The following is a 67,488-nucleotide window of genomic DNA, read 5'->3' as shown; positions in this document are numbered from 1 at the left end:
AGATTGTGTTTTCAGATTGTCGGCATATTCGACCAACAAAATCAACCCTTATCCCTTTCTGAAGAGATCCAATTGTCAGCTAGGAGTGTGTGTTATGAACACTGCAATGTCCCAGACGCTGAGGAACCAAAACATGCGAAACCAGATGAGCTCATTCTACGGGTCATCCCAGGGTCCGGGCAAGAGACGAAGACGCAGGAACACAATGGCTCCTCTCAGGATCCAGGCCGCATTTATCGAAGCGTAGAAATGACTCTTAAGATTTCCAGTTCACTTCTATGAAGAATTCTTAAATGAGACTCTAAGAAAGTCATTTCTCAAAGATGCATCTATAAATCACATTATTGTAGATTTGAACTCCTGTCTGAGGCCTGCTTGATAACCTGAAGTAAATTGGAAAATATAAGCTATATTTGTGCAATAATGAATCGGTCCAAGTTTGAGGGCTTGGACTTATGAATCAACTCAAAAAATTCTCTCTTCAGGTGCCAAAATTATTGCCTGTACTCACCATATTTGAGAGAACTTTCGACTTTTAATTGACAACCCCCAAAAATTCAATCTAGAGAATGCTCGAAAAATTCCGTGTTGAGTACTTTCCCGGGGGGGGGGGGGGGGGGGGTTCTAACAGGGTTAAACCAAGACACTTGAGCCTTTTAACTTTGAATTAGATAAATCCTTTCATAAGTCCAACTCTCAAAATTCAGTATCGAGTTCTGATAATTCAATTGGGTACAGCTTCTGATTTTTTTCAACACAATTGAGAAAATTGACATGAATGAAAAAATAACAAAATATCGAATGCTGACAAAACGAATTTAGAACCTTATCAATTCAGGGACAAACTCGAAACAAATCGCGCCAATTTTTCTACGACCATTTAATGACCATAATCGGTCTTTTTTTGAACGTACCATTTGAATAAAACAACCTTGTTGCTATTTCTTGGGGTTATTTTGGCTGCGCCTTTTATCAGATAATTATTTGATTCTTACGACTCGAATAGGCAACTTGCTGCAAATCTAATGGAAAAATAGCAATGTTCTTTACGCACAAAATAATTGTGGGCCAAACTAAGCTAAACAGTTACATTTATAAGACACACAAAGAGCTTGGGAAAAAATAGCACAGAAATTTTAAGCAAACAATTTCCAGGCTCAAATTTGGCAACAAAGAAAAACAAAGAAAACCAAAAGTAAACCAAGTTTGAAGCTTGAGACCAAAAATGTCTTGAAGCGCGAGAGTCGAGTAAGTGTTATCTTAGAAAATTATTCAAGCGTTAATTCGCAATTTAGTCGAGTTAAGATACTTTTTTTTCTATAATAGGGCAATTTACTATAATTAGAAAAAAAACAAAAGAATTTGTATTAAATAACAAATTAAAACGTGTTCCTCTTTTCTAAAATGTATGTCTAATTAGATAATTTATGAAAACAGGAAGTAGTATGTGTTCTCTTTCAATATTGTTTCCAACTTTTTGCCAGATTTTGATTTATTTAATCACCAGATCTATTTTTGGTGTCGATACGTTTGATTGCCAATGACGCAAAAGAGACAATTATGGAAGAACAATAAATTTTAAGGTTGCTTTCAGACAATAGCCATCTTCGTCAAATTTTTTTTCTACGATTTGAATTCCTAATTCAATAGCGCAATGCTGCTTTCAGTATAATTTTAATTTTTCTCAATTTTTTTTAACTGAAAAAACTGATTTCGTTATCTGTGGAGCTATTTTTAAAAGTTGAATATTTTCTTTTTAACAAAAAGGTTTGACAGTTTTGGAAAAGTTATATTGCAAAAACAATAGTCGAGGTCTGGTCAAAGATTTCAACATTTGAGCTGGATACTTCTCGGGCTTTGTGTGGGTCAAGAAATTTTTTTATTAACACTTTGAATAAAACGAAAAACATGACCAAAAAATTCAACTTCTTCACTTTTATTTGTTAATCTTAACAAAATGATGATTTGATTTCTATGAGAGTGCTTAAGTTACGTAAAAATAGGAAAAACTTAAAATTTGATGTTTGATTGGGTTTGACCATTGGCATTGTGCTGATTTTAATTAAATTTTCTTAGATGGTGGCTTGCTTGTTCCTTCACAACGCTGGAATTCGCAAAAAAACGATTTTTCATTTTTCTTTGTCTTTTTTTGGTTTCAAAACCCGTCTTTACGAGTTGTTTCATTTGTTGTGGTATTTTTTATAATAACCAGCGAACGAAAATCAAATATATTTTATTGGTCTGGAATATTTATGTCTTCAAAATTAGGCAAACAGAAGAGAATTAAAGAAGTAAATTAGTTTTGTTGCGAATTCTAGCACTGCGAACAAAAAAAGTCAAACAGCCGCTATTATTTTTGCTACCTTTACCAAAAGACGAGTTGTCCACCTTATAACTTTTCCAATTGGCAATTAGATGTAGTTGGCTATCGACGTATAATAAAAAAGCATTTTCTGGACATCGAAAATTTTCAACATTTACCATGCTGTTTCGAGTTCAAAATCAGTTCTACTGCTTTGTTCTACAAGCGCTGCTTCGGATTAGCTGGCATATTATTCAATCTAATTTTGTTTTCAAAAGAGCAATTATTCAACTGCTGAAGCTAATTACTGAATCAATTTGTTCTGTTCAACAAGAAATCAGTACTGCTAAAAAAAATTGGACATGAATTTTTCCTAATGAACACACTCTCTCTAGAGTGTTGTTGATTTGCAGTGGTCCATTGTTTGATTGTCTTGGTAGGTGTTTTGAAAATGCAAAATTTACAATGTGAATCATTAGAGCCAAAACAACCTGCATATAGGTAGATCAACAGTGGGACAAACTAAAAAATGTTAGTTTACTGTACATTAGTTTTAGAATCTGATTAATTTTTTGTAAAAACTTTGTTAAGACAGAAAATCAAAAACTTTTTGAAAACTTAAATCAGTTGAAGTTCTACTGAAGGCACGAATTAAATCTTCATCTATTCATGCGCCCTATAATGCCTTGAATAGTGAATATAAATCTGATAAGATGCCAGATCTCTACAGTGCAAGAATTTTCTTAGTGATTTGCCAGATATTGTTGCATTTTAAAACTTGCAGAGTTCCTGTTTCAATCAAGGTTACCTGACTCTAAAAAAGCCATTGAGATATATTGATTCATTTATCGATAACAACTTAGCAATTTTTGGTTTTTATGGTTTTTAACAGCTGTCGTTAGCTTTTCAACGGCTATTATTTAGGCACTCCTTGTTTACAATTCAAAGAACTTGAAATGTATTGGCGCGCACCCTTTTTTTACGACTCGATGAGAAGTGTTGATGGAGCGTCTTATTTGTCGATAGTTTTTGGAGTGTATTTAAAACAGGATTTCAGGTCAATCCACTGAAGGACTTGAAGAGCAGAGAGTAATTTTCAGTTCGTGCTGCATTTTTGAGAATGAGCGACAAAAGAAGGCGGAAAAAATTTTTCAATAAGCCTGCAAAAAATTTTGATCACGTTTTGAAGCACTTTTTTAGTTTTTACTTTAGTTTTACGGGAAAAGTGGTTGTTCTAAACCATATTAACAATTATTAGATTTTTTTGAATTTCTGATTTAGACGTATTTTATAGCGGTTGGAAAAAAGTTAGTGGTTGTTCAGTTGACGTTCTACGGTGTCTTGAATAATGAATATTTTTTAACTTTTCAGCTCAAAAAAATATACTAATCATAAAAAAAGTTAAACAATTCGAAAAAGATCAAAATATTATACTAAGCCAATGAGGCAGTAGCACCAGTCAAAGCATGAGGATTTTTTATTTGACTTAAACCTCAGAATAAAAAAATGATATTTCATAGCTAGCATTCTATTTAATGCCTATCATACCTACTGGATTAATTTCAATGTTGTTGGGTTATGATAATTTCATTTCAAGCCCTGTGGGGCACACTTCTGATTTTGAGTTTTTACTTTACTTTTTTTTAAAAAGTGATTGTTCTAAACCATATTAACAAGAAATTGTTTGTTTGGAGTTTTTTGACCTGCTCAATCATATGTTAGAGTTTTTTTGTGAGTTTGCCTGCGTTTGTCTTCTTTTTGAACTTGATAACCTCCTGGTTATTTTTTGGTGGAATTTATTTTTCATGTGGGCCATAGCCATCATGCTTTTTAATTCTGCTATTTGTCTTAGATGTCTAATTAGGAGTAAACAGGCGAATTATTATCACAAATTTTTGCTGAATTGATCTATTTTTCAATTTTTCTTTGGCTAATTAAAGTTTTTTATTGCTGCCTTTCTGTGTATTATTAATGATCAGTTAATTAATTAGGTTGGTTGCAGGGTTATTATTAATAAAGGGAAACAATTAAAGATTTGACAGTACATATTTTTTTATAAATAACCAAATAAATAAATTCTTCAATTTTCTGTAGTTTTTATAATCTGCTTTCTGGTGTTATAACTGTTTTCCAGTGTGTTTGGGTGTAGTGTAGCTGCTCAACGGATAAACGCGAACCGTTTCTTAAAGTGTGTTGAGAAGGTCTGTTGAGTTAATTAAAAAAACAGGTTATTTAGATTTCGTCCTTTTCATCTTTTCTTATTGGCTCGGTTTTTCTCGTTTTTCAAGATGTATCGTTTGTTGTTTTTAACAGTCGCAAAGCGATAGCTTAGGATATCATTCGCCCTCTGTTGTGTCTTATTTGTCGTCTAACGTCAAAATTATTTCAAATCCTTTTTTGTTCATTTGTCCATGCAATTTCAACTCAATTGTACGCGTTACATCCATTTTCTTTTTTAGTGGACCGAGTTTTTTTGTTCATTCGTCTTATTAAGTTACTGGTCTTACACGGTATACCTCAATCTCAAAATTGACCTCCTCACTCTGAAATCCACTTTTATATACTTTCATTCAATGAGATAAAGTCAAGTGAGCGTGTGTGTCACTCTAGTTGAAGCTTATTTGAGGGCAGCTAAAATAATAGGGCAATAAGTTAGTCAATCAAAATATACCATCTATGTATTTAATAAAAAGTTTCTTTTTGTTCGTTTCTTTTACGATCTTTTCGAGACTGCTGGTGTAAGAAGTTATTGTACTGTTTTAAATGTCCTCTCGCATCTTCTCACAGCTATTATGGCGGCCCTCATTTGTTTTGCTTCTTTCGGGAAGTCTTTTGACTTCTCTAGGCTAGTTTCATTCACCGTTTTTTCTGCTCAATGTGTTTTAAACAGCAGCTGCTCTGCAAAATTATTTAAAATAAACAGAATCAATGTTTAAAAAATAATTCAAAAACGGAAACGATTAATCCATTAAGACGCATTTTTAGATGCCCGCTACTTGAATTTTGTGATCAGTTTTAGTTACCATCCCGATCTTTGTATTCATGCTAGACTATGTGTCTCCACATTAAGAAACAGGAGTACTTCTAACTACGGATTGACATCAACATAGTTCACATTTTAAACAATTTTGGTTTGACATCAGTTTCCTGCTAAGTATTTTAAAACATCTGTTCACAATTTTACTGACTTTTCGTGTCAATGAGAAATCAATTTGGAGTGGTGATTTTAATCATGCCTGAGTAGTAAGCGGTGGAAAAATGGAGAAATTAGAATGCTACCTTTTTTCAAAATTCGTTTTAAATTGAATTGAGAGATTGGTGTTTAAACAGATTTTCCGTTTTTGATATCAAATTGGTTTCACGTGCAGCAAATTGACATTTATTTTCGCAGTTTTTAATTTCATTTTTTTGCGAAAACTTTTTGATGACGATACGTAAGTTCTAATAATGCATAATTGTACTCCTCAAATAGCAAAAAACTATTTTCAAAGACTTAAACGCTACTCATCTTCACGAAATAAACGATTTTGTTGGATTCTTTAATCGTTCTTCGTGTTGTTTTGATACTTAATCTCATCAGTGATAGGTCCCAATGGCTCTATTGAGGCATATTCAAATAGGTTTACTAATTTAATGAAATTTAAGGGTTTTAAAGACATTGAAAATGAGTGTTCTGTTTTAAAACTTAGTCTCATTATTGACAGCTTTACGTGGAATTTTTAAGGAAACCTTTTAAAATTTTTTTCCTCATCAAAAAGTTTTCACTACTTTGACAACACTTGCTTTAAAAAATTAGAGTGTTTTCTGATTTTTTCCTTGGTGGTTTCTTGTTCTGTCACCTAGTCGCATTAATTATAGTTCTTTGAGGCTTTTTCGGTAGGCGTATTTGAATTAACCTGATGTTTAAAATAATTTCTGCGAGTTGTAACCATTTTGATATAGACTTGTCTTCGAAAATTATTCGAGTTTTTTTGGGGTTATGAACGTTTTTGCTATTGTTTTTTTGTTGCCTTCGCTGCTAGATTTGTTAAAAATAGGTCTTAATTGCTATTCAATTAGGCATGATAGGATCTATATAATGGTTTAGATTTATAGTTAATGTTTTAATTGGCTTTGACGCTGTATATTTTAGAAAATTTTGGAATCTCTTATTGTTGCAATCTTTTATTGCTAATTTTGTTACGTGTTCCCCCAATTGCCTTCACTAAAGTTGATGATAGTTTTCCCTTCTGAAGCGTCTTAAATCAAAAATTTTGATTTTCAACTAATGCGTTAAATGATCTGTTTGTCTTTTTAAAATTTTTTGGTACGTTTGGTTTTTTATATGCGCAGCTTTGCTTATTTGTTGGCAAGATTTTTGTTATGACCATATGACGTCATGCGAACTTTTGTTCATTCATTCCTGCTGTTTTAAACTGAGCTGTGTTCGTGACTTCAATTTTCACTCTTATAGGAGCGAGTTGTTAATCTATTCGCGTGACTAGGACGAGCCTAAATCAATTACAGAAATCAAGTAATTTGTATTTTGTTTTAAAACTCCGATATTTATATTTGTTTAACTTCAATTAGAGGATTGGATTTGAAGTCAATGGAGGATATCATAATATAATTGGAGTTTACTTGGCGGCAGCTGTGAGCACGTTGTTTAAAAACCTGTTTTTAATTGTTTTCTAGATATAATTGCTTTTTACTAGCCTCCGTTAGCCTTTCAACGCCTATTATTTAGGCGCTCTCCTTTTTTAATTCGCTTTAGCTTTTATCACGTTTTTCTTTTGACATAAGGCACTATTTTCATGTTTGACTTCTGACTTACTTCAATCACTGTTTCAACTAAATAGTTTAAATTTTTTCACGCATTCAATTACGCAATCTGGTGAATACTGTCAAAGTCAAAAGATTGAATTCAAAAGAGGTGGGATAAACCGATAAAGGACTGTCATTAATTCATTGAGAATTATATTATCAAAAGTCATTAGTGTTTTCTAGTTTACATCGGTATAAAGATTATTAGCTTTCAGTTTAGAAGCTGAGTTAAATATAGTTTTAGAATCTAATTGATACTTCAAACCAAATTTGAACACTTTTTGGACACTGAAAAGAAACGGAAAACAATTTAATCAATTTGTCTCTTCTTTTTTTTCAGTCTCAATCCCGATGTGCGTCAAGCGCGTCAACGGCGGCCATTTTCCGGCAATTTGTTGGCTATGTTTTTGGGTATTTTATCCTGTCATCGTTTTTTATCAACCTCGAATTGATAACCCGATAAAATAGGCGAAAATGAATGTAGGGGATAGTGTCACATGATAGTGTTTTTTATTTGAACGAAGGCGATTTTTTCTCGTTCCATTTCAGAACAATTTTTGCAGGGTCACAGTGTTTTTTTGAGTAATTTCACGGGCAATTTTTGTCTTGTGGGGCTGTTTCAGCTAAACGTACCTTTCTATTGACGTTTGTTGCTTCTGTTAAGAAACCACGTTGAATAAATTCAATTAATGCGTATTTATTTTGCAAACTTGTTTTTGTTATTGTTAGAGTATACACTCTAGTAAGTAAGTTGTGATCATAAGATGGAGCTTGAAATGATAGCTCAATATAAGAGAGCATGGCAAGACTCTCTTAATGTGGACCAGATGGCTCAGTGGAGAGCACAGGATTGCAATCAATTAAGAGATTGTGGGGTCGCAACCCGCAAAGGTCCCAAACTTTACTCTCACTATAATGGTGTTGACATAGAATCAACATAACGAGCAAAGAGTTGCTCTAATAGTTATCCTTCAAATCAATGTTGGGTGTTGTTGCCTTGGTGGCGTGAACATGTCTTTCGAAATAGTTTAATTCTATTTTTACTTATTTTATACTAATGCGGTTTAGTTGCAAGACAATTTACCCAATGCCATAATACCAACTGTCAATAAGTTCTCTTTCATCTTTTCGCTTAATAAACTCTTTAGCACCCTTCCCATCGTCATCGTAAATATACATACCATACGGTGGTCTATAATTCCGGGGGAGGGGGGGGGGTGGCGCTTTGTTCTCAGGCACTGAAAAAATAAAGTTCCGAATACTTGAATTTATTTCCGATCAATGGATATGATAGATGGTTAGACCCAACTTACTTGAATCTGAATCTTTGTGACAACAACTGAAACTCACTTGATCAATTTAAACCGACTCATTAATTAAGGAACACTGTTTCCTTGCCTGTAATCCTACGGGCACCTCAGTTAAAGTTTGACTGAGTGGGCGGGGGGTCTGAATTTTGTACAAATAGAGACCTACTCGGTTCTTATCTAAAATGACTTTGAAATATTAGACGTTTCAAAGGTAAGACTTTTCTGTTGATGTTTACTCCTAGAATTAAAGGAAAATTTTTAAAATGGTTATGTATTTTCCCCTTTTCAACGGAACAATTTTGTTCTGTCTGAATATCAAACCCCTCTAAGAGGGTGTTTCTATCTAAGGGTTCCCAAATATTTTTACATACTGATTACTGTAATGACACGTGCTCTGTAACTGGGGGGTGCATAACGTTCTTGGGGGGGGGGGGGACAAACAGAAAAGATCCTTGCGTTTAAACATTATTAGGAACTAACTATACCACCGTCTACAAAATAGTAACTAATGTTAAACTATAGTCTGCCCGATAAAGTAGAAATAGCCAAACGTTCGAAAACACGCAAAAACATGCAACTGAGCATCTTGTAGTCATTTGAACGCTAACTTTTTTTTGCCTACATGTTTTACTTTTGAACTTTCAACACTGTCGAGTAGTTTTTGATTATTTCAACTTTGGGGGGCACGTTATAGTACAAAACTTGGTGCCATATCAGGCTCTTTTGGCTCTATTTTTTTAAGTATCAATTAGGAAACAGTTTCCTTTCTGAGATGTTATAAAGATATATCAACTATCCAGGTCCGACAGAACCCCCGTAAAATTGTTTCAGCATATTTCGATCTTTCGTACTTTTGGCCCCGTCTGCCGTCACTTTGTTCAGGAATCCCACATTGAAATTACTCAATTCTGATCTCTTATTGTCGTTGCTCTTTTTTTGGTACACTTGTTCACTTTGTTGTTCACTCCTCAGAATGGTGTTCAAGGTCAAAGGGTCATAATTCGGCTGCTCTTTTCGCGGTTGTTGATGAAGGTAGCTGTTAGTAGGAATGTATCTTAGAGATGGCTGTTGGGTTTGTGATTCCAGTTCTAGAAGTTTGAGAATGTAGCTCGCTTCAATTTTGTCCAGTTGGTCTGTTAGTCTGCTAAAAACAAATGAAAGCATAAATGTTAAGTTTTTGGAAAAATTTGGACTTCAGAATTTTGATGTCCTTTTTTATGTCTGGAGTTTATCGAACGCGGCTTGTTTCAGATTTAAAAACTTCAAAGTCATAAATTTTTTTGCTGTTCCCAATAATAATGTTAATTAATTGAAGTCTGCTGAATTTTAAGTTTGAAAAAAAACTCCTCGTCAAGGCATCACTCGATTGGGCTTTTTTAAAGCTTATTAATGACAGCTTAACTCAAGTGAAGACATCAAAATAATCTTGTAAAATTTAGAATAATAGTCAAAGTCGATCGCGCAAAAAGCAAGGTTAACTTGCAACGTAAGAATTTGAATCAATGGTTCGAACTGTGAAAAAATAGAGAAATCGCACTTGTGTTTCCAACCGCCTTCATATTTTAATAAAAGCTAGAGGTCAATCATTTGAAAAATTTGTATCTTAGTGTGGTTTTGAAAAATTTATTGTCTCATTGGTTCAATTGATAAAAAAATGAAATTGCGAGTGGACGAAAGTACTAATGAGATAAGGTGAAAACTTTCCAGTTATTTTTGGTACACCAAAATTCTGCCGAGGTATGTCATATAGCTTTGCTGCCGTCTTTTTCTAGGAATTCAAATTTAATCTATCAATCGCAACTAAAAACTGATTTGCATTAATCCAGAACAAAAAATAACTGGAAAAAGTTTAAAACTATTCATGTTAACTGTGTCTTTGTTTATCTCAAAGGCTTGAAACAAAAACCTTTTTTCTCATATTCTCATGCACATCTCGGAAATTTTCTTGTCTGCTTTTATCTTTCATATATTCTGTTGTTATCGCAACTTCTGCATAAACCAGCAAACAAACAAAAACTCAGGCAAAAATTTTCAATCAGCTGCACAGTGGATTCAATTTGTTGGGATACTATTCGTGTTACGTTAACGGACTTCGATGTAGAAAAGTTTACATGTTGGATAACAGTTTATAGGTTGTAACTAAATCGAGTACTAATTTTTAAAAATTAGATCATATTTCATACCTTGAACCAAAATTTGAAATAACTAAATTAAATGATTTTTAGTGTTAGTTAGTTAACGTTTTTCTACTACGCTAATTATGCAATAGTTTTATTAAAATGTCTCGTAGGTTGTTTAACTTTTTCAAATTTTTAGGAGCTAACCGCAGAAGAGTTTTTTGAACTAATAAAAAAAATAGCACGTTTTTCTGTAGATTTTTCATTTAAAATCTGATACTGACTTCATATTAGTGAAAAAATTACCGCTGATTTTAATTTCAATATTTGTTTGGCATGGCCATTGTTTCATATCGCTGAATTTTGTTTAAGTAAAATATCAAAAAGTAGAAATAGTGGAAATATACGTGGATGTCATATTAGATGAATCATGGTGTCGAAAATAACTGGAAAATGTTCTAATTTTTTCAATGATGAGCAACTTTTACTTCGTTTTGAGGAAACGTTGCAATCAATAACAGTTTTGCCAGCTTTGCTCGATTATGCAATTTTGATATGAGTAGCATCATTGATGAATACTCAAAGTAATAGGTCATTTTGATTCAGTGAATCATCGTTCTGACATTTTTTATCGTGCCCCACAACTGATAAAGTTAGTTTTGTTCCGTACGCAATGAGACTATATATACTGTTCTTTCCAAACAAAATGTATTTATAATTGGAATCTTTGAGCTATATCTAAAGATCTGTTTTTTTTAAAAAATCTTGATATGGAAAACTGTTCAAAACTAATGAAAACCTTAAATCAGTTTTGAGAGAAGCCCTTGCAGATCACGTTTGGGGCCAAAATGTCCCTTACCCACATGGAATGAGTTGAAAGTTCATTGTTATCAATCAGTTTTTTGGGTTTTTACTTGTAGATCCACATGAATGAGCGCAACCGTTGCCTATAAATCGTCAGTCTTGAGTGCTAGATATCATTGAGAACACGCGAAATAAGTAAACAAGATAAACAAATAACTTTGTAGATTGTTTGTGGTCAATCTTTTTTTTAAGAAATGATGTTTAATAAAGTCAGCATATCCTTCTTTGAAACGTTTATGCTGTCATTTTTTTTTGAAATTATGAACTTTCTAAAGGTTTACGAAGCTTGTAGTATCCTAAAGTTATACTTCAATTTTAAATTCCAGTCAAATGGAACAATATTCGTTTAAAAAAGAACAAAACTCTTCAAACTTTTCTAACTCCTTGTGTACAGTTTTTGAAATTGCAGCTCGCTAGAAAAAACCGTGTGAGAAAATAAGTCTGATATTTACTAGCGGTGTGACTGATTGCGTGCAGAACATACCCTTGTTTGTTTTTGTTGGAGTGCAAAGCTCAATATTTGGAGCAAAAAGCTATGCTGCATAAAACAACTGTTTTTGCAGTATTTTACCGTGTTTCTGCAACTGCTGGAGAATATTTTCAGAAAATCAGAAACACCCTTGCTCCAAGCGAACTAGGAAAGACGATTGATAACTGATATAAGCTGATACATAATTCTCATACCATAGCATATACCGGGTAGGAAAATGGACTTAGAGATAGTTGCTCCTAACTGAAAAGGTGAAAAGGAGGAGGACAGAGAGCGAGAGAGAGAGAGAGAGAGAGAGAGAGAGAGAGAGAGCGAGAGAGAGAGAGAGAGAGAGAGAGAGAGAGGAGAGAGAGAGAGAGACAGAGAAAGAAAAATCTGCTTGACCAGTATTTGAAACTAATCTTACACTAATTGTTAGAGACATTTTTCGTCCACAAAAAGAGAAACTTCTCAAAACAAGCTAGATAAATTTTGCATTTCGACCATTTTTGCTCTTTAAACGCCAAGCATTATCGTTCAACTGGCAAAAATAAAGTATAATAATTGCATGAGGCTTTTAGTAGAATATTTTTTCCCATAACCAATTGTCAACTGAGCACCAAGATTTTTCTGCAAATAAAAACTAATACTTGTAATTTGAGTCACAAAGAAAAATTTCAGTAAAAAAATTCAACTGATATGAACTTCGTAGTTCGCAAAAATTTTCAGAAATATATTACAGATCAGGAGTACTTCCTGCTCAGCTGATGACTTTTTCTTCAATGTTGGCTTAGCACGAAAACCAAAATATTTTATCTATTTTTATATATCAACGCATTTATCTTATTTTATACTTTACTAAAAAAGAGTGCTGAGACCCTGAAAGGTGAGGAAACTAAATTTACTAAAAGCGCTAAAAGCGCAACTTTCCTTGATCAATCATTGATGGAACTGCCAAAATTTATTTTCTTTTCACTCTGCTATAAAGATTGAGGACGTTCAAAAGTGACCTCACAGAAAAACCGGGCTCGCATAAAGTTCCTAAACCGTTTTCCACTGAGAGTAGGAATCCGATCAAAAAACGAACACTAAAATTTGGTATCGGTTCTTCTGAGGTATCTTTTAAATAAGTGAAATTTCGTACGAAGTAGAATATGAAATCTTTCTTTGTCCAATTCTGTAATTGAGGAGAACTGTGACAAACGTGAACTTAAACTGAAGTCATTTATCAAAAATTTTTACTTGAATACAAAAACCTTAGTCGTAAAACCTTTTCGAAACACAAAAATTTGTCGCTGTAAACATTCTTCTAGCCAAAAATGGCAAAATTTTGAACGGCTTTTCAGTTGGCATCATCGTTTTGAAGCGGTATTAAACAAAATAGAGATTTGGTATTGTCATTTTTAATTGTTATTTGGTAGTATTTGGTGAGTTTTTGGTATTGTGGTTTTCAAACGTATGAGATCTTTGGTATCGTCGTTCCTAAACGCTAGAGATATTGAGTATCGTTGTTTTTTAACGTAAGCAAGATTCGGAATCTCATACGCGAGATTTCAGAAGATAGAGAGAGAGAGAGAAGGAAAAAAAGAGAGAGGAATTTGCTGAACCAGTAATAAACACTAATCTTAGACTAAACAAAAGAGATTCTTCTTCACCAAAAAGGAGAATTTTTTCAAGAAAAGCATTTTGACCGTCTTTGCTCTTTGAATAAAATGCATTATCATTCAATTGGCAAAATAAAGTTTTGTGAATGCATAAAGCTCATAGATCAATATTTTTCCATGAAAGATTGTCAACTGAGCACCAGAATTGTTTCAAAAATGAAAATCATTACAAGTAAAGTGTATCACGAGAACTCTTTTGGCAGAATAATTCAACTGATTTAAAGTTTTTAGTTCGCAGAAACCTTCGGAAATTTATCACTGATCTGGGGTGTTTTCGCTCAGTTTGTGGCTTTTTTTCGATGCTGGTTTAGCAGGAAAACCAAAATATTATATCTATTTTCGTCTATCAACGCATCTCACCCATTTCTTTTTTACGAACCAAAAGTTTTAAAACCCTGAACATTAGAGAATGAGAAATATATCAAAAACTTTGAGTCTAATATTTCTCTTGATAAATATTTGACTGAACTGTTAAAATGATTTTTGATTTTTCTGCGCTATAAAGATTAAGGCCGTTCAAAATTGACCTAAAAATCGTGCTCCCATAATGTTCCTAAACACATTTTACACTGATAGAAGTGATCACCAAAATCTGGTACCGATTCTGCTGAGAGAGCTTCTGAACCGGTAAAATTTTGTCAACATTAAAAAATGAAATCTCTCTGTTCGATTTTGTAATTGTGAACAAATGTGACACGTGATTTTAAATTGAACTCGGTTGTCGGAATTTTTACTGGAATACAAAAAATAATGTCGAGAAATCTTCGGTTTTTGAGCATAAGGAATCCTACTAGGTATGATAGTTTTTTCTAAGCCAAAAATGGCAAAAGTTTGTACTAATTTTTAGTCGGCATCATCTTTTTTGTTTGGTATTTAAAATAAGAGGGAAACGGTATCAGCGTTTTTAAAATTAAGAATTTAAGAATTTAAGAATTTTGATTAAAAGAAATTAAGAATTTTGATTAAAAAATGAATTTGTTTCAAGAAAATGAGTTTGTTTTAAGAAATTAAGAATTTAAGAATTTTTAATTAAGAATTTAAGAAAATTTTAAGAAATTAAGAATTTAAGAAATTAAGAAAATGAATTTGTTTTAAGAAATTAAGAATTTAAGAATTTTGAATAAAAAATGAATTTGTTTCTGCAAAAGAAAGAAAATCAAGAACTGACCTGTTGATTTGGCGTCTGAATCTGGTCTGATGTCTGCCTTCTAATGACTGCACTGAAAAGTGTGATAAAAGTAGGGAAGCAATAACAGAAATACATAAACAACGTGAGGAATAGTTGTTGTTGTTTGTTTGGTAAGACATCCTATCTGTTTATCTGTCAACAAATGTTCTCAAATTCCACCCCCTGTTATCTTTTGGGGCAATTTGGATAACTTGGGAATTAATTTGTGTCAGAAATGCGAAGACAGGATAAGCCGGGAAGACACAATGCAAAACTATAGGGAAAAGGTAGATTTAAATATTAATGGGATGAATTTCAAAGACTTCAAACAATAAGTTCAAACGAATGACGGATATTCGATGAGTTGATGCCGGCTTTTGAGTTGTCTTTTAGGGTTTAAGAGTCAAAAACTGTGAAGCGGCTGAAACACAAAATAGTTCAAATGACTCACTAATTATTACCAAAATTATGACTTTTAAACCAAAAAAAATTGCTTTTATGTTGTGATCTTATTAGTGAAAACACACTTCAACCGGTTCGAGTATTTTTATGAGCACGAATTCTTGCCTTAAAAGGGGTAAAAACAATAGATTAATCCTTTTATTTGTCAAAATACCTGTCGTTTCTATTGTGTCAGAATAATATGATGTTCTAAATATAACAACACCTGAGTTATATGACTGATAGATCAAAAGGAAAAAGGTAAAAACAGGACTTGATTAGCACATTGTTCATTAGTTTTGATAGCTATCCTTAGCCGAATTCTTAGTTGACCGATTATCGATTAATTAAGTTTATTTTTAACAAATAACTTCATCGATATTTTGAAAAATCGGGGTGGGGGAGGGGGATCAATCGTTATTTTTATTTTTTTTATGCCTAACTATTGTTCCTAGTAAATTTTCATAAAAAGATTCTTAAAAACTAGCTTTGAGAGCAAAAAGATTTATTTTAAGACGCAAACAAGAAGAAAAACAGAAAAGCCAACAAACGGAAAGCGTTTATATTGTGAATCATTCGTTTTGTCGATCATTAATTTCACATCAAAGGCAATCAATGTTGTTTTTATAGCTTCGCAGTCGAGAAAAAAGAGTTTATTATCAACACTATGATACGTATTTTTACCAAATATAGTTTAATGATGCTATTTATTTTTACGCAATTGGTATGTTTTATAATGTCATAGTTATGATATTTCATGGTTTTTATCTTGCCAAGATCTTTTTTTATAGTCATGCAAAGATCTTGCAAATTTGTTCCTGTCTTTATTGCTTGGCATCTAGCTGCTTTAACGTACTCCTACTTGTCACTCTTTCCGCCACAGATCTTATAACAACACGCCTGATTAACAGAAATGAAAAAAACTTACCTGGTAATTAATTGCACACAAATCCTTCTCATGACTAATTTTAATTACGAACTAAAGCGACAATTTGAAGACTAGGATTTTCTCAAATCATGGCTCTTTAAAAGTTTGGTACCTAAATGAAGACTTAGATTAATAATAACCAAAATCGCCTAATTGAAACACTTTTTTCCGCGGAAAGTAGTGAAAAAAGATTAGTTTGCTAAAACAGCTGCTCGCCAAATAATGTTGATGATTTACTACCACGTAACATGGCAAGATCTTGGCAATATTAAAAATATATATTTTATCATGTCAATTATGCGGGCACAAAAATTATGGGGGCGCAAAAATCAAACAAGCGCAAAAATTTGACCTTTCGTTTCTCTGGGGTAATTCAGAACTGACCCCTAAATTAAATGGATTTCGCAATTTTGAAAATTGTACACCGAATAATTCGCTCCATTAAATTGTCACCAGAATTCGTTTCAAATTAGTTGCTGATTTTTCTATTCGAGCAAATTGACAATCAAATCCATTATAGCATACTGACTTTGGGTAAAATTCGGTTCGCTTAATGGACTTTTCGCCTAATTAGTCAAGCCTCGCCCACCCGCTTGTCTTCACAGTAGGTATTTTAGCCCAAATTGGTGGGTTTTCATCTCAAATATCCGGCGAACAAAATTTAAGTCCACGGATTTAAGTCCCGCAAAGGGCGTGAAAAAAGATGTTTATCATCAAAACTGAATCAATTGTTTAAAATTGTAATGAAAACCTTCGGAATAAAGCAATTCTTTTAGGATTTTTAACAAAAAAAAAACAATAGATTACCGGAAATGACGTCGCTAAAAACAGACAATAAAAAAATCAAACAAGCGCAAAATTTTGACTACGCAAGTTTATAATTTATTATTTATAACTCGGTTGATGATGCTGTATTGTTTAGATGCATTTAGTTGTCAATTTTGGTTGATATGTTCTGAGGAAATTGTAAAATTCTTGTTAATATTTAGCTGATGTGTTTTAAATTGCTTTTATCAGTCATAAAAGTGAATTATGAAAAGAAAACCACGAAAGAAAGTTGAATCATTAAAAATTAAGTACAAGTTATTTACGCAATTTCTTATCAAAATAAAGCCGAAATAACTTTTAATAAACCGAATTTGCTCAGATGACTTTGAAAAATAGCAATGTTTATTGCTGTCAACCAAAATCATTCCGGACAACTTGAGTGTAATTTGAATTATTCGAATCTTTTTCGACTTGGGTTCGAAACTAACCGCCCGCGTTTGTACCCATTTTAAACTTTGTTTCCTTAGGGTAATGCACATATATTTTTCAAATTTATGACAAAGATTAATTGGATAACTTCAGAAAAAGGGTTCAGAACAGTTGAGAAAATGTAAATTTTACCAGCTTTCAGTTGGATCTTTACAAATTTTTGGGCTAAAAATTGCCCACTTAATATAGTTGGTCCATTTCATTTGTAATTGGAAACAATAAAACTAGGTTTGGAAGATTATTAGAAGAGCGTATTAGAAAATGGTTATATCCAAATTTTAAGTCAATTAGATTATTAACCTAATTGATTTCAAAGCTCAACTCGACTTGAGATTATTTCTAAAGAGAAAATTTGTCAAAATTGTGATGATTTTTTTAGATGTTGAATATGACTCAAGTTGCTGCTTCAAAATATAAAAGAATTTTTCTACCTATTATAACAATGAAACCTACCTCGAAATCAATATGACATCATAGCCAGAGGACAAAGGGGGTGACTACAAATATGAGAAAAATAAAAACAATACAAAAATATTCTTAGCCCAGCTACCGTCTTTTTAAAAACAATGCAAGCGGAGCTTTTTATTTTCACATTCTCTGATCCAAATTAAAACAAAACTTAACATGAAACGAACCAAAAAATTAACCTACCAGAGAAAAAACGCGAAGTAAAATATTTTTATGGCTTCTGAAACAATTTTCTTTTTTCAAACCCTCAAAATTTATTTGAGCTTTCAGAACTTTATGCCTGAAATTTTAGCTTAGTCAGTTTTGGTCAATCAAAATTGCGGATGGAAACAAGACTGTTATGATTGAAAATTTATGCCCTCTCTACGTACGCTTAGTGCTTAAGATAAGATATAAAAAACAAAATCCGATATAAGGAAATATGATTATATCGATTATCTTAAACAAAGTTTATAAAAATTTAACCTATCAGCTTGAAACAAGTTTATTGGATAATTTTAAGCAAAATCGGATTGTTTAAACAAGTGAAACTGAATCTAAGAATTTTAATGTTTTCCAATAAGGAAACGAGGGATGGTTAAGCTTAAATGAACTAAACAGCTTTAGGGAACATTTCAATAAGGTGTAATATGATAAAGATTAATTCAAATATAACTTTTTGTTATCAATTTATCCCGTTGAATAATTTATTAATGATTCTTTGGTTGTATTAAATATAATCAAAAATTTCTAAGATTGGCAACTATTCTTATTTTGAAAGCAGATCCTTGAAAACAATTTCTTCTTAGCTTTTCACTCTGTTTTGAGGCCTCAAAGACATAATTAGGAGAATTATTAATACCCTGAAAACACCGTCAATATAAAGCAGAAAAGGGAACGTTGTACTACTTTAATCTTTCAAAGAGCCCATCAAAGTCGGTTGGTTTGAAACGTTCGACAGATTAGCTATATTTTTTTTCCGTTTCTGTAGTTCGCTTTCCCAACTGTTAAAAGCCAAAGCTATCGGTCAATCTTTCAATTTTTTCGCACAAAAGTTAAATTGATTAAATTGATGCAACAGTTAAATCTTTGCTCACAGCTGGTTGTTTCATTTATGACTACAGACTTTTCATTAAACTTTATAAATAACACTGAAGAAATGTATTTATTGATAATTTTTTACAATGTGAAATGATCTCAAATTAACGGCTCCAGTTCTTCCGATTCATTTTGGGTTGCATTTATCCATTTTTGTTGAACAGTCTCGTATGTTAACATAACTTGAAAAAAAATTTGAAGAATTCAAAAACTTGAAAAAGAATTTTTATGTTTTCTCTTCAAGCATGCGAGATCTTACATTACGAGCGCCTACCATTACCAAACTTTTAAGTAAATTTTCTCACTTTTGTAACCACATTTTACTTTATTTTTCTTATTACAGTGTACTTGTGAAAATTTTGCGGATGAAAAGGCGGAGCCCTATGGGGAAATTTTAGTCACTCGAAGTTGAAAAATACCATCTTCATTCCACAACAAAAAATTTTATGCAAAAGCGCAATCAGAAAAAATTGCGTAATTAGATTTCATTTATTTGCAGTATAATCCCTAATTTTAGTAATCAATGTTGATAAAAGCGCCTTAGTCTTATCTGCCGGTAAATTTCGCTTCACCTCCAAAAGTATTAAAATTTTGTGATATGAATGTTTTTTTTTGGTATTATTCTCCATTTTAGGCTGTTTCATTGCTGTGCCGAAACTACTGACACAAAATTTACGCGTCTTTTTTAAGAGAGGCCACATTCTTTGTAATCAGTTGTTTTTAGGTGATCGTGATGTTCCTAATTCAATGATTAAATTTAATAACATCGCAAATATTTACAATCATGAAAAGTAGTAATCCTGAACTTAACAAAACTTTTTCTTCAAATATAAACTCACACGAATTGGAAAAAATTTGAAGAACTTGATAAAAAAACGAATTGGAGGAATAGCCACAAAAAAGAAAAACGTACAATTGAAACCTATTCTTGACCGTTGTTCTTTTTGAGTTGAAAACGTTGCTGTTGTGTCAGGAAAAACATAGCAGGAAACATTGTCTCAGTGAGCTCTGATCCCGTTAGTCAGTAAACATTATTTTCTGTTAAAAATCAGTTAGAGAATCGCATTTTTCATAAAGGTTGTTGCAATTTTTTCTCAGCAAAAAACACATCTGATTTAATTGTTCAGAAAAGTAAATGATGCTAAATGTATTTACTCATGGATAACGAAAGTTTAACTCAATAAAAAGAGTTAGTAGACTACATATAATTTTTCGTTCAAAACTGAAACTAAACTGAAAAACTGCTGGCATGCTAGCAAATAAAGGTATCAGCTGCTCATTGATGTTTTGTATATCAAATGAGTGGTTTAGTCTAAGAATTTATAAGAAATACGGTTTATGTCATTGGTTTCACCAATAAATTGATACTGATAACTGGGCGACGTTCTTAAGATTTTGGTAATTTAATCAGCTTCAAAAATTTTTGACTGAGAAACTTTTATAGACTAACGACACCTACAAGTAATTGAGCCGCGAGAAGGATTGTGTACCATTTGCTTGAAAGCAATAAAACCAATAGGAGGAAACAAGAAGTGTTCAATGCTAACAAAAAATATAAGCGAAGTAAAGTTTTTGCGGGAGTTTTCAACAAAATTTCGCCGGTTTTCTTGAAACCGTTTTTTTTTGCAGCCATAGTTTGATCATTCTTTTTTCTAAATTTATGATTATTATGCTTTGGTATCATGAAAAATTTTGCTTCATAAGTTTTCTCCTCGGATAGGATATGCTTCTCTAGGCTCGATCAAGTTTTTTGTTTTCTCATCATTTAACTTTTTCAGGCTTTTCTGGATTTTTTAAAGTCTCTAAGACCTTTTTCTCGAAATTTCTTCGGATTTTTTTGTTTACTTTTGCAATATCTGGCAAGAAAATCTTGTAAAATTACGCATGATCTGGAGAATATTTGTCCAGATTTTGGGTTCTTAAGATTTTAGATTTTGACGTTCTTAAGATTTTGGTAATTTAAACAGCTTCAAAACTTTTTGACTGAGAAACCTATATGGACTAACGACACCTACAAGTAATTGAGCCGCGAGAAGCATTGTGTACCATTTGCTTGAAAGCAATAAAACCCATAGGAGGAAACAAAAAGTGTACAATGCTAACAAAAAATATAAGCGAAGTAAAGTTTTTTCGGGAGTTTTCAACAAAATTTCGCCGGTTTTCTTGAAACCGTTTTTTTGCAGCCATAGTTTGATCATTCTTTTTTCTAAATTTGTGATTATTATGCTTTGGTATCATGAAAAATTTTGCTTCATAAGTTTTCTCCTCGGATAGGATATGCTTCTCTAGGCTCGATCAAGTTTTTTGTTTTCTCATCATTTAACTTTTTCAGCCTTTTCTGGATTTTTTAAAGTCTCTAAGACCTTTTTCTCGAAAGTTCTTCGGATTTTTTTGTTTACTTTTGCAATATCTGGCAAGAAAATCTTGTAAAATTACGCATGATCTGGAGAATATTTGTCCAGATTTTTGCGTGATTTTTGCAGGATTTTGCCAGATTTGCATCCAAACTCGGGAATTCATAGAAGCGTGCTACCCGAGTTGAAGTGGTCGAAATAGGATTTAACCATTTTTTTTCTGGAGGACCCTCCTAAACGTTAAAAAATTGTTTGGAGTTTTTTTTGTCTGGAACGTCTGATCATGGTCAATTCTTTCTGCATCAACCAATTCTTGCTTCGAACACCTCACCAGGGTAGGAAATACTAGTTGTACCAGTTGATGTGAGTTGTATGAATTGGCGATCCAGGGGGAAATTTCTCTGAAAAAGTAAAGTTAAACTTGCACAGAACAATAATAGCAACTGCAATAATGATGATTAAATAATTTGTTCCGAATCTTTATCTAGCTTCTTTGATCTGATAAGTTATGTTAATTTTGTCTCAACTGTGTTTAAATTGCAAAATTTTTCGCAAAATTATTTCAAGCTGTAAAAATTTGACAGTCTAATTTCTGATGATGGCTGAAGAAATGCAGACAGTTTAACAAAAATGAAAAACACCGCAACTTAGTAAACAAACAGCAGCAAAAATCTAAACAAAGCAAATTGACGAAACAATAAGCAATAAAATGGCGTCTAAACAAAATACTGTTGTTAATTTAGCTTCCATTATAGTGTGACAAAGCACTCCCGCTTTATGAAAAATTAACAATACGTTCCATGATTATGTCCTCATTTATTTCACAATTTTTGGACTGGAGTATTTAAGATTGCTTCAAATGAACTGAATTCAGAAACGTTGTTGTTTTTGGAGCGAAATTCTCCTTACAAAATTTTTCAAATGGAAATGAATACAAATTTGAAGTTATGTATAATCCAGATACGAGTGTGAAGAAATCATACTAATTATAAAACAAATCAATTTTACTAAAAATTCATATTTGAACTCATTCGGTGCCTAAGAACTTTGTTCGGAGACAAAATCGGGAATTCTGTCATGTGATTGAATATTTCGCAGAAAGTTTTACTTTCGGTTTCCAGTAAGAACGAGACTGCTCACAAACTAAAACTTCTTTTATGATCCTTGTATGAAACCCAGGAAATCCTAGATGATCCTTGTACGAAATCAGGGAAATCATATATGATCATTATATGAAATCGAGGAAATTGAAGTTTTTCCTAACACGACGGTGAAAGCCTAGTTGATCTTGTTTAGCATTCTCTAGTCATACAAGGACTAACAACTATTTCCTGGTCGCATTGGAACCTTTATGATATCTTTGATTTCTTACAAGGATCATATATGATTTTTTCAATTTCATACAAGGATCATATATGACTTCCTGGTTTTCATACAAGAACCATGTGTTTTCTGGCTCTGATATTTCTACATAAATTGCGTTTCCGCGTTTTTTGAGGTAATTTGAGAGCTTATTCAAGATTTAAACCCCTAATTTCCCATAAGGATCATTAATGTTTTCCTCGATTTCATGCAAGGATCATATATGATTTCCTCGGTTTCATGCAAGGATCATATATGATTTCCTTGGTTCCATGCAAGGATCATATATGATTTCCTTGGTTCCTTGCAAGGATCGTACTAGGAGATACGTTATGATTTGTATGACATCATACATGATCCTTGTATGGAACCAGGGAAGCGGTGACCCGGGTAATCAGCGCTGGTTCTTGTATTATTATTGAAAACGATATTTTTCTTGGTTCAGTTTAATTGCTGCAACCCTGTAATTGTTATTGAACTACATAAAACTAATTCGCGTCTTGTCAAATTTTATTAATGTAATTATGTTAAAGTTTTTGTTTTTGAGCATGTTTGAAGCAAATTTTACAGCAATCAGAAAATTTGGAGCTAATTTAGCTAAAAACTAAAAATACTTAAGCCTGATAACCTGAACCTTTTTTAATAATACATCATTTGCAACAGATTTGTAAGTATCCAATTGGCTCGGAAATTTCGTTATGATAGAATAACAGTTTTTCATAAAATCTGGTTTGAGCAATATTTTATTCAAAACGAAAATTTTTAAATTAACAGAAAAAAAGACAAAGCGAAAACTTATTAGTAACATTTCAAACTCAAGAAATCTCGTGTTGCTCTCCATGAAAATACTATGAAAGGAGAATAACAATTTCATCAGAAACAAATCGCAAAATGCGAACTGAGCAACTGAGCCAACTAAAAACTGATGATGACTTCTACAAGCAAGAAAGTTGATTCTGTCATTTGTTTTTCAAAAAAACTCGAATAAAAATTTTAAAAACATCGTTTTAAAAAGCTTATAAAAAAGCAAACGAAGCTTCGAATATATGATAAGAAATTATCCTCAATTTTGCAGCTTATCAAAGAATTTCTGGAAATTAATTTTGACAAGAAACTGAAAAACTATTTTTTTCGACCAAATACATAAACTTTCAAAGTCTACAATTTGTAAGAAAAATTAAAAACAGGGATGTATTGTCTAGTTTTGTCAACAGCAAGTACTTTTTAGGGAAAAAAGCCCGCTGCAGAAGGTTACCTGAAAAAACACATTTACCAATTTCCTCAATTACATAACCAAGTTTAAGTTTGGAAAGGGTTATGGTTTACGTTTTCGAGTTAACAGAATGTTTATTTTTGATTTGGAAGTAAATTCACAAAAGAGGCCAAAATGATGTTTAGAGATTTCAGTAAAATAAAGATTACTTGATGAAACAATGACATTTTTAGTATATCTTACGAACGATTTTAAGGACTATTTATAAGAAGGTTTGTGTAAAACTGGCGCAAAATTATTTCAAACTACTTAGCTCAAACACAAGGACCTTAACATATATTCTCTCACACCTGCATTTGAAGGCGTCAGTTTATTTAAATATAAATAAAATCCAGGCGCCTTATTGATTATCTCTAATTAATTTTTTGAATTAAAGACCTTGTCATGAACAATCAAACAGTCCAATAGAACCTAATGCAGCCACAGTAAAAAAAAACCTCCATTTCTCAGAACAAAGATATGGAGTCCCACCATCGTCAGAAAATAGGGGCGCAAACTTGAGTCCTTAAATAGCTCTACTTTCAGAGAAAAAGAAACAGCAACAAGTCATTTCCAAAACAAACAAAAATGGTTCTTAGCGCTCTTAGTTGGGCAGCAGTTCTTTGAAGTTGAAATGATTCAAAACTGCTTCGCGATACTCATAAACGGTGGGGTGAAAAATTTTGTGTGCACTGAAGTTCTCACAATCCAATGTGATTCAACTTATAACAGAAATCCACTCAACTACTCCGAACTCGCCCAAGCAATGAAATTGTTGCCATGTGAAAGCTGTCGTTGGTGAGCGGCGTCCCCGGTGGAAAGTTGATAATTAATTTTGTACGACATACGCTGAAACCGTTGAAACTATGAGAGATTTTTTTTCAAAATTCCAAAATTTTCGATTAATATATGGTTTAGCAAGATAATCTTCGTCGACTTTATTAACTCATTGACATTCCATTAGTTATTAGCTTGAAGTCATAATCCAAGCTTTGAATCATAGCAACACTCGGATTAATGGCCCCTCGTCACTCTGATGATGATCTATCAAGTGAATCAAAACCACACAACCGGGTTTTCACATGGATTAATAAAACCCACACAATCGGTTTTTCATTTGGGATAGTGGAATCCCCAAAATCTGACTTTCAATTGGGAAACTCTTAACTGCTGGGATAACGATTCAAAGATTGGCTTGCATTTCAAATGTGTCTATAATCTCGTATCCGTTGCAAGGAGCATGATTGCTGACCCCCGAATTGCTGTAACAGAGAGTGATTGAGAAAGCCTACTGAAAGCTAACGACAACCCCGCCGGCTGCAAAACTCTGTTATCAGCCAGAGAAGCGGTTCGTTTGAGCGTCTTACGAACTGTCTCTGAAAATCCCCCAAACAACTCAGAAGCCAGAGAAATGAACTGAGTTCCGACTTCACTACATTTCAGGGCGTAGAGTTTGCACTTCCTGTCCTCAGCAGCAGACAGCGCGAAACCACTCTTCTTCGACGCATTTATAATGATGCTTGACAGCCAGGGAGAAGTTACGGTAGCGTCTAATGCTGCTGGTTGATTGGCATTTAATATAGGCAAGAAAATATCGCCCATTCGGGAGTTATTGTTGGTTAGTAAACTCTTCTGTTCACAGATGGGAGACAAAAGTGCTCCCGAGCGAGCTGATGTTACTTTGTCTCGTGTACGATCATGACGAGAAGTCGCATCACCCCAAACATGGCATGACACGGCATGGTCGCTTATTACATCTAGCGTCCAAGAATTACAAAAAGGTCATTTTCTCTCGTTCTCGTACAATTTAACACCCAGTCGGTATTTATGATTTACACGGAACTCATTGGGAGATAGGTGTAGTCCCTGAGCTGTAATGAGGGCTGCGGATATCCAGGCACAAGACTGCGGTACAGAAAAATATTGCAAACGAGCTTTTTCTCTAAGTACAAATATATATATATATATATATATATATATATATATATATATATATATATATATATACATATATTATATATATATATATATATATATAAAATTTATTCAGTCCAAAAGCATTTTGGTTTTTCCGGATGGCCATTACTCTTTTCATATCCCGGTTAAAACAATCCAGTCCTCATTTTTGAGTGAAAACAAATTGCATGAAAAATAGGATGTTCAGACCAAATCATATCTACAAGATGTGTTCTATGTGCAATTCGAACTTGCAGGATGGTTTTTGTTTCTATGGACTCGCTTAGCAGGACATAACAACTATGTTAAATCGAATTTCTGGTAATTACCTACAAACTGGCTCAATTATAAAGAGCGCATATACTATTATACCAATTACCACTTATAATCTAGATAAGTTTAGCATTACGCTGCTCAGACTTAATTTCGGTTAGTGAGCAATTTTTCAGACTACCCAGGATAAAGTTAGCCCGGTTGAACTCAATGACCTCAAAATTATCATACTAAAGATGAAACGGACATGAAGAAACTTAAAATACACTCTATATGTAATGTTTCAGGATTGAATTCGGTTTCTGCTAGTGAAAGATCCAGGTTCAGCGTTGAAAAACTCTGAGACTCAAATCCGCGCAACATCTGGTAAATCGTAGTCCTCAATAACTGATAATTTGGCAACTTTATAAGATTTATTTTAAACAAACAATTTTCATTGCTTATACGTCACATTTTTACAGATAACGAGTCATTTTAAGTTGCATCAATCAAGTGCTTTGATGTCGTTAAAGTTGCCAATGTAAGTTTCCGCTGGTATGGAAATCTATTGGGCCAATTCTTAGACTGATGACTTTATTTATAAAAATAAAAATTTGATTTTCGTTGCAAAATTATGTCTCTTGCTGTGCTCTGGAATAATCTAAAAACTCCACTTGTCCAAATTTTCGACCTAATTGTCTACCCAATCAAGAAGAGATAGAAAATTCACATACTTCTCAGCAAACCACAAAAAAGAGTAAATATATGCCGCATTAGATGGCCGATGAGAATTACCCGTAACGAGAATACGAAAGTAGACATAATTAAGATTCAAATAACAATATTTACAGCCAACTATCGGTGTCTTTTTTTAAATGAAAATACAATAACAAAATCAAAATAGTATCAGATAAAACCTTAAAAAACAAGCTAAGCTGTTCTGTACAAAAAAGTTGCAGGAATTTTTGAGACTCTCCAAAAATATGACAAAAACAGGAACAAAAGGTCAAAGTGCAGAAATAAGTTTAAAATGAATCCATTAAAAATCCTTTTGACGTATAATCGAGTAAGCAAATGAGACCTCTTCATTAATACATTTTGAGGACATGTTTTTATCCAAAAAAAGTCCTATACGGCTGAATTAAGAACGAACAAGTCCGTCAGATTTTGTAAAAAAAAATCAAATAATTTTAAAGAAACAAGAAAATGGTGTTGCAATTTTTACTGAGAGATATCAGCTACATATTGACAGAAATAAGATGAAAAATGACAAAGTTGAATAATTCATTGATCTTTCTAAGCAAAAGCGTACAATCTTGCAATTCCTTAGGAAGCCAAACGGCTTAAAAAACAAATACAGAAAGACCTCAAACTTTCAAGTGAACAAAATTTGTCAAGCAAACAAGAAAGAACCTCAAAATTGTAGTAGCTTGTAAAAATTTGAAACTGATAGTATCAAAGCCAAAAAACCATTAGTTAAAAATCAGCTTAACTTGTAGGCTTCGACACCATTTCCTCGCAAAGTTAAAAAGACTTTGATGTAGGAAAGGTCATTGAAATATTTCAGTTAATAGCTAATCGCTTTCACGGCTGAACTTATTTTATTTCAAAAAGTGTAAACGTAATTTTAAAACCTGTTTTTTGTCTACTTGTTAATTAGTCTCTATAAAGACAGATCCTATATATTTTCTGGTGTCATGCAAGTTATTTGGCTTAGAATACTTTTTGTTTGATAATACTTTGACTTCTTCATTAAGTTTTCAGAAAAAAAAATGGATAGACATTGAGTTTTTGTCCTAACTAATGCTTGTTTTTGGTTGAATTTGTTGTTTATCTTGTCTCTCATGCTCCTTAATGACAGTTATCATCGGACCTCTTATAACTATTGTTAGTATAGTGGTTTCAAATGTATAATGGTTAGATTTGAAGCAATTTGTTGATTGGATAAACAAATTATTTTCGAACCATAGGTGATTTTTTGAGAGTTTTCTATCTCATTTGGTGAAAAATTAAGTCAAAAACGTGATTGTGCGGAGTTGGAAAATTATGTGTGAACGCAAATTACCGAGCCTTCTTGTCTTATGTTTTGTTTTATTATGTACAAGGGCTCAACTACTGTTGATTGGTGATATATTTGATAATGATATATTTGATTAACGACCAAGATTCGAAGCCTTCAAAACCAAATTTTAGAAGTTGATTTTTTTCAACTTCAAAAATATTTACTGTTTTACCGGAAATACTGTTATATCTCTAAATCTCTAAGAAATGGGAACTTGTTATGAAATCAAAATAATCAGCGGGTATCTGTAAACATCAAGTATTATTTTATCATGATCAGCGCAAGATCAGAGTTCAATCAGAGCCGAATTTTCCTGAGACAATTGAGGAATTTCGATGTTTTGAGATAATCGTTTTAAGTTACAGTACAAAAACTCTGAAAAAGATCCTGGAATTACTCTGCTTCAGGACTGAAATATAATCTGATGTTAGTAACTGAGAGTTGTTTTGAAATAACTTTTTTACTTGATAAAAGGAATAACAAGCGATTTGACAATTTCAGGAAAAATTTCTTTTCAAACAAAAAATAATAGGCAGCTTTAAATAAATGTCTTGGCTTATCAGCTTAGAAGTTGAACAAATATATAATAACTAACTTCTAATTTATTTCTGCTTGTTGGTGTTTGTGTGGGTTGGGATTTAATAGGAAAAAACGACTAATAGTAAGGAGAAAAACGGTTGTGTGAACAAATTCAAATAATTGCCAATTATGTTTGCAAAAGCTCAAAAATGGGAAAAACAGATATCTTGAAAGCAATTGAGAATGTCAAAAATAAGCAATGTTTTTTAATTGATTCAAAAGATTCTTTTCAAAACAGGTGTTACGTTATTTATCGAGAGTTCTTCAGCCACAGAACACAAATAAGGTTTATTTGTTTAGTTTACAAGTGTTCTTAAGAGTTTAATTTGCAGTGTTTCCAGCATTACAAATTTATTCAGCTGAAAAACGAAAAAGCCCCGGTTTTGTAAATAAAAAAAAAACTGTCAATAATTTATTTGAAACAATTTTCTCGTTCATTGCTGGAGATATTTTCTTGTAAGTTGAAACAAAACATCACGATGGACAATTAAACGCTAAAGTAGCTACATAACTTGTTCAACTTTCTCATAACAAACATGAGAAAACTCATTCACAATTTATTCACTGCTTTGCTATAGTTTTCACAGGGCTTTAAATTTTTTCTTTCAATTTTAATCAGTAATCGAAAACAGCCTCGCTTTTATTTCAATATATTGAAAGCAACAAAAAGTAAGTATTTAGGATTCATTAAATATACATTGAAAATTCAGTAAAAAGTAAAACTAATAAAAACAACGGTTGAAGTTACAACATTTGTTAACGACTTTAATTTTATTCATAACCCTAACACAATAAATATGAGACCCAAGTTATGAAAAGAAAAATAATTTACATCTGTTATAAAATTTAAACTATACTCGGCTAAAATAATTGTTTTATCCAAAATTTGGACTCCTCATCTATAAAATTGGCACAAAATATTACGCCTTGAGAAAACGAAGGAAACTAATGGAGATATCTGGTATGAACAGCATGATCAGGTTCGTAATTCTAGCCATTAATGAGATTGAAATGGGAAGTTTATGAGAAAGGAAGAATTAAAATCATGGTCGGAAGAAATCGTGAGTCAACTCAATGTAAAAAGTGAACGCACTAATTGCCCTTACTGACTTGTCATAAAAACATGTTGTCAGCATAAATGATTTTATAACAGTTTTTTTTTGTCAACAGAGCAAAGAGAAAAGATGTTTTTAGGGAAGAAATATGAGGAAAATATGCTTCTTTTAGAGGAAAATATGCCTCTTTTACAGGAAAATATGCCTCTTCTATCTCAGAAACAAGTTTATCAAAACATGTTGTCAGCATAAATGATTTTATAACAGTTTTTTTTTGTCAACAGAGCAAAGAGAAAAGATGTTTTTAGGGAAGAAATATGAGGAAAATATGCTTCTTTTAGAGGAAAATATGCCTCTTTTACAGGAAAATATGCCTCTTCTATATCAGAAACAAGTTTATCAAAAGAAGATGCAAAATTTTCGGAAATTTTTGCTACAAAGAAGTTGTCGTAAAATACCCAAAATTTTGTCTTTAATAATTGAAATCTGCGCAGTTACATGGCAAGAAAAATGAAAATAGTGCAAAACTGTCTCATGTACAAATAGTACTGTCTCTTCATGTTGTCTCTCCAGCAAAGGAAACAAATAAAGTTCTAAAGGCAAAAATTTCAAAATACTAACGCTTGTAGATCGCTTTTTACAGAATTTACAATTAAAATCACCGTATTTCGGATACGCTTTATCACACAGGAATGCTACTGTTTACCACAACAGAAAAATATGTAAGTTTACACGAAAGAATTTTAGATTGTTCCTCTAGCAAATCTACCAGATGTTTCATTTTGATGCCACAAAGTTTTTGTGGCTAGCTGTTATGAAATTTTAATTTCCGGAGTCTTCTAAAATCTTTATAAAAACTTTCAAATCCATAGCAATTATTCGGTCTGTTTTTTTTTCAGATTGAAATATTCCTCATCATTCGACAAAAGTGTACGAGAACGTAAAAATAGGTGAAGCACTTTGATCGTTCTTCAAATCTTTCAGGAAAAATAGAGATTCCTGTTCTTTTTTCTTTTCAAAATTTGCGAATTTGAGCTTCATAAATAAAATTGCGCGAATTTGCCATGAAAATATGAAAAAAAAAAGATTTTGAGGAAACGGTTTCTGTAAACTCTGCCTTTGTTTTGTATTCTTGTCTGGTCTCAATATATTTCAATTCAATTGAAGATTTTATTGGAAATCGAAATGGCTGCCGTGCTTTGCTTTATTTGCAGATGCAGTGGGGGAAATTAATTGGATTAAGTTTTTTTCATCCTCCAAAAAAATGTGAATCCTACGAATCCTAAAAGAGAAGCATTTTTATGTTCAAATTATTTCAGATAATGGAAATAACATGGTTATACTAAAATAATAGGGGCTCATTGTGCCTTCGCACATATTCTGAGCCCGCTCAATAACGTGTTTGACTTAATTGTCCACCAAATGAGGAAGATATAAAAATCATTGAGAAAAATCACATATTGCACAAAAATAATTAGTTTATCTATTTAAAAAATCGCCTTAGCTCTAACCACTATGCAAATAAAACAATAACTCCTTAGGTGGCCAATTATACCTGTCATTAAGGAACGCATGCGACTAGACAAAGAACAAAATCAAATGCAAACAACAAGCATTTCTTACGACCAAACCTCAATGCCTATCCGTTTTTCTAAGAAAAACAAACTTTTATGAAAAATTCAGAATAAAATCAGATTAAAAAATAAACGAAATGAATTGCAAGTCACCAGAAAAGATATGGGATTTGTCTTTATTGAGAATAATTTAGAAGTAGACCGAAGAAAGGGGAAAAGAAAAAAATACGTTCTTTTTTTGAAAACAAATAACTCAAAGTTGTGGAAGGAACTAGCAATCAACTGAACTCATTCAATGACTTCATTTATATCTGCATACAATGAAAACTGTCACTATACAGAACCTCATACGACAAAAAAAAGAAAAAAAAAGGCCAAAATCAAAAGGTTATTTCAATTACGCGAGGAAACGGTGTCTAAAATTATAAGATCAAAATCTATTCAAAAGTATTGAATATTGTCAACTACGCCTTATTTAAAGGCCATTAATGTCATATGCAACTTGTCAATAATGTGATATTTGGACAAGGCAGCAGTAGAGACTATAAAAAATTGAAGTCGGTCAAAAAATAAAAAAAAGTTATGAAAACTCAGAGTATCAACGCCAAAAAATTTTTTGTTTTAATATCAAATCGGCAATTAAGACAACATTACATTTTAATCAGAAAACTACGACCTCCATTTTTGATGAGACTATGGTAAAAGATAGAATAAGATTAAAAGTGGAAAATCTCAAAAAAATAACATTTTTTTAAACAAATGGTTTAAAACCGTAACACATTGCAGCCGTAAGCTTTCAAATAAAAACTGATAAATTGTTTCAATTTTTGCTGCTTAGGAAACCAAATGTAATGATCATTAGTGAGACTAAGTCAAAGACTACAAATTAAAGCTGAATATAATGAAAATTCCGATTTTCATTCACGAATTTATGCAAACGGTTTTGAAGCAAAAAACCAGTTGCTTCTTGCTAAAATTGTTACGTATGTTTATTGGCCTCTCCTTGCACTTAAGTTTGATTGATCAGAAATGGAGGTTGGATTTGAAAGCTTTTTGATATGTAACTAACACAAACAACAAGAAAAGCAAAATTACTTCAAAAAATATTTAAAGCGCCCCATTAAAATCCGAATACTTGAACTAGAAATCTCCACAACTAGAGCAAAATTTTTCATGCCCTTGTTGATTCTTAATAAAACAAATATGTACCAACTATCACCCAGATGGCTAATTTGACCAAAAAGTCATTGTAACAAATATAAATGATGACTTTGGATACTTATCGAGTTATATTAAGAAAAAGCATTAAGTATCAACCGGAGGCATCAGATAGCTTTTAAAAAGTTCTCTGGATAGTGAACTAGACATTTGAATAATTGGGCTCGGCGCATAACGTTGTAGAGGCGGGCACACGCAGAAAGAGAAAAGATCCGTTTTTTTCGTCTAGTAAATTTATGAGTGTGACCTGAAGCCGTTACATCGGGGCTCAATTTGTCAATTAGATACTTTACAGTGAAAATAATAATCGGTCACCAGCTTTTGGTCACAATGTTAATTTTTGCTACCACAAAAATAAGTTTAAATTTTGTATAATAAATTTTTGATCGTATATAAAACTGGTTATACTAATTTATGAGAAGTGCTTGTTATACCAACCTTCTAAAGCTCCGATAATTTTCAAGACAAAAATTTTCTACAAAAAAGGGTAAATTTCGTAAACATAAAATTGTAAATTTGTTTGTACAGTGTGATTTTGAAGTAGCTGAAAACTGTTTTTTATATAAAATTAAATTCCTCTCTGCAGTAATGTAATGTTGCGAGGTTTAATCAAATAAAGGTTCAAATGGAAAACACTTTTGTTTATAATACATTTAGAGGTTAGTTTTAAATTAAGCAAAACACATACATAGGGTGTGATTATCTGGGGATTAGGATAATTATGGAAGAAGTGGAAATGTAAGCCAAAAGTGTAAAAACTAGCCGAAAAGTTTTTCGAGACAAACTAAAATTTTTATAGATTTTTATAACGAAAAGAATTTTATAACGAATTCTTTTTGAAAGAAATTTGGATCTATCCAGTCCCAAGTTTCTTTTATGAACCCTCCCCCCCTCCCCCCCCCCCCCCCCTCCTCCCTTCTAACACCCCGCAGTTGGAAATTGTGTTGAGTGTTTAGCAAATGTAAAATTTGTTGTTTAACTTTATGCCTCTTATTACGCCTTCCCATTAAAGAACACTAATTTAGTGGAGCTAGTATCTAGACCCTAATACGGAGGGGGGCTACATTTTTATTGAATGCCTATATTGCGAACGAGCCGTTAATTAGGGGGGGGGGGGGTCCAAACAGAATAGATCCCTCAACCTCAATTTTTTTCTGTATGATTTTTTGGTGTAGATATTAAATGCTAGAGACTGCTGTTGCTTTCTTAGATGATCGGCTAATAATAGTGTTTGTGCAGATAGCTTTTGTTGTATTTTGCAGACGGACTCAGGAAGCGAAAAGGTAATTAAAGGATATTTTCACAAAAAAAAACATAAAAGGGGCTGAATTTAGCCCGTGATTAGAACCCAAGCGTGAAAAATTGGACCTAAGGAGGTGCAACTAGTGTGCCTAATAATCACATAACGACAAGAAATAGTTATTACTTATAACTAAAGGGGGCGAAAAGAGTGAAAGAAAAAGGGTTTTTTAATAAGTTGGGTTGATATTGCGACTGTCAAAACTTCAGAAGCACGGCCTCTTCAACAATTGCATAAAAGTGTGAACAAATTAGGGTTCTATATGGTCGCTATATTTTCATAGGGACCTCAAAATAGACAAAATGTGTCACAAAAAAATAACCCTTCAAGAAGCCAATTCCCCCGCACCCCACCCACACATTGCAAATATACCAGACATTTGAGTACAAACAGCAACTATGCAATAATTCACATAATTTTAATGTTATAACATGACCTGAAAGAAATGGCCATGGATTTTAGCGTTTTCCCCATGAGCAAATGTTTTCCGCGAGTTCTCGTTTTTCATTTTGCCATAAAGCAAAAGAATTTGTTGAATAAACGAAGTAGTATTTTTCAAAAGAATAATTGACGCTTTACTATTTTAAATTTATTTCGTGACTAGAATATGAAATAAATAAAATGAGTACATGGGAGTTCATCTGCCCAGTTGAAGTGCTCGCTTAACAAATCCGGCGGAACAAAGTCTGGGGTTCATGTTCTTGCTGCGGGCAAAATTAGCAGCTGATTTCGGCCCACTTTTATTTTCGAAGACAGATGATCGGTCAAAGTTGAATAACCAAGACCAGAGTGAAAAATTATTTCGGTTGTTCCCCTTTTATAAGACATCTCAAAGACATGGTATATGCAGCATATTAACATTTGCAAAAGTTCAAAAATGCGGAAGCAACTGTATTTAAGAAGGCTGAGTTAAAAATAATTACTAGCCAGCGCCACAAACATCGATTTTATTTACTAGTGCGCTATATTGTGGCATTTTGAGACAAAGAGGCATTGTAAATTATGCTACTAATTATAACGTTCCATTGCAGTATAATTTACTATAAATTGTTGTTTAATAGTATAAAACAATTACTAAAAATATTCCTTTGTCGAAATATCTCTCCCCTAGTTGAGAAGACCGAACAAAAACGACAAAAAGCTTGTAAGAAGTCTTCGGCATCTTTGGTTTCAAACGTAAGAGAGCTTCGGTATGTTCGGTTTGTTCGGTATAGTCGGTTTCGAACGTAAGAAATATTCGGTATGGTCGTTTTTGGACGCAAGAGAGATTCGAAATGTTCGGTTTTAGAAGATTCGGTATGCTCGGTATTTAAACGTAAGGAATCGTTGGTATGTTTGGTTTTAGACGTAAGAAATTGTCGTTTTTTTCCATTGGAAATTGTCAATCTTCTGCATATAATGTAGTCAAACGTTATGATACGGTTTTGTTTTACTGGAATTTTATATGTTTTTCTCTAAAATTTCTTCTAGTTTGCAAGCAAATTTATGACGTTTGATTGCGTTTCAAGACGTCCAATGCCTATCATTTTTATTTTTCGGTCTGCTGGACAAATCTGCTTTTCAAGCCCTGTTTAAAAAGCCTGGTGTTTCTCTAAACAAGGCCGAATCTTGCTTAAAATTAAAAAACGACGATACCAAATCCCTCTTACGTTTAAAAACGACGATACAGAATCTGTCTTATGTTTAAAAACGACGATACCGAATATTTCTTATGTTAATTGCAGAACAAAACGACTCAGCAAGGGTCACTCTAATGTTCTTTTCACATGTACAGAGATACGTTTGTTAAATCACAAAAGTGAAATAGACCAAAATGTTCAGTTAAGCAGGTACGGTCGCTGCCTAGTTATTATGTAATAAGGTCCAAGGGAAAGGAAGAAGAGGTGAGCACGTTAAGAATTTTTATCACAAGTGCAACTTTTTGCGGTATTTTGTTGACCATAATAGAAATCTTAACTTGACTAAAAAATGCTTGGTCAGCAGTCAATTCAGCGGGCAAAAGAATCCTTGCGGCCGGTTGTATGTTTATTACAAGTTGCCAAAAATCGAAAAATTTGTCCCCCGCTGGGTGTTTTTTTTAAATTTGAGCATGCTCAGTAAATATCCAAATAATCATTTTGGAAACAGAGATAGAAACATAAACACAGGGAAATTGTAAGGTTTAACTCAACGTGATAATCTCAGACGCAGTTGATTCAAAGTGGCCAAGTCATTGAAGAGAACCAAACTAGGTTTTTTTCCACACGCTCGGAGTCAGATGGTCAAAAATAAAAGTAAGTTGTGTGATACTGAATTGTTTCATCCGTTTTTTAATGGTTATACGATCGGTTACAAAAACATCCAAATCAGGGAATTTTCAATGTACTTACCATCCATATTAGAACTCGCACTATAAATCTGGTGCTATGATTAGGTTTCCCTCTTGATAACTCCCATTGCTATTGGGTATATATAAGGGCAGTTTTTGAGCAATTCTTATCTCACAAGTCCCAATCAACATCTTAACCAAACTATCAGATCCCTCCTTTAAACCTGTCTAATCTACTGTAAAACTTTTTGTTGCCAAACTCTAATTCTTGAGTAATTCATTTTTCTGAATTAAATACAAAAGCATTTACTCCGTCAGCGAAAACTCACATAACAACAGCTTATGGGCCCTGCATTTGACTAAGTCACAAAATTAATTTTTAAATTCAAAGTAAATTTGTCTTGTTGAGAGTCAGAATACTTTACGGCTGGATGTTTTTTTTAAAAACTACTTTGCTTGCCCAAATCCAGGAGACAGGAGCCAATCTGGACCGACAAAGAAGATGTTGACCTACACCATAAAAAACACAGGACTTCACAGTCTGCAGCACAAGCTTTGTGGTGATGATGCAGAGGAGCGGATTCAAAAAGTCACTGCTTGGGGCAGAGGAGCTAACTGATAAACAGGAACCATTGTACAATGGAGAAAAAAGCAAAGACAAAAAAGGACAGAACATGTGCAAAAAGACGGCAGTTGGAGAAATCAAGGCCATGCACAAGAAGAGCAAGAACATCGAGACGAAACATCACTTCATCCCAAAAAAATGTAAGGTGAGGCAATCTCCATTGACAATGTTCCCACTGAGAAGATAGTATCGGACATCTTTACAAATATATTACCCGTCTTAAAAGTGTTATCATTCAGAGTTTTGACGGTTGTAGACTCTACGTAATCAGCTAAAGACTGAGGAACCTTTGTTTAAAGAGATTTTATCAGACGCGTTTGAGTCAAAGAAACATATTACTGAATTCAACCAGCTAAGTTTAGCTGAGATGGTCAGCATCTCGTTCATTCGCTCTGTTTGAGATAATTATCAATAACTGTAGGCTATCTGGTACTGATCATTCTCATTCCCTTTTTATGTGCCGATATGGTCAAGATAACTCCCGAAGTAGGTTTGCATTCTGGGAGTTTCAAAAAAATCTAGGATGTTAGTTCACACGTAGGGTTAATCAAGATTAATCAAGGTGCTCTCAGGGGATTCCTCTCTTGTTTTTTTCTATTGATCAACAGTACATCTACGGGCAGTTGTTAGGCCGTTTTTATCTCAAAACTCCAAATTGTATCTTGATCAATTAGTCAAATTCTACCTGTAATTCTGCATATTCTAGGGTAGAACAAGGTTTTCCTTCTTTTATTCAAGAACGATTCATTTCTGAAGCTTAGTTGAAAACCCTTTTACTGCCTCTATGAACTTATGCTACTGAGTTATGACTGTCTGGTGGGTTATGGCCCTGCAGCTGGAATAAAGGCCTGTAACCTTTCGCATGAAAGATCTCAGAAAGTGAACACACCAAGGGTGTAACTTTTGCCAGCACAGTGATCGTCAGAGACTCCAAAGCGCGCTCAACCCCTGACAACAGAGTGAGCGCTGAATCACTACAAACGTTTCCGAACATCTGTAAACCTGGCAAGGAGACGACAGTTATCCAAAAATGGCAGGAAGGAGAGACATGGCACTTATACTGCAATCAATGAGTAGTGGCATGATGCCGATAGCGTAGAAACTCTTAGATAAAAAACAATAAGAAGAGAGATTTCAGTTGTTGAACAGATAGCATTGGAAGAAGAATCGTTTGTTATTAGGTGTGGACGGGAAATCAAGAAATCAAGTTTACTTGTAGACAGTCACACAGATGGCTTCTCATCTGCTTTAGTGAGGGTATATAAGAGCGTTAGGACAGAGCGGAGTTCAGATGAGATGCATGGACAATACAAAATTTTGGCATTTCTGTGGAAAAGTCAAAATTTGTTTTGTTGCGACAGAAGGTGACTATGTGGAACCAACATCAGTCTACGAAGCCAAGCAAATAAATGAGTGTCACCACTTACAGCGGGCAATGAAAAACTGGGTCTGGGCCCACCTAGATGAAAAAACTTGGAACCAAACTACACCACCCTTGACAGGGCAACATTCTGGGATAATGGGTTTATAGATTAAAAACTGGGAACTAAAAATTGGAAGTGGAACCTAATGATCAAGTCGTCAAATACAAAGCAACAAAGCACTTACGTCAAATTGTTCGAGACGGTTTTAAAGACTGGACTATTTTGAGACTGCTGCTCCAACTTGCAAATCAGCAAAATTCAGGACTGTTTTTCAGCTTTCAGTGAGTCAAAGTCGTGTGATGCGCCAATTTGATGACGAGCGGGCTGGCTTTCCGACAATCAACTATTTAAAAAGAAGTGTTCCTGGAGCAATCTCGAGAGTTTGTGAAGCAAGAACAGGACAGGAAAAATCTGATGAGCCGACTAAAAATTTCAAATTATGGTTTGAAGCAATCAATTACTAACTAGTGCAGTGAACTGGCGAAGTTTATGCTGAGACAAGGATTGACGGGAAGTAAGAACAATTAAAATGTGTTTGCAACAGCTGAAGCTTAGTGTCATACCTTTCAATTGATCTGGGTTCAAAACAGAGTGACAACGTTTTCGAGGAATCTCGAAACACGATATTGATCTCTGAATTCAAGAGGGCGCTAGAAGCTGTTATCCATATGGAAGACAGAGGAAAAGTCTCTGGTTTCTGCACATACGAACCACAAAAGAAGTCACAGTCGACTAGGCGCGCTACATAGAGACAGTGCTCGAGCGATTTCACATGAAGGATTGCAAGCCCACAAGGACTCCAGCCGACTTGAATTGAAAACTTCGGTCAGCACAGATTATGAAATGGATCAGAGAATATACAAAATTGTCCTGGGACTACTCTTTATCTTATAACACAGAGAGAGGCTAGGTTTCATTTTGCGACAAAAAAGATATGCAATCACAAATCCAGATTGGCACTGTCGAAAACGACTATTACCATAACTATCAAATGCGAAACTGTTGAAGCTTACCTATACTAGAGAAGCTAGTAAATGATGTGTGGAAGAAAGTGACGCACACCGATCAGAAGATTTAAACCACAAGAAATCAACGACGGGTTACTTCAAGCCAAGGCGCAGCAAAAAGCTGCATTGTCAAACTCAGGCGAAAATTGATCTTTGTTTATTATAAGCAGGATACCAGGACATGACTGCAGCAGTTCATTGGCCAAAAGATTTTGGGATAGAAAATTTTGGCATTCAACAGAAGCAACCAATAATAATTGGCGAGGACAACCATAGTGTATCAAGTTTGCGAAAAACAGATCATGCACAAGAAGAGCAAAAACATCGAGACAAAACATCACTTCATCCCGAATAAGATGTAAGGTGAGGCAATCTCCATTGACAACGTTCCTACTGAGAAAATAGTAGCGGACATCTTAACAAATATGTTACCCTTCTTACAGGTGTAATCATTCCGAGTTTTGAAGGGAGTAGACTCTAAGTATTCAGCTTAAGACTGAGGAAGGTTTGTTTAACGAGAATTTGTCAGACGCATTTGAGTCAAAGCAACAATTTATTGTACTCAACCCGGCTAAGATTAGGTGAGATGATCAACATCATGTTCATGTGCTCTGATTGAGATAATTATCAATAACTGTACGCTCTCTCGTACTGATCCTTCTCGTTCCCTTTATTACGTGCTTATATAGTCAGAAAAACTTTGGAGGTAGATCCAGTTCTCGGATTTTTGAATCAATCTACGATGTTAGATCAGACTTAGGATTCGAACTATAGATCCTGGTGCTCTGAGGGGATTCATCTCTTGCTCTTGTTTTTTTCTTTTTTATCATCAGTACATCTACGGCAATTTGTTAGGCCGTTTTTATTTCAAAACTCCAAACAAGTATCTTGATCAATTAGTCAGATCCTTCCTGTAATTTTGTATATTCTACTGTAAAATAACTTTTTTGTTCTTTTATTCAAGAACGATTCATTAAAAAACCTTAGTTGAAAACGCTTTTAGTGCGTCTGTGAACCTATGCTACTGAGTTATGACTGTGTGTTGGATGGTGGCCCTGCAAATGGAGTAAAGGTCTGGAATCTTTTGCAGGAAGAGCGTGAACATCACAAGGGTGTAAATTTTGCCAGCACATTGATCTTCAAAGAATCCGAATCGCGCTCAACTCCTGACAACGGAGTGACTGCTGAATCACTACAAAATTTTCCGAACGTCTGAAAATCTAGCAACGAGACAACGGTCAAAAAAATGGCAAGAAGGAGAGATATGGGACATCTATTGCAATCAATGAATAGTGCCATAATGAATATAGCGTAGCAGCTTTTAGATAAAAAACAATAAGAAGAGAGGTTTCAGGTGTTGAACAGACAGCATTGGAAGAAGAATCGTTTGCTATTAGGTGTGGACGGTAATTCAAGATTACTTGTAGACAGTCATACAGATGGCTTCTCACCTGTTTTAGTGACGGTATATAAGAGCGTAAGGACAGAGTGGAGTCCAGATGAGATACATTAACAATACAAAATTTTAGCATTTCTGTGGAAAAGTCAAAAATTGTTTTGTTGCGACTGAAGGTGACTATGTGGAACCAACATCAGTCTACGAAGCCAAGCAAAAAAATGAGTGGGACCACTTACAGCGGGCAATGAAAAACTGGGTCTGGGCCCACCTAGATGAAAAAACTTGGAACCAAACTACACCACCCTTGACAGGGCAACATTCTGGGATAATGGGTTTATAGATTAAAAACTGGGAACTAAAAATTGGAAGTGGAACCTAATGATCAAGTCGTCAAATACAAAGCAACAAAGCACTTACGTCAAATTGTTCGAGACGGTTTTAAAGACTGGACTATTTTGAGACTGCTGCTCCAGGAAAAATCTGATGAGCCGACTAAAAATTTCAAATTATGGTTTGAAGCAATCAATTACTAACTAGTGCAGTGAACTGGCGAAGTTTATGCTGAGACAAGGATTGACGGGAAGTAAGAACAATTAAAATGTGTTTGCAACAGCTGAAGCTTAGTGTCATACCTTTCAATTGATCTGGGTTCAAAACAGAGTGACAACGTTTTCGAGGAATCTCGAAACACGATATTGATCTCTGAATTCAAGAGGGCGCTAGAAGCTGTTATCCATATGGAAGACAGAGGAAAAGTCTCTGGTTTCTGCACATACGAACCACAAAAGAAGTCACAGTCGACTAGGCGCGCTACATAGAGACAGTGCTCGAGCGATTTCACATGAAGGATTGCAAGCCCACAAGGACTCCAGCCGACTTGAATTGAAAACTTCGGTCAGCACAGATTATGAAATGGATCAGAGAATATACAAAATTGTCATGGGACTACTCTTTATCTTATAACACAGAGAGAGGCTAGGTTTCATTTTGCGACAAAAAAGATATGCAATCACAAATCCAGATTGGCACTGTCGAAAACGACTATTACCATAACTATCGAATGCGAAACTGTTGAAGCTTACCTATACTAGAGAAGCTAGTAAATGATGTGTGGAAGAAAGTGACGCACACCGATCAGAAGATTTAAACCACAAGAAATCAACGACGGGTTACTTCAAGCCAAGGCGCAGCAAAAAGCTGCATTGTCAAACTCAGGCGAAAATTGATCTTTGTTTATTATAAGCAGGATACCAGGACATGACTGCAGCAGTTCATTGGCCAAAAGATTTTGGGATAGAAAATTTTGGCATTCAACAGAAGCAACCAATAATAATTGGCGAGGACAACCATAGTGTATCAAGTTTGCGAAAAACAGATCATGCACAAGAAGAGCAAAAACATCGAGACAAAACATCACTTCATCCCGAATAAGATGTAAGGTGAGGCAATCTCCATTGACAACGTTCCTACTGAGAAAATAGTAGCGGACATCTTAACAAATATGTTACCCTTCTTACAGGTGTAATCATTCCGAGTTTTGAAGGGAGTAGACTCTAAGTATTCAGCTTAAGACTGAGGAAGGTTTGTTTAACGAGAATTTGTCAGACGCATTTGAGTCAAAGCAACAATTTATTGTACTCAACCCGGCTAAGATTAGGTGAGATGATCAACATCATGTTCATGTGCTCTGATTGAGATAATTATCAATAACTGTACGCTCTCTCGTACTGATCCTTCTCGTTCCCTTTATTACGTGCTTATATAGTCAGAAAAACTTTGGAGGTAGATCCAGTTCTCGGATTTTTGAATCAATCTACGATGTTAGATCAGACTTAGGATTCGAACTATAGATCATGGTGCTCTGAGGGGATTCATCTCTTGCTCTTGTTTTTTTCTTTTTTATCATCAGTACATCTACGGCAATTTGTTAGGCCGTTTTTATTTCAAAACTCCAAACAAGTATCTTGATCAATTAGTCAGATCCTTCCTGTAATTTTGTATATTCTACTGTAAAATAACTTTTTTGTTCTTTTATTCAAGAACGATTCATTAAAAAACCTTAGTTGAAAACGCTTTTAGTGCGTCTGTGAACCTATGCTACTGAGTTATGACTGTGTGTTGGATGGTGGCCCTGCAAATGGAGTAAAGGTCTGGAATCTTTTGCAGGAAGAGCGTGAACATCACAAGGGTGTAAATTTTGCCAGCACATTGATCTTCAAAGAATCCGAATCGCGCTCAACTCCTGACAACGGAGTGACTGCTGAATCACTACAAAATTTTCCGAACGTCTGAAAATCTAGCAACGAGACAACGGTCAAAAAAATGGCAAGAAGGAGAGATATGGGACATCTATTGCAATCAATGAATAGTGCCATAATGAATATAGCGTAGCAGCTTTTAGATAAAAAACAATAAGAAGAGAGGTTTCAGGTGTTGAACAGACAGCATTGGAAGAAGAATCGTTTGCTATTAGGTGTGGACGGTAATTCAAGATTACTTGTAGACAGTCATACAGATGGCTTCTCACCTGTTTTAGTGACGGTATATAAGAGCGTAAGGACAGAGTGGAGTCCAGATGAGATACATTAACAATACAAAATTTTAGCATTTCTGTGGAAAAGTCAAAAATTGTTTTGTTGCGACTGAAGGTGACTATGTGGAACCAACATCAGTCTACGAAGCCAAGCAAAAAAATGAGTGGGACCAATAACAGCGGGCAATGAAACGCGGGGTCTGGGCCCGCCTAGACGAAAAAACTCGGACAAACTACACCACCCTTGACAGGGCAACATTCTGGGATAATGGGTTTATAGATTAAAAACTGGGAACTAAAAATTGGAAGTGGAACCTAATGATCAAGTCGTCAAATACAAAGCAACAAAGCACTTACGTCAAATTGTTCGAGACGGTTTTAAAGACTGGATTATTTTGAGACTGCTGCTCCAACTTGCAAATCAGCAAAATTCAGGACTGTTTTTCAGCTTTCAGTGAGTCAAAGTCGTGTGATGCGCCAATTTGATGACGAGCGGGCTGGCTTTCCGACAATCAACTATTTAAAAAGAAGTGTTCCTGGAGCAATCTCGAGAGTTTGTGAAGCAAGAACAGGACAAGAAAAATCTGATGAGCCGACTAAAAATTTCAAATTATGGTTTGAAGCAATCAATTACTAACTAGTGCAGTGAACTGGCGAAGTTTATGCTGAGACAAGGATTGACGGGAAGTAAGAACAATCAAAATGTGTTTGCAACAGCTGAAGCTTAGTGTCATACCTTTCAATTGATCTGGGTTCAAAACAGAGTGACAACGTTTTCGAGGAATCTCGAAACACGATATTAATCTCTGAAATCAAGAGGGCGCTAGAATCTAGTTTCCAAAGGGAAGAGAGAAGGAAAACCTCTGATTTTTGAGCATACAAAACAAAAAAGGAAGGCAGAGTCACAGTCTACTACGCGCGATATATAGAGACAGCGCTTGAGCGGTTTCAAATGAAGGATTGCAAGCCCACAAAAACTGAAGCCCACTTGAATTGAACACTTCGGACAGCACGGATTATGAAATGGATCAGAGAATCTACAAAATTGCCCTGCGATTGTTCTTTATCTACTAAAAAAAAGTTATGTGTCATTTTGCCCCAAAACAAATATGCACCCACAATTCCAGACAGGCACTGTCAAAAACGACCATTACGATATCTACAGAGCGCGAAACAGTTGAAGCTTACCTAAACTAGAGAGGCTGGTAATTGTTGTGTGGAGGAAAATGACGCACAACGATTAGAAATTGTAAACCACAAGAAATCAACGACGTGTTACTACAAACCAGAGCGCAGCCATCAGCTGGGATGTCAAAATCAGGTGGCGGGTGATCTTTGTCTATCAAAAGCAGAATACCAGGAGATGACTGCAGCAGTTCATGGGCCAGAAAATTTTTCGAATAGAAGGTTTTGGCATTTAACAGAAGCAACCAATAGCAATTGGCGAGGACAACTATAGCTATATCAAGTTTGCGAAAACCGATTTATGCACAAAAAGAGCAAAAACATCGAGACGAAACATCACTTAATCCCGAATAAGATGTAAGGTGAGGCAATCTCCATTGACAACGTTCCTACTGAGAAGATAGTAGCGGACATCTTAACAAATATATTACCCGTCTTACAGGTGTAATCATTCCAAGTTTTGAAGGGAGTAGACTCTAAGTAATCAGCTTAGCACTGAGGAAAGTTTGTTTAACGACATTTTGTCAGACGCATTTGAGTCAAAGCAACAATTTATTGTATTCAAACCATCTAAGATTAGGTGAGATGATCAACATCTTGTTCATGTGCTCTGATTGAGATAATTATCAATAAATGTAGGCTCTCTGGTACTGATCCTTCTCATAACCTTTATTACTTGCTTATATGGTCAGAAAAGTTTTGGAAGTAGATCCAGTTCTCGGAGTTTTGAATCAACCTACGATGTTAGATCAGACTTAGGATTCGAACTATATATCATGGCGCTCTGAGGGGGTTCCTCTCTTGCTCTTGTTTTTTCCTATTGATCATCACTACATATACAGACAGTTGTAAAGCCGTTTTTATCTCACAACTCCAAAATAACTATCTTGATTAATTAGTCAGATCTGTCCTGTAATTCTGTATATTCTACTTCTTTGTTCTTTTATTCAAGAACGATTCATTTTTAAACCTTAGTTGAAAACGCTTTTATTGCGTCTGTGAACCTATGCTACTGAGTTTTGACTGTGTGGTAGATGGTGGCCCTGCAGCTGGAGTAAAAGCCTGGAATCTTTAGCAGGAAAGATCTCAGAGCGTGAACACCCCCAAATTTTGCCATCAAAGTGATCTTCAAAGAATCCGAAGCGCGTTCAACTATGTACAACAGAGTGACCGCTGAATCACTACAAAAGTTTCCGAACATCTGCAAATCTGGCAAAGAGACGATGGTCAACAAAAAATGGCAAAAAGGAGAGACATGACGCATCTACTGTAATAAATGAGTAGTGGCATTATGACGATAGCGTAGAAGCTCTTACTCTGAAAAAAACTGAGGAGAGGGATTTCAGATGTTGAACAGATAGCAATGGAAGACGAATCGTTTTTTATTAGGTGTGGACGGGACTCAAGATTACTTGTCGACAGTGATACAGATGGTTTCTCACCTGCTTTAGTTGCGGTATATAGGAGTATTTGGACAGAACTGAGTCAAGATGAGAGACATGGACAAGAAAAATTTTGAAAACTCTATAGAGATGTCAAAATGTGTTTTGTTGCGACTGAAAATGACTATGTGGAACCAACATCAGCCTACAAAGCTGAGCAAATTAATGACTGGGACCAATAACAGCGAGCAATGAAAAGCGGGGTTTGGGACAACCCAGATAAAAATCTTGGAACCGATGGAAACCACCCTTGACAGGGCATCATTCCGTGATAATGGGTTTATACATTAAAAACTGGGTACTAAAAAATGGAATTGGGACCTATTGGTCAAGCTGTCAAGCACAAAACAACAGAGCACATGCGTCGAATTGTTCAAAACGGTTGGAAAGTCTGGACTCTTTTGAGACTGCTGCTCCAATTTATAAATCAGCAATATTCATGACTCTTTTTAAGCTTTCAGTGAGTCTAGGTTGTGTGATGCGCCAATTTGATGCCAAGTGTGCTTTCGAACACTCAACTATTAGAAAAGAAGTGTTCCTGCCGCAACCTTAAGAGCTTGTGAAGCAAGAACAAGACGGGGAAGAGTTAGTGGGCCAACTAAAAATTTCAATTTTTGATTTGAAGCAGTCAATTATTAACTGGTGCAGGGAACTGGCGAAATTTATGCTGAGACAAGGATTGACGGGAAGTAAGAACAATTGAAATGTGTTTGCAACAGCTGAAGCACAGTGTCATACCTTTCAATTGATCTGGGTTCTAAACAAACTGACGACTTTCTTTATCGTGGAAAGGGGAATCACGACATTGATCTCTGAATTCAATGGGGCGCTAGAAGCTTTTTTTCCAAATGGAAGACAGAGGGAAAACATCTGGTTTCTACGCATACGAAACAAAAAAGGTCTGCACAGATTATGAAAAAAGTCAGAGAATCTACAAAACTGTCATGGGATCTTTTTTAATCTACTAAAATAGAGGCTAGGTATCATTTTGCCCCAAAATAAATATGCACCCAATAATCCAGACTGGCACTGTCGAAAACGACCATAGGTATATCTACAGGGGGCGAAACAGTTGAAGCTTACCTATACTAGAGAGGCCAGTAAACGTTGTGTTGAGGAAAGTTACGCACAGCGATCTGAAGATGGGAATCACAAGAAATCAACGACGGGTTACTTCAAGCCAAAGCGCAGCAATCAGCTGGGATGTTAACTGCAGGCGACGGTTGATCTTTGTTTATTGTAAGCAGAATAGCAGGACATGGCTACAGCAGTTCATGGCCAGAAGACTTTGGGAATAGAAAATTTTGGCATTCATCAGAAGCAACCAATAAAAATAGGCGAGGAGAACCATAATGTATCAAGTTTGCGAAAACCAGGTCAGGCACAAGAAGAGCAAAAACATCGGGTCGAAACATCACTTCATCCCGAACAAGATGTAAGGCGGGGCAAGATCCATTGACTACGTTCCTCCTGAGAAAATATTAGCGGACGTCTTCACAAATATACTACCCGTCTTACAGGTGTAACAATTCTGAGTTTTGACGGGAGTAGACTCTCAGTAATCAACTCAAGACTGGGGAAGGTTTGTTTAACGAGATATTGTCAGACACATTTGAGTCAAGTAACAATTTTTTGAATTGAGCTCGGCTAAGTTTAGCTGAGATGATAACGCCTTGTTCATCGGCTCTGATTGAGATAATTATCAATAATTGTAGGCTATGTGGTACTGATCTTTCTCAATCCTTTTCAAAGTGCCTATTTGGCCAGAATAACTCTGGAAGTAGATACAATTCTCGGAGTTTCAGATAAATCTACGATGTTAGTTCAGACTTAGGATTCAAACTATAAATCATGGTGCTCTGAGGGGATTCCTCTCTGGTTTTTTCTATTGATCATAAGTACCTCTACGGGCAGTTGCTGAGCCGTTTTGTCTCACAACACCAAATAACTATCTTGACCAATTAATCAGATCTTACCTGTAATTCTGTTTATTCTACTGCAGAATAACTTTTTTGTTCTTTCATTCTAGAAGGATTCTTTTTCTAAATCTTAGTTGAAAACGCTTTTATTGCGTCCGTGAAAGTTCATATAAAAACACTACAGGGCACATTTATGTGAAAACTTACATTTGATCACAACCACGAAAAACAATACATTATGGCGCTCTAGAAAAAACAACAGTTGTGTTTACATCGTAATTTGATGACTGAACATTAGACATTAGAGAAACGACTTAAAAAATGTTGTGAGTTAATAGGAAGTGCGGTTGTGTAAGAAGTTTTGAACCTTGCTCTCCATGAAACCGAGGCGAAAAGCAGTCACAAATAACTTTTTATTTTGTTTTTTGAATACGATCCAAATGAATTTTAGTCTTTTTGCATTGCTTAATTAGAGCCATCGAATTATTTTGATTCATACAGCAAATTTTGTTGTCAGCTCAAAACTAATTCAAATCCGATTTTTATTGACAAAAAAGCAGAAAAAATTGTCTTCAATTATGAATAAAACAATATGCAAGCACATATACAACAGATACAAACTTGGTGTTGTATCTACAATCAAATTACAATTCTGCTGGGAAGGTGGTCAAATTACAACTCTGCTGTGGTGAAAAGTTTTCTTTTGCAAATTTTGTAGCAAAGATACTGATTAAATAATGTCAGTTGCAGACATAAACAATATTTTGAGCGGTACAGATTGAAAAAATATTGTAGTTTGACTAAAACAAATAACAACATTTAAGCAGTCAGCTCAATTCTTATCTATTTTAAAAAAGCAATGTGAACATTTCGTACACCTCAATCAGATTTAAGCCTAAGAAATCTTTCAGTTTAAAAAGTAAAAATTAAAATCCAAAAACTGAGGTGATTGTCATTTTTACCCAATAATCCTTAAAATTTTTGTCTTTTTGTTTTAAAAATTTCACCTTTCATGAGAATCATTGAAACGATATGTTCAATTATCGTTTGCGTAACTTTAAAAATTTTGATGCGACGATTCTCAAATTTTTGGAGGCGTTTCCGACTGAAATTGAATCTGCTGAAATGAATAAAAAACTCAAATTGATCATATAGGCAACAACTTCTGGTTAAAAAATGACAAGAAATATTTCAAGTGAAAAATTAAATATCTTCAAAAATGTGTAACAAAGCTGGAATTGGGAGACCGCGGAGCTTCAAACTTGTGAATTAATATTTCAATTTCAGTGACAATTAACTATAGCTTATACTTTGTTAATGTGTACAAATGTTGAAATAAATTCAATTTAAAAACCCAAGTTTAGAGAAATAGACATTACCGAGAAATGTGAGACGGCGTGCATGCACAATACACTTAGAAGAACCAGAAGGGCCTCGTTCTTTAACAACTTCAATGTTTGTACAAGATCCACTGGAAACCTTTTAATCAGTTAGGAGATAAACTGGAATTGAATTAATTCGAAAGAAGATTTCAAATGTATTTCAAGAATGCAGTTTATTTTTCAATTTTTCAACTCTTTCGAAAAATATGGCTTTACGGCTTCCACAGGGTTTTGTCTTTTTTGTTGTTCTTTTTGTAACCGCATAAAACATTGAATAATGACAGGTCTTAATACCCTCCTATAGAAGCGTATGTGATCATAATCATAGAAGCGTATGTTAGGTGTTTTCAATTGGTATCTAATGGTTTTCTTTATTTCGAAATTAACAGTTTTTGAAAGATATGAGCTCAAATTTTTACTTTGCTGTTTTTCTTTTCTTTTTTGTTAATTGTTACCGAGCCTTATTATGGAGTATTCCCATATCTTTACTATGAAAGTACAAGTTATTTTGTTTAGTTTCAGTTTTATCTGACACTATTTTACCTTTTTAATAAGTTTTTTTTTAAAAAAACGTACATAATGCTTTGGATGTATTTAAGGTTTGTTATTGTTGTTTGGTTTTGTTGTTCGTCTTGACTTACTTTCCTAATAATGGCTGATCTCATCAAACTAATGCGGCGTTTTTTTTACTCCACTGAGTTATTTGAGTTGGCTGCGATCTTTATGTTCGTATACATTTTTTTTGAAAAATACTTTAATTTTGGGGTTTTTTTTCTATCTGTTCCTCATTTGGTTGACATTTATGCGAGAAATGCGCATGAGTGGGGCCGGAACTTTATGTGCAAACGCATATTACCCAGCCTCATTGTTTGTTTAAAACTAGGTTCACCAATATGAAAACTGACATAAGAGAAAGTAGAGACGCATTAAAAAAGAAAACAATAACTAAATCTCAATTATGCTAGAGGCATGACTTGTAAAAAAAGGAAGTAAAAGAACTGGGAGAAGATTATCTGATGCGCAAGGAGAGCCCAATACAAAAACTTCCCTTTTTGGATAACCGGGGTAGCCATCTTCACATCCGAGGAATATTTTTAGATACAACCGGTAATTAGAATATAATTTCTCAAGCGAAAACTGAAATAAAATTACTCTTAAATTGTAGCTTGTGAGAAGATGGATAGATGGCGAATCTCCAAAACATGGATAGATTAATTGTTAGCTGGAGATTTGTTTCTGAATGCTGAATCTAAACCGTATTAAGAGAATAATTACAGTCAAAACATTCATGGATAAAACTGAATAAATGATATCTCATATTTTGCTTTCAACTGATGAAACATGTTAATAAGTTTCATCAAATGAAACAAAATTAAATCAACAAATTATGACGTGCGTTTTTCAGAGCAACCTATAGCACGTAAACATTTGTTATTCAGCATTTTTGAGCTAGATGACTAGATTATCTTAAAAATGCAACTAATGTAACTTTCATAACGTAAGGGAAATTGGAATAGGATGTTAAGTTTGTTAGGTTCTCCATGATTCAGTTGAAAGATTCATTAATTTTGTTCTAAGTTGAACTTGATTCTGGAAAAATTTATGAATGGAATTTGTCTCAAAGATCTTTAAATTTTTAAAGAGCGGAAATTAATTACCCTAGTCGAGAACAAAAGTTAATCTTGCAAGATTGTTGCAAGAAAAAGTTAATCTTGCAAGATCTTGCAAGAATCTTGCAAGATTAACTTTTTTTCCGACTCGCGCATCTATAATTGTTTTTAAAAAATTTCCGTTACTCCCAAAAATTTTTCATAGATATTTCTTGACTAGTCATGGGGACAAAAAATAGGTACTGATTGCCTAAAATCAGTTTTCAAGTAGCTGACCTGGAAATTTGAAAAAAAATCATGCAAAATAATATATTGAAGCTTTCAATTGACCTGCAAATTATTAGTCGCCGATTTACCCACAATGATAGGGCACCAAAATTTTTTTTCCAAAGGTAAACTCCAATTTTTCTCTGGACCCTCCGAATCATTAACGAAGTATGAAATAGTTCCTTCCATTCAATAAAAGAGGTGTCGGAACAATTAGGTAAAGTTAGTGTAAGTTCCAAGAAGTTGAAAAGGGGTTTAAATAGATGACATTTTAGCAAAAAAAATTGCTTACACCCCTAGACTGGAATGATTTTACAATTTTGCTTCGATTCCGGGTTTTTAGGCTGGCTTTGTGGCTGAACCGATAAGGGTAAAGCGGTAAAAAAACTTTCAGGCTTGATAACTTTAAAAACTAAAGGAAATTTTTGATGCTCGATACGAAGTTGTTCGACTTACTTACCCTTTAACTATTTCAGAAATACTAATTTAGAAACAAATATCGGTCTAATCAATTTTATCAAGCCTTATAATCGAACATGTCAAAAGACGAAGAGACTAACTTTGTTGGTTTCTGCAGTCCTGGGGGTAAAAACTGCCAAATTTAAGCCGAAACCTCAAAAAATAAAGCAACTTGGGTTCATTTTACCTATTTGAGGTCAAAAATGAAAATTAATTTTAGCAAATAATAAAAAAGGAGTGTTAACCTGCGTCATAGAAAAAATTATTGTAGTATATGTTTTACGAAATTTTATGGTTCTTTTTATTTCTGCAGTGTAAAAGTTAACAGCGCGATATTCATTAAATTGAAAAATGAGAAGTTATTTTTGCAAATAATACCTGTGCTTAATGAGATCTCGACTCAGTTTTCCGCTTAAAGAGACCCGGAGCGACAGTTATTGTAAAAATAGGAGGAAAAAAAGAATAACTGAGCAGTCAAATAATAGGGCCGCACGTGAAATAAAAATTTAGTCAAGTTTGAACCTGAATTTTATTGCGCAGTGTCATAGAATGCATTTATAACTAACGTAGTAGCCGATTTTGGAAGATTTAAATAAAATCGGGTCACTTTTTTGCTATTCTGAAAACCGATCGGAAATCAATAATTTTGAAGAGCGGATCTAATTGAATTTGTTACGCTCATTGACACGCGTTCATTTCAGGCGAAGAGATGCTGAAATTTGTTATGAGGAGGGTTTTTTAAGGGCGAGGGCGGGGGTGGGGGGGGGGGGGGGGAGGCTGTTAAGGTATAGACAACAGTATAAAAGAGAAGAAGGGGTAATATCCTCGCGTATCTTCTTTTTAATCTGCACTTGATGCGCAATTTATTAATTCACAAAAGAGTATTTCGGGAATTGGAGAACTAATTTTAGCTATTTCTGGTAGGCAAAATCTGGTCTGAGAACAGATTTCAAGCTCAATTATTTTGAGTGCATTACAAAACAATAGAAATACCTTTCAGAAACAAAAATTAGAAGCGACCTTCATAATACAAAAGGCTCCCTGTTCTGAGCTAATTTGAGAAATGGTGAACAACTTGATCATGCTGCTCTTATAATTGGTATAAAATGGGATAATGATTTCTCTATTTATGCAGGCACGTGAACTATTTCCAGAATAATCTTTGAAACAAAAACGATTAACGAAATTCATTGAATGGCTTTTCAAACGTCAGCGAAGATGTGACGCTATTTGATTTCCTAAAAAAAATGAAAATTAAAAAGTAAATTATAATATAACACTCATTTTTTTGGGATTTTCACAACCCATGTTCTAAGATTAGAGTTGCAAGCTTGTTTGGAGAAAACTTACAATAGGCTAAGTTGGTGCAAAGAAATTTCTACTTAAATGGTTCATATGTGCTCCCAATTTTTACAAAGCCATGTCGTGAAAATGTAGGACAATCTTTTGCCACTCGCTTTCACGCCATAAGTCACTAAATTCCACACTGTATGCAACTCATTTTCACGTCACCCGTTCCCACGGCTATAGTATCTGGACAGCAAAAATGAAAGAAAGCTTAATTGATGATTAACTTCAGAAAATTACCTCTCGGTACTGTTAGTGGAGTAAGAAAATTACCTCTCGGGACTGTTAGTGGAGTACTGTTAGTGGAGTAATAGCGCCTTTACTGTTCACAAGAAGAAGTGAGTCTTTCAATTTGGCCTCAATAAATTACTTATAAAATTCGGCAAAACATGCTTATTTAGGTTGATTACATGCTCATAACGAAATAATTGGTTAATGTGAAAACTCGTGACAAATTGTAAGCCCTATCCACGAAAAAAGTAACTCATTTCCACGTTTTGCGTAACTAAATTTCAACGTTGAAAACATATATGAATCGTGAAAGGTTGGGACGCGTTTGGACCACTTGATTCCAACTTGGCAACTGAGAAAATTCTCACGAATTGAATTGTTATGCCGGACCTTTAATTGGCGGTTACGCGGTCACCGATAAAAAGTATCTCTTTGAAACATATATTTTAAGAGAGATACGTTTTAGTGGTGACCAAGTAACCGCCAATTAAATGTCTGGCATCACAGTGCTAGTGGTGAGAAATTGCCAAGCTGGACAATAAACAGATCAGAACATTTTTTTTTAACTGCCTCTTGAAAAAGCGAATTCAGCTGGAAACTCACAATAAACGGCCAATGTCCAAAAAAGACACATTTAAATAAGTTTTGAGTTTTGTGGAATCGATCGACTGAAACGTGTCCCAACTTTTCACGATTCATATATATTTTTAACGTTGACTTTTAAATGCGCAAAACGTAGAAATGAGTCACCTATATCTTTGATAGAGCTTACAGTTTGTCACGAGTTCTCAGATTACCCAATTCCTTCATCTTGAGCATTTAATTAAGCTACAATTTAATTGCCAATTTCTATTAGTAATTAATTCTAGCCAAATTGAAAACTCAATTGTTCTTGTGATTAAAAATTCCCCAGTGATTCTGGAATTTTTTATCTTGTTAGATCTGATAAGATGTTGACAAAAAAATGTAAAATGTAAGATTTTATCTGGTCGTACACGATAAAAACTCTGTCCTACGTGAACTTTAGTCGTGTGGGATCTGATAACATACCTATCAATTCTTATAAGACTATATTTCAATTTTGCCGAACTGTTATTTTATACGATATGATAAGTATCTTATCAGATCTTACGCGATAAAAGTTTACGTAGGGCGGAATTTTTTATTTTTTTGAGATCTGATAAGGCATTATTTAATTATTTCAGTTTTGCCGTGTAACGTAGTCTAATACCTATGAAAGTAAAAAATAATCGATCGACTAATCAATTATAATGCGAAAAATTGTTTGTTGAGTCAAATTTGGCGGCATTTTTATACTTAGTCTCATCTAGATAATGTGGCTCAGCTTAACAGTCCAAGATCATTTTGATCTTTGAAAAAAATTCTGCATAGTTTGCTAATCACCACTTCAGAAAAAGCCCCTAATATTCTCTTTGTTGCTCTGAAACGTAAGTGTTGCATGCTGTATTTTTTTGGTTACTGCTTGGACGTAAATTTGAATTGTCTTCAATTTCACGAACTTGCCATACTTAGAGAAATTTTGTTGTCTAATATCTAATAAAAATCTTATCAAAAAAATGAGTAATAGATTTCGGAGTATTTATCTTACAGGATCTTATAAAATTCTCATAAGATCTTACACAATAAACAATTTTTGTCAGCAAGAAATTTTTTTGTGTAAAATATTATAAGGCAGAATTTTTATCTTGCACAATCTGACAAAAGTAAACTTTTATCGTGTAAAATTTTATCGGACCTAATAAAAAATTTTTGAAGACTTGATAAATTGTTCTACAAAGTCTCCGTCAAGTGACGCATAATCTTGTAATTATGTTTAAGACACTTTTGTAAAAAAAATTGAGAGATCTTACAAGATAAAAGCTCTCAGATATCTGGGAATTCTAAAATTCCTAAAAAAGCGAAATCAGAAGTTTTACATGGAAGTGGTACGTACATCAGAGAGAACGAAAGCACAGTTCTTGATGGGTGGAAAAACACATCGAGTGAAACTTAAAAAGGTTGTTAATACCTAATGAGTCTTTGAAAATCTTCGCAAAAGAAAGAGGTATGATGAAACCTCTCGTTATATTATTCCAATGCATTAAATTTGACATTGCAGACGTGATGCATGCATAGAAAATAGTAAAGTTTTTCATTGGGTTGAAGTTCAGTTGATGCAGTTGTGATAAGTCCTATAAGATCCTTCAGTCTTCAATAATTTACCAGATTCTCCAACATGGTCTCTGTTAAAAATCCCGGGTCTCGGCTGAAGCTCGTTATTAAAAAGGTCAATTCATTGTCAACATAATTTTTCTAAATCTTCAAATCATCTTTATCAAATCTTAAACCATTAGTCTTCGAGTCCGAGTTAGGTATCATTCTAGTTTGTAAACTAGAATCTAGAAACTCAGACTAAAAACTCAGACTAGAAACTCAGACTCAAGGACTAATGGTTTTGATTCGACAAAGATGATTTGATGATTAAGAACAGTTGTATTGACAATTAATTTAGGCTTTTCAATAACGCGTTTAACCGAGACCCTAGGTTTTTAACAGGGACCAATCGCAGAATCCGGTAAATGATTGAAGAGTGAAGGAAATTATAGGAATAATCAAAACTGCATCAACTGAAATTGAGCCCAATGAAATAACTTCACTATTTTCTATGTATACACCACGTCATCAATGTGAAAATTATTGCATTAAGATAACATAACAAGAGGTTTTATCATACCTCTTTCCTTTGTGAAGATTTTAAAAGACTCACTAGTTATTAACACCATTTTTAAGCTTCACCCGATGTGTTTTCCCACCCATGGTGAACTGGGTTTTCGTTCAATCTGATGTTCGTACCAGTTCAATGTAAAACATTCCATGTCGTTTTTTTAGCTGCCTTAACCATTTGGGGTGTTTTTGGGTACTTCCTGCTCCGCTCAGCTTCAATAAAGCTTTTAAAGCTGATCCGTTAGGATCTTCTTGTTGATTGTTGTCCACCATCATTACGCTAACCAATTTAAGCGTAGCTACAGTTTTTTTGTGCAGCCGTTAATGCATTGCAGAGTCCTTGTGTTAAGTTGCATTGGGTTAACTGCCATCTACAGTGGACAAAAATAGACATGTTTCCATTAATCGCCGATGATAAGCATTCAAAATTGATGTTCTCTGATTTTGCTGTGGCTTTCTGGTAGCTGAGAAATTGCGTCGGACCTGCTGCTTGTCGTGGGCGCAGGATTTGAAGTAGCTATTTTTTATTATACTCTTCAGATATGTTTTTTTCTTCACGTGGTTTTTGTCCAATAGACTCAAATGCTGCTTTTTTTTCTGAACATTAAAGTATAGGTTAGGTTATAATGTTTTGGTGTCCCAGAGGAACAATTTAGAATCCTCAAAGAACATCTCAACATGATGCTGATTACGCGCAAATCTCGATAGTTTATGCAAAAGTTAGTTATATTGTAAGTAAAGATTACGCAAAAAATTATTGTTCTCAGCAATACCAAATGAGAATAGAAACTTTGTTTAATGATTATAGTTCTTCGATGTTTGTACGATAAACGCAAGAAACGCCTACTACTCCCAACTCATGATAAACATTTTAGCATTTTAAAAATAAAATTGTTCTCCTTTTTTTGCTTCTCTCGTTTGTCATAGGAAAAAAATAATATTAAGACAGTATGCAGAAAAAAGTTTCTCGATCCTTTTAATAGCTCATGAATTTGCCTTTTTAAAATTTTTTGATAAGCTTTGACTTTTGAGTTTAATTTAAAAAACACGACACTCAACGCACTTCACATGAAGTACTTGTGATCAAAATTTCAAAGTGATCTCAGCATTTTTGTTAAGTTTTTAATAGTTTTTTTCTATACCATTCCAATAAAATCAAAATTTGTTAGAAATAATTAATTATTAAACCTCTTTATCTCAAAATTTTTTTAAATCTATTGTACGCAACAATTCTTTAATAAATTGAATTTGAGGTGAACCGCTGACCAAGTTTTTCTTGCTAATGTTGCAGAGCGTCTTAGATAACAGAAATAGATAAAAATCTGAAATTAATTGTTTGTGAGAAAGAAGTAATTGATGCCGATAATGGAAGCAAACAAAGAATATTGAAAGGAAATTTATCTTTGGCTAACTGATCAAAAAATTTTTTGTTAAAAAATGCATCAACAGTTTCAATTTTTTATTACAATTAGAACAGAAAAATCAGTTTCTGTGGCTCCCTATTAGCCATTATTGCTGCTTTTATTGACAAAATAGTATTTCTAAACTCAGTAATAGCTAAAATTTGCTTCAGTAATAGCTTGGAAAAGTTGTTTAATTTTCCTGTGCCAACGGACAGAATCAAGCGGGTCTTCTTGTTTCATTCTGTCATGGATAATTCTTATTCTCTAAAAATTAACCCAAATCTACAAAGACTTTACGAGGCAAAAATTGAGATCCTGTATATTTTCTTAGTTCAATAAATAATACATTATTATCCCAGAGGAGAACGAATGATTACTTTGCAAGCACCTGCAAGTTTCTTACCACTTCTTACATGGCGACGCATCGCCTGACAAGTTTTTCTGGCAAAAACATAAGTTCTCATAAGTTTACCATTAGACCTGGCAGTCCTTACAATTTTACCGTTCAATATACGAGATAGTTAGGTTCAACTAATGGGAAATTAACTGTTCGACATACGAGAAACATAAGCCAAACAAGGCAATGAATCATTCCGACAGAGTTTATCTGATAATATTACATTAAAGCATTATTTTGGAAATGCAACAGGAATCTAACAATTGGATTAAATAATCAATAAATAAATCTGCCTATTTTGGTCAACAAAATCGAAGCTTTATTTGTTTAATCTGCTGAATAAGTTAAAATATAATCCAAGTAGCGATAAAAGAGACATATTTTTTTGTTTGTTTTTCCTGAAGCGTGACATACGGTCATTTCCTAATGTCATGTATTTAGCTCAAATCACAGTTTTGCAGTTTACTCTATTTCATTTTTGTTTCTAATTTGTTACCTTATTTTGTCAGTCTTATCCCTAACTGTGAATGATCTGTCTGATTACACTGTAGACAAAATTGAAAAATTCCTTTTTTAATATGATGTTATCTGATAGAAATCGTGATCAGATTAAAACCCGTTAACTTGATATAAATATATTCATTCGCTTCTAAAAAAAGCTACAACAGTCAGTTGATCAAATTAAAATGTCTTTTGTGCCACGTGTTATCAGTTCAAGCTACAAAGTGTCATTCGCGCTGCGAGATTCATTTAACAAATAATCTAAGTTAAATCTCAGAATAAAATTGGTCGTTCGCACCGAGAATTCTAACTCACTTAGTACAATGAGTGATTGCTTCGCAAAAACCAATAACTCTTTTGAACGGCTCACCACATGGCACAGTCAGCGAAAAAAGCACGAAAAACTCTATTGCATTTAGATGCATATAGGCTAACCCTCCTCTATCGTGGGAGAATTGGATCGTCCAGTGGAAGCTAGCCCTCTTTGCGAAAGAAACTATCAATCTAGACAAACTTCTGCAAGATCAACCGACGAAAGTTGTCTATCCAGATAAGCCTGTTTCCCAGGAACAGCCAGAACGCTTTATGCAACAATCAGAATAAGAAAGATGGCCATGAAATGCTAACCTGAAGGTCAATTGGCAAAACAGATGCAAAAAAATTGATGAAATCAAATTTCTCTGTCGGCACAAAAATTAGGTCTTCTGTGACAAAAAAAGTGGTCCCAATGATGTATCTCTCTATTGGTATTTGGAAACCGATATTTGGAAATCTAGCGACAAACAGCCAAACAGCTGTGGAAATCTATGGAGCAATCTTTCAACCAAAAAAAATAACGTTAGATAGATACGTTGTATTTTCTCTAAAACAACAAAAAGTGAAGCAGTCAAAAAATTCTACCCTGCTCTAAAGGAACAAAAAAATCTGAACTAGAAGAGGAAGGAGACTATATTATTCGAGATGTTTTTATCAGAAAAACGATTGATTTTGAAAATTGAATCGAATTGCTCTGACAGACACTATCTCCACAAAAACAAAAAAGCACTCGGAAAAGCTATACAAATGGAACTCGGATTAAAGAACCAACAGCAAATCAATGAAAACTGGAATAGTAATGCCCCTTCAGTAAACCCGTTGACAAATTCTTGATAGAGAAAGTGTAACGCGAAAAGTTTTCAAAGTAGACAATACTCCAATCGCAACGCGAACGGGTTCTCCAATAACAAATAATCTAATAATTGCTGCAATTGTGGTCAACCACTGAACAACTCACATAAACAAACTTCTCCTGCTCGAATAAAAAATTGCAATGAATACAGAATTGCAAACGACTTTGCAAAATTGTGCAGAAAAACAAACAAACAACAATCTCAGTAATCGCGATCTACATCACAACAACAAAAATTCAATCAGATTGAAATTACTGAAATCATTTACAAGGACAACGAAAAAGTTGACGACGCGTAATGACAACATATGAAGCTACCGTGAATTATTGTTCACATGACTATGTTGCCGCAATCTTTTGTGATGTTTCAACTTTCGATAGTGATTCATTCAACTACGTTGCAGCAATCTCCAGTGATAAGGCATTATAAGTAGAACAATCAAAATTAACCATTAAAGTTGGATCAGTGGAATTCAACTATGATTGATTGAGGAAGCGTTTGCAGAATCATCAGCAGAAGCCTGGCTAACAGAATCGTTGCAAACACCCCAACCGTAAAGTGGAACCACTCATCAGATAAGAAAGAAATAGAAACTTTTGCAAATGTGATGGGCAAACTCAAAAGAAACAATGGCAAAACAAGGTCTAGTTTCTCGAAAGGAATTATTTAGGTCCCATGTGAATAAATCAAAGTTTCACAAAAGCCATACAGGAAAGCACCAGAAAGTTAGACCTGTCTCTAATAATCGACAACCAAAAATATCAGAAGATATTCAACGTCCTCAAAAATAGGATATTTTGAAAAACACTCCAGCTGTTCTGATGAAAATTTCATATCACCAATTGTTGTTACGGGGAAAAAAGACCACACAATCAAATTAGCATGAGGTTCTAAGGTCCTAAGTAAAAAGGGATTAATAAAATTAAATATGAAATGACTACTTTTGACATGCTCAACGACACCCTATTTTGACAGCTAATAAAAAAAGGCCAAGAAGCCTAATTCACAACAATTGAACTAAAACACGTTTACAGTCAACTCAATTAGATGGAAAAACATCAAAACACTGTAATTTCAAAATCATTTGAGAAAGTTTAACGGGAACACACAGATTAAAAACGGATTTTTACGTTTTAGCAGAAGCAATTCAAAAAACAATGAATTACACCCTCGTGGGGTTAAAAAAGACATTGTGCTCTTCGGGCTGATTTTTTGCAAATCCATCTCCCAAAACGTTGTTTTGCGAAGCTTGAAATAGTTTGGTTGGATTACCAGTTTAACCAAACAGTTATTTCTCCATTAGATTATAAAACAACTGCAGTTCTGAAAAAACAACCGCCAACTGCACTTGAAAAATTGAGACTTTTATTAGGTTGTTTTTACTACCTCAAAACCTTTCTACTAAATGTAGCAACACTAATACCCACAGTTCGGCTCTCCGACCACTATTAAAGGAGTCTACGAAATTTATTCAGATGAAAAACCCGAAAAACCCGGTTATGTTTCAAGGAAGTCATATGCAAAAGCAAAGGCAATTTCTACTTCCGACAAACATGTCGTCTTTGCCACAATTTCGAACATTGAACAATTTTTAAAAAGTATTCTAAAACCTGCAGAATCGGCAAATGAAAATTTAACATCAATTTTAGAACACGAATTACCTATAAACAATTATAAAACGGCTTTTCCACCGCAAACACTAATTACAAAACTAATAAATCCCTGAATCTTAAACAGTTATTTGCAACACAAGAAAAACATTATTAAATAATCATCACGCATCGCAATTACCTCATTTTAAATTAGACTCAAATAAAAAACCTAATAAGGCAATTGCATCGCAATTTCCCACCTCACTTCGAAATAGTGGACTTGCACCACGTAATTGTCTTAAACTTGCTGGCAATAACTCAGTTACAGGTACGGAACTCGCGGTGCAAAAGTCAGAATAAAAAGAATGTGAATAATGTGAGCAGTTACCCCCCAATAAACACTAATATCAGTATCAAATTACGCATCTTCTTTCAAATTTCTCAAATAATGGCAAAACCAATAAATACCAATTATAAACACCCTGAAATTAACACCCAATCGCTTTATGCCCTGAATTCGCGCTTCAATCAACATTCTTCTAAATTAAAAATTGTCGATCAAAATCCTTCTAAACTTCCAAGCATGCCATGAAAGCCAACAAAAACAACCCCAGCTAAATCAAGAGTGACATTCCAAACAGATATTGACTAAGATACATCAACAAAAAAACAAAGCCTACAGATAACACATCAACAGTGCCCAATGCCTCTGTGAACACTTTGAATGAATCAGAGTATCAAAAACTGACCAGGATGATGTGCAAAATTTTGAGTAAAAACTTTGCGCATCAAAGACTTTGCCTAAAAACGTTGGCGATACTGACTGAACAAGATGACATTATAAACGAAGTCAAAGGTTGAGTTCTTAAAAGCGATGAGGCTAAACTCAAAAAAGTAGCCCATATCTTAACTACTGTGGAAAAACCTGTCAGTTAAAAGTGGATGTCTAAGCATCGATGAAAAAATCGCTAAATCCAAAGCGATAAGAAGGGGCTGTGCTGGAGGACAATCATTCTACACAATCAGGCAGCTTCGCAATGCTATCTTTAGCACAACAGTGCTGGTGGCCATATATCCATCGGGATATATTGGTCAAAGCAAGCGAGTGCAAAGCATGCACAGAAATTGGTAAAAATATAAAATCTGTCGTTCCGAGTTCCAAATATTCACCTTTAAGACACTTTGCAGAACCAAATAAAGAACTTCAAAAACATTGCCCGACCTAATAATAACCAGAAAGGCTTTGAACAATTTTTAGCTAAAAGTTTAACTGGAAAGAAATTTGAGGGTGATTTTTGTTAGAAAAAAAAAACAAAAAGTCAGATCAAAATACGCACCTGCAAATGATCATAGAGCTCTAGGGTTAGTTGAAAAAATAACTCAAATATCTGAAAAAAATTATCATATATGCAATTCTAACCTAATAAAAATTTAACCTATTCAAAACAACATGCAATAACTTTTAAATTAAGTGTATGTAAAGAGTATGTACAGCTCTTTTTCACCTTTTGAAGCACATTTTGTTGGAAAAAAATACTCGAAAATCAATTATAACAACAAAAGCAGTTTGTAAAAATCAGAACTATGAAATTATAAAAAACCACTATTTAAACGAAGACACAACACCAGGACAACCGTAACTCAATGCCGCACAGTCTATCGACACAGGGATGTGTAGTGTAACCGAAATTGAGAGAGTCATTTGCGCTTCAACTAACTGGGCCACTGAAATTCAAGCCAAAGTGCAAGACGGGGAATCGAATTCGCTGTGGTCTGGAAATGCACCTCGATGAACCCGCCGATCTGAGCGCAGTATACATGTTATATTGGCAAGGAAAATACATGCCAACAAACAACAAAAGCGCAAATCAGATGGCCTTGTGAGGTCCTCGCAGCAGGAGGCACTTTGGGTAGAAAATGTCCGTCAACAATTGTGATAAAAGACCCTAGCAGACCGCAGAACAAAGAAAAACAAAGTTGAGGGAGAAAACTTTGGAACTAACAAAAATGCCAACCACAAGCAGAATCTCAAACGCAAAATCCCGGGTGATAAGAAACTTCATAGTCAAAAAAATTTGACGATGATGTCAGCGTTGTTTCTCTATATCTTGTATTTCAACGGCAAGTAGCCTGGCTAGATCTTTAAAAATGAGAATCCACAAACGAAATTCAAAGTTTTTTGGAACGTTTAGTAACAATCCAGAAAATAATCACCTAGCAACAATTTAAACAAACGAGGATATCGCGATGCAATCTCCACAAGCATCAACCATTGAACTAACAGCGAGACAAATAACCCCTAAACTTCGTAATAGCAAAAGAGTGGCACGAGCAACTAGTGGCACATCGGACTCAGTTTTGTCCTTCACAACCAGAAAAGCAAAGGCTTAGGAAAACAAAAGGAAGCACTTAAACTCAGACGTTAGAGGATGACGTCCAAAATACGCATAGATTGAAGAATCTGATTTTAGACACAACCCCTACAATCATAAGAGTCTGTCCACCTAGAATCCCAAATGAGAGGCGGAGCTGCGATCCATCTGTGAATTTAACCGCGGAAAAAGAAATGACTGTACTGGAGGCTTAAAACAGCAGTAGAGCTGAAGAGTTATAGATAAGTTCTTTAAAAAATATTCTTATGACTATTTAGTAGTTTTTTACTATTATTTAACCGCTGAAAATTTTTCAATCCGCTGATTCTATTTTACTAAATTTTAGTGTTGAATATACTTTGTACAAAAGATAGAAAAGTCATATGGCATTCTCCAATGTCATATATGTTTCTAATTTGTTACTTTGCTTATTTTTTCAGTCTTATCTCAAACAGGAAACTTTGAAGGATCTGTATGATCACACTGTATTGGGGTTACAATATATCCTTTCTTGTTCTGATGTTGTGCTATCAAATTCGTGATCAGATTCTTTTCCGTTAACTTGTTGTCAATAGTTTCATTCTATTGTTATGATCTTCAATATTCAGTTGATCAATTTGAAGTGTCAATTGTAATCCTTTTTTCCTAGTTCAAGCTAAAAAGTGTTATTCGCGCTGCAATATCTACTTAACAAAATAATCTAACTTATATGTCAAAATAAAATCTCAACAAGTCTAATTCGTTTTCTAACAAATGTCACGAAAAACTATCCAGTTGTTTTCAAAATATACAATGAATTTTTGAGCTTCCCAATTTTTTTCTATTTTTTGTCAACTTGTAGCTCAAGGTCTGCAAAAACATATGACATCATCTTTCCATTGAAATAAATATTGGAGTTTTACGTTTTAAGTAATGGTTTTCGAACTTTTATACAACGAGATTTCAAAAAAAAAACTCTTTTTCGTGTCTTGTCACAATATTGACAGGTCTTTTACCACCTTACTGAAAAGTTTAAAAGTTTAAAATGAAGTCAAAAGTGAACAACTTAACATTTCAGCAAATAGATTTTGGTTTTTTACAGCTTCGACCCCGTCTTTTAGCAGAATTTAGAGGAAATTTTTATTTTTATCTTTATTTGCCGTTCTTTTGGTAGTCGTTTGAAACATTCTGGATCTGTGGTCACCTAAATTGGTGGCACAATTTACAAAAGCCCTATTTCATTTCACCCGAATGACAGGGAAGACGAAACTTGTAAAAAGTAACTGCGATTGCTCGAAGGCGAGAAAGTTAGAAGGCGGATGAGGGGAAGAAGAAGAGATTGATAGTTCTATCTTTAAATCAAACTTCGATTCAGTTAACGATACCAGTTTGCTGAACAAAAACAAGATCAACTTACAAATTATTTTTATTTATTTTACTTTCAAAAAGAATTAAAATTAGCCTTCACATTTTTTTATTCATAGTGCGTGATTAACACCACCCAGGTTGATGTTCCAGACCGAAACTCGATATGTCCAGACCATCCCAGACGGAAAGTGCCTTTGTTCAGACTTTCGTGCGTTCAAAAATCACCATGTCCAGACTTTCGCGCGTTCAAATTTGCCTATGTCCGGACTTTCGTGTGTTCCAAACCAAAGTTCGTGCTCTCAAAAATTTATAATTGTCATAAAATTTTTTACTTTTCCCTTTTCGTATCCTTTTTCGTTGTCTTATTACTGAGCTTTACTGGCCTTACTAATCTTCAAGGGGGAATGAGTAGTCATTTTCAAGGTTTTCTGTTTATAGCTAAAAGTTTTCAAAATCATTTTTGATTTAAAAGCTTTTCGAATTTTATGTGTTTAAATTCAATTAACTTTTTTAACAGTATATTTGTTTATTTGCAGATTTGTGTTTATTTTCTTTTGCGCTGAATGGAGTAATTAAGTTGCACAAATTCTTCGTTACAATCTTCGCTTGTCTGGGTCAAATTGTTTCCAACTGGGTTAGGTTGTCGCTTCAGTTATTGACTTTTTTCGTTTCATTTCTTTGTCGCTTGATTGTTTTTCTTCCCGAAAACTGATTTGAGGATTGCCCCAAGGTTGAACATTTCCAGAGCCCAAAACAAGGAAAGCCAGACCACCCGAAATAGAAATAGCAGCCAGGACGTAAAAACATCGTAGCCACAAAATTTTGCTATGAACATTTTGTTGCGTCATTTTGTCAACTAAAAGGGGCGTTAATATTCCAGGCAGAGATCCAAAAGTATTGGCGATTGCAAAAATTGTCCCGGAGAATTCGGGCGCCAGGTCAAGACAGTTTGCGCACGCGCCTGCGTAATGAAATGCGAAAAAGAACATAGCTAAAGACAAGAAAAAAACAACCAATGAAGATTGACATCCGGAATAACCCGCTAATGTAAGAAAAGCTGCAGGTAATGTCGCTGCAATTAATTGATTAGTTTTTCTGATAACAGTTGTAGTGACACGGTTTGTTTGCCGAAGGTGGTCCGCAAAATGGGAAGCTGCTAAGGCTCCTAGAAAACAACAAAACCAAGGCAGTGAACATGTGAGGCCGTTCTGCCCAATTTCAAAATTGAGTACGTTCGATAAGTATAGAGGTAGGCTTGATGTGATTGCGTAGTCTATTACGTATAGGGTCATAAAAGATATTAAAATACCGTACACCGGACCACTGGTTCCTATTTCCAGAATCGAATCTCTTCCCCCTTGATAAGTATTTGAATTATTGCGTTAATAAAAGTGTTTTCGACAATAATTTGTGTATTCTCTCTTTAGTTAATTATAACCCCAAAGATCTAACATTTTTTTGCAAAATTATACGTTTGTGACACACTAGATACCATGTTTAAATTTACTGCAGTGAAATTAGTATGTTAGCTTTCGTGACGCGAACAGTTTGCAGATATTTTTGCTAAGGATAAGACACAATGCGCTATTGCACACTAGAAAAAGGTCAGGTAATTTTACCCGAAAAAACAGGTACCTTAAATGTTCAGGTAGTTTTGACTTACTTGAATCTGCCTTAACTTACTTCACCTTTCACTGACAAATACCTGAAAAATTAATTTTTACCGGAACTTTTAGGGTAAAATAATAGTTAAGGTAACTTTACCTTAAAAATAAAGGTGATCATTTAAGGTGTTTTAAGGTGAGTTAAACTCTGTTCAGGTAAAAATTCATTTGGCGCCGCCTTATTTTTCCGGGTAAACTTCAGGTAAAATTAATGACTGCAAAGAATAATTACTGCGTTAGGGTGTGTTAAGGTAAACTTCAGGCAAGGCAAAACTCCCTGAATTAATTTTAGCAAGGCAGTAAGTCAGTTAATTGCAATTAAAGAAAGCAGAGTACAAATGAGTTCAAAAAGGTTTTCTAAGAAATAATAACTGAATAAAACTGAATTGAAAATAAAAGTGCAGTTAGAAAATAATCTGCAGTTTGATTGAATGAATTAAATAATGGTTATGTCACTGGAATGGAGGTGTCTTGGGACCTATTCTGCTCAATTTATAATAGAAAACATTAATGAGTTAATATTATACCAAAACGCTTCGTTGATCCACTTTACACTAACTTGTTTATAAACTTTCACAAAATACCCTATTGACTTGTTAATTTAGCCAAAAATATGCGAGTATAGATTGCAGAAAACTACAAAAAAGTTAAAGTATTTTAAAGTAGTTTTGCTTTAACAAGGTTAAGGTAAATTATGACCTTTACTCAAGTTAGGGTAAAGTTAAGGTAAACTTATTGACTTTACCTTAACAACACTTTACTCTAACTCCGTTAAGGTAAATTTACCTTTACTTTATTTGGTGTATAGAAATGATACAGGAAATTTTTGTCCTTGACCTCACTATCACCACTGGTTTTCCCAAGAAAGCGAATATCATCTTCTATATTATATAGAAGGCAAATAAATATTATAAATATTATTATGTTAGAAAAAGTAGTTGACAATTTTTAATCGATATTAAAGTCAAAAATTTGTTGAAAAGCGCTGTGTTACACTGGATATCTTATTTTTTTTACTGTAGAATCTTCGTTAAGAATACAGAACCAAGGCAGATTCATGCCCAATCCAATAAGACCATGAACCAAACCTGTGACTAGATTGAGCAAACTGTAGCCATATCCTGTGCCACACGAAACAAAATTATGACCCTGGGCCCAATGCAACAAATTTGCTTTAACTCGTGTCATATTAAACAAAATCAAGACAATCAATGGCCCAGGAGAATTTAAATGGGTATGTTTCAGTGTTTGGTGCCACAGATTAGTCTGATTGTCTCAAATTTCTCATTAAAAAACGTCATTTTTCTTATTGATAGTTTTCAGGATTCAAATTTGCGTTTATTAGGGTG

General features: G+C 34.2%; 2 protein-coding genes across 4 annotated transcripts in view; one reads left to right on the top strand and one right to left on the bottom strand.

Annotated features, from left to right (window-relative positions):
- The window catches only part of LOC142342455 (uncharacterized), a 20,196-nt gene extending 19,636 nt beyond the window's left edge, over positions 1-560 (top strand). For both annotated transcript variants that reach the window (XM_075393792.1, XM_075393791.1), the window contains one exon: positions 16-560. In XM_075393792.1, coding sequence (XP_075249907.1) covers positions 16-247 — 232 coding nt within the window. In that variant the 3' untranslated portion in view covers positions 248-560. The remainder of the gene's footprint in view (positions 1-15) is intronic.
- An 8,484-nt stretch (positions 561-9,044) lies between these two features.
- LOC142342454 (uncharacterized) lies at positions 9,045-51,859 on the bottom strand. Of its 2 annotated transcripts, none has more exons than XM_075393790.1 (3): positions 51,771-51,859; positions 14,698-15,118; positions 9,045-9,559 (listed from the first exon to the last, which is right to left on the bottom strand). In XM_075393790.1, exons 2-3 carry the CDS (start codon positions 14,835-14,837, stop codon positions 9,208-9,210), a joined length of 492 nt encoding a protein of 163 aa, XP_075249905.1. In that variant the 5' UTR covers positions 14,838-15,118; positions 51,771-51,859; the 3' UTR covers positions 9,045-9,207. The 2 variants fall into 2 exon arrangements, with proteins under 2 accessions (XP_075249905.1, XP_075249903.1); XM_075393788.1 differs by lacking the exon at positions 51,771-51,859 and adding an exon at positions 51,494-51,595.
- Positions 51,860-67,488: the final 15,629 nt, after the last annotated feature.

The sequence above is a fragment of the Convolutriloba macropyga genome, chromosome 7, assembly GCF_964194025.1.
Source record: "Convolutriloba macropyga chromosome 7, txConMacr16.3, whole genome shotgun sequence".
NCBI classification, from domain to species: domain Eukaryota; kingdom Metazoa; phylum Xenacoelomorpha; order Acoela; family Convolutidae; genus Convolutriloba; species Convolutriloba macropyga.
Note: the sequence above shows the minus strand (reverse complement) of the source record. Positions and strands in the feature narration are given on the sequence as shown.

Coding starts and splice junctions, on each gene's coding strand:
- LOC142342454 (XM_075393790.1), bottom strand. CDS start 14,837: ATGTCTTACCAAACAAACAACAACAACTATTCCTCACGTTGTTTATGT. Junction 9,560..14,697: donor TTCAGACGCCAAATCAACAG/GTCAGTTCTTGA, acceptor ATTTGTTTTTAG/CAGACTAACAGACCAACTGG.